The 72,089-nt window shown below is 45.6% G+C and overlaps 1 long non-coding RNA gene across 1 annotated transcript; it reads right to left on the bottom strand.

The window, feature by feature from the left end:
* Positions 1-11,098: 11,098 nt before the first annotated feature.
* LOC117975893 (uncharacterized) lies at positions 11,099-19,518 on the bottom strand. Its single transcript, XR_004666304.2, has 3 exons — positions 19,468-19,518; positions 18,281-18,342; positions 11,099-11,489 (listed from the first exon to the last, which is right to left on the bottom strand). It is a non-coding gene; the product is annotated as an uncharacterized LOC117975893 (long non-coding RNA).
* Positions 19,519-72,089: the final 52,571 nt, after the last annotated feature.

Consider the following 72,089-nt stretch of genomic DNA (forward strand, 5'->3'; position numbering starts at 1 on the left):
CTCCACGTCTGCACCTGCTCACCAAGAAGCCCCAGTGCAGGGGCAGGGGTACTGCTGGCAGCATTGGAGAGTCATGAAGATAAATTGACCAGAGGCATCCACACATATTTAGGGAGGAGGAGGACCAGCAGCCACAGTATTAAATAGAGACTGAGCATGGGTTTGACCCTCAGCCAGGCTCCTTACTCTGCCCACCCCATTCAAGCCCCAAGGCAATGCCTTGATGGCCATTTTGCAGATGAGAAAACTGAGGACCATCAGATGCTTAGAGAAGAAAATGATGGAGGGGAATGTTTCTATTCCACCGTCAGTATTAACATTGGGAGCAAGAAGCTTAAACCTGAATCCAGAGATTTTTTGACCAGATCAAGAATAATCTGAGAGTAAACCTGTAGAAAGGGGAGCTATCCTGTCCTCTCATTTCCTTGGTGTGAAACCCAACAGGGTACAAGTGTTCACCAATATGCACTGCTTGCTGGAGTTCCCTTCTTTATCCACTTTGAAGAGAACTGGCAAACTTCTCATAGTGCTATGACTTCACATAGTGCTGTGACTTCATGCAGTTTCTTCAGGGGCTAGATGGTGTGCTCTAAAAGTTACATGTATTTGTTCACCTGCAGATGTTTATCCCAGGTTTTCAGAATCTCGTCGGTCATTGTACAAAGCACAGGGCCATCCATGGGCTCCCATCTTTGTGAAGTAGAACCACACCCATCTAATGGTGAGAAAAAGAGGCTTAGAGAGCCAGGAACACTGCCCAGGGCTGAAGAGCAGCAAAGAGCAGACTCTGTTTCCTCCTCCAAATTGCTTTGCCCAGAAGGGTCTGGATTCTGTGGTCCAGGGAAGCTCCTCAGAGAATCTCTTGTTTGCTCCCACCCATGAGGTCTATGGTCTCCAATCCTCCCCTTGGGTCTGCTTCCAAGTTCCTCTACAGACATGACCTGAGCAAACTGAACTTCCCCCTTCCTCCTCCTTCTCCTCCTCCTTCTCATCTCCAGCATGCTGGACACATCAGCCTGACATGTCTTTCCAATTAGGCCAGTCCTGAGCTGCAGGGAAACAGGAAACCTCAGACCCATCCAGACTCAGGAAACCAGTCAGAGACAGTGGCGGCCCTGGCCGTGGCGTCAGCCGGGAGACACAGCCCAACACAGGCAGCCTCTGCCTGCCTCCTCCTAGACACTGCCCACCCCTCCTGCTGCAGGCCAAGGGCCTGGCCCGAGGAATGGAGATGGGTGAACATGCCTTTAGATCTCCCAGAAATGACCCCCAGCAAGAGTGGGCTGAGAGGCTGATCCTAGATGGAAATCTAAGAAGCTAAACAGCCCTGTGTTATGAGCACTGGCTTTGGGGTCATGTGGACATCAGTTTGTACCCAGCCCCACCACTTTGTAGCTGTGAAGCCTTGAGTGGACTTCTCCTTCTCTCCTGATGATTCCTGCAAGGTGGCATGATCCCCATTTTGAAGGACCATGGTAGAGATACACACAATGAGATCATGTTTGAACAGCCCAGTCCAGCACCTGGCAAGTGGTAAGTGCTTATTTGTCCCAAAGAATGGGCAAGCTCTTCACATAAACCAACCCCTGGGCTCCTCACAGCTGCTCTGGGAGGAGGGTGTTTGTGGTTTCTTTTTACAGATAAAACTGAATCCAGATCTATGTGAATTGCAGTGGAAGAAGCATGGAATTCAAAATCAGGTGGATATGGATGGAAATCCCAGCCTTGTCATTTGCTAGTTCAGGGCTGATACATGTGACTGTTTAGACCATACCCACCGCTGTGCTTGAGCACGTCATCTCGCATTCCTAAGTCACACCCTTCGGAGGGTGTGCTGGCCTGTGTTCTACAATGGAGGCATTTGAGGCCCAGAGAGTTTGCCTAATAAGCCCAAGCTCCTACCCAGGAGTGGAGGAGCTGACATTTGACTTGGCCGTCTGTGGCTTGGAGGCCATCTCTGCAGCTCTCCAAGCTTCATCTTCTCCTGTGTAACGTGTCTAAAAATCTCTCTGTGAAGGCTCTGGCAAAGAATTCACAGTACCTGGTACTCCAGGAAATTTACATAGTACAAAACTGAAATGCTCAAGCAACTGGGGTCTGCGTGGGAGTGGCGCTGAATCAGCAGTGTCCATGACAGAACAGATGGCTCAACCCCTCGAAGCCTCTTGCAACCCATTTTGCCTCTGAAGGGCCTTCAGATTTGCCCTGTGCAGATCCACACATCTGCAGACCCCAGGTCAGAACTCAAAGGCCAGCTGACAGTATGGCAGTTCCTCAGAAAGTTAAACACGAAATTATCATGTGAGCCTGCAATTTCTCTTCTGGGAATATACCCAGAAGAATTGGAAGCAGGAACTGGAATGCAGATTTGTACACCCGTGTCCATAGCAGCACTGTTCACACTAAACAAAAGGCAGAAGCAACCCATATGTCCATCCATAGTCAAATGGATAAACAAAATGTGGTATACACACAATGGAATATTATACAGCCTTAAAAAGGAAGGAAATTGTAACACATGCTACAACACAGGCACTCCTTGACACCATTGTGCTGAGTGAAGGAAGCCAGTCATGAAAGGACAAATTCTGCACAATTCCACTTATAGGAGGCCCCTAGAGTAGTCAGATTCATAGAGACAGGAAGTAGAATGGTGGGTACCAGGGGCTGGTGAGAGGGGAAATGAGGGGTTGTTCAGTGGGGACAGAGTTTCTGCTTTGGATGATAAAAAAATTCTTGGAAATAGATAGTGATAGTGGTTGTACAATATTCTGAATTGTACGTTTAAACATGGTTAAAATGATGAGTTTCATGTTACGAGTATTTTATCACAATTAAAAAAAAGAAAGAAAGAAAAGGCCAGGCGTAGTGGCTCAGCCTTGTAATTCCAGCACTTTGGGAGGCTGAGACAGGCAGATCACGAGGTCAAGAGTTCGGAACCAGTCTGGCCAACGTGGTGAAACCCTGTCTCTACTAAAAATACAAAAATTAGCCGTGCATGCTGGCAGGCACCTGTAATCCCAACTACTCAGGAGGCTGAGGCAGGAGAATCACTTGAACCTGGGAGGCGGAGGTTGCGGTGAGCCAAGATCGTGCTACTCCACTCCAGCTTGAGTGACAGAGCAACACTCCGTCTTGGTAAAAAAAAGAAAAAAGAAAAAAGTCAGGTGAATGAATTTACCAGGGATTCTCCTCCCAAGAGTTCACATCTGCACCTGCATGACTTGGTGCCTTGATGGTGTGATTGGCAGCTCAGCACGTCCTGGTGTGGCCCCCGTGGAAGAGCTCCCTGCACAAAGGGGCCAACAGAAGAGAGAGGGCTTCGCTGCTGGGGACCCTCCAGGAAAGCCCCACATGCTGCCCTGGCCTGGCCCCCAGGAACCCGCCCCCTCAGCGACCCTCAGCATCCTGTCTTTCCACAAGCCCTGTCCCTGCAGACGGGATGGGGAGGCCCCTGGAGAGTTAGGGTGCAAGGAGGTGGAGCTGTGTTTGGTGGGAGAAAAGAACTTTGGAATGAAGGTAGACAGGTTGGTTCAGATTTTCTCGGAAGGTGGGGGGAAGGGTTAATGGGCAAAAGAAAGATCAATGTTTCTCCCTGAAATTTCAACAGTCATAGATTTTAATGCAATGAAGCTGTGGAGTGTAAGCTGGGAATCTCTGATGAAAACAAATACAGCAAGACCAATGGCTTCCACATTGACTGCACCTACCTGGAGTGCCGGCCCTCTTGCAGAAGGCTCCAGTACCCACTTACTCACAGAAAGAATGGGAGGGCTGAGTGTTGGGCCCCCTCCAGTTCTTTTACTTTAACTAACTTTTTTTTTCATTTAGGAAAAAAAATTCTACTAAAATAGAGCAAAATAAGAAGCTACAGGTATCAAACCTGATGTGTTTAAACCCCAATGAATAACAGACTTCCAAGTCAAGAATAGTGCTAAGAGCATAGGTTATGACATAACCCTCTCCCTGCACCCCACCTTTGCTTGTAGGTGGCCATGTGCAAACTGTGTCTGTACACACACACACACACACACACACACACACACACACAGCATTAGTTCTTTCATCCAGCTGGACTCTGGCTTCATTTCATATTGTCATAAAATGCATTTAATACAATTTAGGTCTTTGGTATTTGATTTAGTGTGTGTGTGTGTGTGTGTGTGTGTGTGTGTGTGTGTGCACTTGGTGTGTGCAGCTACCTTGCCAGTACATGGGCAGAGCTTTACATTTATAGATGCAAACCTTCCCCACAGCTGGAAGGAACCAGTGCTCTCTAATCTGGAATACATTTCCAGAGGGAAACTGAGCCTCAGAGTTCATTAACTTGTCCAAGGTCACTTAAGGAGCTTTCCTTCCTCCTCATCTACTTGACCTTGACTCTGCTCTCTGGCTTCGGTTTCAAGAGCAACTTGAACCTGAAGACTGGGCCCAGTGAGCTGCCCCAGAGCCAGACAGCCTTTTTAATATTTATCTAAGATGCTACACTGTTTTAGCAAATACAGTTTTAAACAGCAATTGTACCTCTCAGATTCTATCTTCTAGAAATAAGTCGGCACCTCAATATGATATTTGTGACAAAGCAAAGAGTTGCTTTTACTCGACATTCCATTCATACTTGTTTCACAGACATCCACTAATTTTTGATTCATAATATTTCCTCCTCTGTTCTTAACCAGAGTCCTGCTCCAGGTCTTCCACACCCTATCATCAAGGTGTAATTTTTCTGCAGTCTTTTTTTTTAGAAAAAATCAATAAATTGTTTGTGATTCCTCTAACTGAGACCACATGGCTGTAGTGTAGAAATTCAACATTTACGTTAAGCAGTAAATCTATTCTGTCAGCCACTATGATGTGGGAGTTGTTATGAAAAGATAATGATATTTTTCCAGGCGCACATACACGTACACACAGCAGTTAAAACTGGCTTCCATAGAGAAGATGCCCAGTGTGTTTCACTGGCTCTTTCTAGCACCCAGCAGGTCATCGCCTGGACATTCACACTACACAGACGTTCGGTGGTGTTCACTTATCCCAGCTCGCTTCTCCAGACCTGACATTCCTTCCTGTTTGGGGTATGAGTTGATCTGGATCTGGAAGCTTATTGAGTGGCCATTGATGAAGCGGGAAGAGGACTGAACTAGGAACCAGGGGACCCAGGTTCTAGGCCACATCTTGCAATAACAATCATCAATGTGACCCCTTGTTCGGGGGCACCTGGTAGGTGGCAACTGTTTGTATATTCCTGAGAGCGCCAACAGCCCCTGTTTATAGGGGAGGAGCCTGAGCTTACAGGAGGTCCCCAAGGTTAACCAGCCAGAAGATATTGGTGCCAGCCTGCTCCAATGTCCATGCCTTCCCACAAAAGATCCCATGGCCCTTGGGATCCATTGGCCCTTGGAACCTCTTAGCTTCTTGGATATTCTGTGTCTTCATTTGTAAAATGGGAGGGTTGAAAAAAAAGATTTTAAAAGTGTTTTCTGGCTCATAAGTATGACATGCTTGTTCAGCTCACAGCATCACCACCTGAAATGGTCACGTTGCCATCACTCTTCACCTCAATGCTTTTTCGTAAGCAGATCTAGAAAGCTCACAGGAGCATCCCAAGAATGCCCCCCAATTATTCTCCTCCCCATATCCACGACCTTTGCACTATGAGCACAACACCTTCCATCAAGAGACAATGAATCTACTTCCCACACCTTGACTCTGGGCTGGCCGTGTGGTCACAGTGGAAGGAACACTGTGCCCGTTCTCAGAGAAGGCCTTGAGAGGCCCTGCACACTTCTGCTTTGCAAAGAAAGCTGCCTGGTTACCATGAAACAAGCCCAGGCCAGCCTGTTAGAGAAAATCAAGGCCACACAGAAACGTTGCCACAGCTGTGGACATCTCCTCTGGTTCCCCATCGCTATGTAACAAACCACCCCAAATTCTACGGCTTAAACCATGGTGCCTCAAAATTCTGATCAAAGGAGATCTTTTAGAGCCTTGTCATATGGCCCCAAGTATTTGTTATTCTCTTTCCTGGTTCCTCATATCTCTCTCGTGTCTGCAGACAAATGACAGCCAGGGCGGAAGTCATCTGAAGGCTCAGCTAGGTTGGACATCCAAGACAGCTTCTCCCCTACAAGTCTGGTGCCTCACCAGGGTGGCTAGGGCAGTCTGGGGTTGGCCGGACACCTCTCTTCACTTTTCACTTTCTTCTCTCTTTTCTCTCCCCTTCTCCTTTCCTCCCTGATCCCCATCCTCTGTCCCTCCCTTCTTCCCTGTCTCTCTCCCTCCCTCTTCCTCTCCAAAGAACAAGGATTGTACCTCCCTCGCTTCCATCTGCCCCCACCTTAACCCAGCGTCTGGCACCTGGAGGCATGTCATGTGTCTCCCTGGCCGTCTGCCACTGCATTCCTCCAAGGTTGGGTTTTCTCCTTGGGACTAAGTCTCAGTCTGAGAGTTACCACCCCAGCGGTGCCTCTTCTGGCCTCTGGAGTGAGTCAGAAAATCTCCAAGTAGGAGATCTTTCAGGGGACAGAGGGCATGATTCTAGCTCCAGAAGCCCCATCTTCAGCAAACCGAAGAGCTCCCTCAGTGGTCCTCGAGTCCCACAACCATCCCAGCAGGCCTCTTCCTACTGTCTTCCTGGAGGTCTAGACAGCTGCTGAAATGCATCACCCAAGCAGAATGCAACCCTCAGGACATAACTGATTTGAGTCAGGCACACTGACACCAGCACCTCCCTCATTCTAAGAATCATTCTTCTGTTCATGTGGCCAAAACCTGCATTACCCTTCTTGACAACCACGCTGGTAACATGAGATTTTGTAAACGCCAGTGCTTCCCAGATCCAAGACTTTCAGGGTCCCAAGGGAAAATGCTTATTATGCTATTTCTTTCCCTTCCTCAATTAAGGAAATTGTTTATTTGTTTGTTTTGCAAGACCTCACATCTGGAACTTGTCTCCACTCCTGTTAAAGGGAAGATAGCCCTATTTTACAAAATAAGCAGAAGACTTGGAGTCACAGATCCAGGCACGAGTCCAGGTTCCAACCTTCCTCATTGTGTAAGGGGCCGGGAGCACCTTATTGCTAACTCCTATTTCCTAGTCCAGAAAGTCGGGGCAGCTGTGCCTGCTCTCTTCTCATCAGGAGCACCAAAGCATTTCAGTTGCCCAGCACAGCGTCTGACCTAGAGTGCTCTGAATAAATGGAAGATGTTAGAATTAATAACAGTATTAACAATCATGAAAATGATAACAATTATATGATGATATATTCCATGGTGTCTCAAAGTTCTGATCAAAGAAGATCTTTTAGATCCTTGTCATATGGTCCAGGTATTTTCAATTCAGCTTCTTGTCCTCCGCAAACTTGTAACACTGTCAACATTTTCAACTGACTTATTAAGAGCACCTTTGAATCAGACAGGGATGATAAAGCCTTCGGGATGCTGTTGCATCTCCTAACTAGTATTTGTCATGGGCAGTTTTTGAAACAGTTTTTTCATCTCCCTAATTTTACCATCACTCTGTCCATATTTCTCCATCATGGCTGCATAATTAAAAATCAAAGTAAGATATTTAGCTCTTAAATTTCTTTAAGGCTGTCACTTTATTTTATTTTCCTTCTATCCCTGGAGCATCCTTCACCTCCGTACCGGCTCCCCCACAGGCAACTTCAAATGAATGTAATCTTCCCGTTACCTCCCCCTCCCGAAATCGCAACTCGACACCCCCTGCTTGGCCTGCCCTCTTTGTTGGAATATGTTCAGTTCCTATTGTCTGGTAGATAGGGAATTTTTAAAAGTTGCTTTGTTAATAAAACGCTTCAGTTTAAAAAGTTTGCTCAGCAGCGTGTGTCTCTTAATATGTGTCAACTTCTGTTTGGATCAATTGACGTGGGATGCTATATTAATTATTCATTTTTGCAGAATGGAAATTAATTATTGTGCATGAAATTCTAAACACATATGGCAACAGTGCCGGCTGGACTGGCCCCCCTGCCAGCATTTCAGAGATTCAGATTCAGAGGTAATATGTTGTTTTGCAAAGCCAAGACCTCCTAAGGGTTCCAAGATAGAAGAATTGAAAAACTGACATGTTTCTGTACGTGGTCCAACTCCTGCGCCTCCTTGAATGCACCCCTGACTTCCCTGCTATCTCTTCCCAAATCTGTGCTGGTGAGGGGAACTATTCGAGTCTATCACAATAGCTGCAACAACCTAAAACCTTCAGAGTCATTATCTTTGCCTCCAAATCTGTCTTCCTGCAGCAGGTGGTACCATTAACCACTTCTCCCTGAATCCTTCCAAGTGAATCTTCCTGGAGGGGATGACTGGGTCCGGGGTGTTCCCTTTACAATGGGTCCTACCACTCTTATTTTGTTCATCATGTTGCAATGGAGATGTCTGTGTGTGCGACTATCACAGCTACCATTTGTTGAGTCCTCTGTGGGTAGGAATTGTGCCTCATTCCTTCTCATATACTCTCATGCCCTCTGAAGATAGGGAGTTTATTAAACTGAATTGAACCTATTCATTCCATGGGGGGGGAAAGGCTCACAGAAGTGTCTATCCTCTTCAAGGAAAATGAAGAAGGAAGACAATTCCTGGTAGAAGAGGAGGCAGGGTGCACATTTTAAAGCCAAGAGAAGTTACTGAAAATTTTGGATATACAGGAAATGTGCATCTAGACCTTTTGGCATGGAAGAGAAGAAATATTTCAGAGCAAGCAACAGACACTGCGTAATTTCTCAGCCCCTGTTATCCCATCCTCTTTCTTATTGTGTTACCACCTAGCACAGTGCTGGGCAGGAAGCAGCAGCTTCACAAATATTTGCTGAATTGATCAAGACATGAAAGAATGAATACATGAAGTTAGGATTGTTCTGGTTGCAAATGCCAAAAAAAAAAAAAAAAAAAGCCCAATCCTAAATAGGCTGAAAAGACACATTGTGGTATTTTCAAATACTCAAATTCCAAAGTCAAAGATAGGAAGGCAAAGCAAAGTGAAGCCTTTGGCAGGTGTTTTGCATGAGGTAGCAGGTCATGCTATGAATCTGCAACATTGCAGCTCAGCTTTGGATCTCAGAAGGTGACATTTCGTGTAATTTCCACACTTGAGTTCTGACCCTAAGCTCTGTGAACACACAGAGAGGGCCTAAACCTCTCTATTAACCACCATGTCCTCATCATGAGATAATGCCATGCCCATGCTGGTCATCTCCAAGATAACCCAGATGTTGCTCTCCTTCCTCAAACAACATGGTGCTCTCTCTCCACCTCTCTTCTTTCATGAGTCACCAGTTTTCCCTCCATCTCTCTTAGGAAATGGAATTGGGGAGTGCAAAAGAGTGGTTCTCAACAAAGTTTATGTCTATAAAGAGAAAATGTATGATAGAAATTAGAAAAGGGAAGAAGGCAATCATGAGAGCTCATTTGGTTGATTTAATATCAAAGTTGGATCCAGAGTTTCCTGGTGGTAATGGCAAAAAGGGAAATACAACATTTAACACCGCAAGTTGTCAGACTAGTAGAAACAACAGCCTCTCAATGTAGGGAGCAGTGGGGGCAAACATGTTCCAAACAATAAATCATGACAGATGTTGCTTATGTAGGGGCATTAGGTAATGAGCTAGACAATGTGACTTCAGCATAGTGTTTTTTAATAAAATCTTTCATTTTGGAAAAAACTTTAGATTTATGGAAAGTTTGCAAAGATAGTGAAGAGGGTTCTCATATACCTTCACCCAGTTTCTTCTGTTGTTAACATCTTGCAATGCTGTGATATGTTTGCCAGAAGTAAGAAACCAACATTGCCACATCACTATTTACCAAACATGCTTTATTTAAATTTCACCAGTTTTCCCATTAATATCATCTTACTAATCCAGGACACCACAATGCACTTAGTTATCATGTCTCCCCAGCATCCCCTGATTTATTACAGTTTCTCAGCCTTTCCCTGTGTATAGTAGCTTAACATTCTTGAGGAGTACTGATCAGGCACCCTATAGGATGTCCCCTAGTCTGGGTTTGTGTGATTTCTCATGACTGGACTGGGGTGACAGTTTTTGGAAATCATACCACAGAGATAAAGTCCTTTCTGCTCACATCACATCAGGAAGTTTATGATATCCACCAAACTTGATTTTATTACAAAAACATAAACAGTTCTCATTTCACTTCTTACTTTTTTTTTTTTTTGAGACGGAGTCTTCGCTTTGTGGCAAACATGATTTTATTACAAAAACATAAACAGTTCTTATTTCATTTCTTACTTTGTTTTTGTTGTTGTTGTTGTTGTTGTTTGAGACGGAGTCTCACTCTGTCGCCCAGGCTGGAGTGCAGTGGTGCGATCTCGGCTCACTTCAAGCTCCGCCTCCCAGGTTCACACCATTCTCCTGCCTCAGCCTCCCAAGTAGCTGGGACTACAGGCACCTGCCACCACGCCCGGCTAATTTTTTGTATTTTTAGTAGAGACGGGATTTCACCATGTTAGCCAGGACGGTCTCGATCTCCTGACCTCGTGATCCGCCCACCTCCACCTCCCAAAGTGCTGAGATTACATCTTACTTTGTTAAATGCAAATTTCTCTTAAAGCAACCTAAACTTATTTTTATTTCAACTCTGTTGTATTAGAAATATTCTGGTATTGACTATGATCAACCTTACAGTTAACTAATAATCTCTCAGACTTCTGCTTATTAAACCTATTAAATCACAACCTAACCCCTCTCTTCAATTTTTCTGCCCTTGTTTTTGTTCTTGGTGTGTTTGTTTTCCATTTAATATATATATATATATCTTTTCCATGTTTAATGAATTTTCATCTTGTTTATGTCACCATGATGCTCGAATCTACTAGGTCTTCCTGGATTTTGTCAGCCAGCAACAGGGCTTTCTCTCCAAGCCTGGTCTTCTTCCCAAATTATTCCCTGTTGTTGTTCACATTGGCGATAAAATTATTGAACAAGGCAGAGTTGAGGACTAAGTTCCAGGCTGAAAGATCTAGAACTTTGAACTTTGTTTTGGACCAACTAGAGGCCAGAGCCTGCCTTTTCATCCAACCACATCCTTTGCTTTGTCTGACTTCATTTCCCCCAGCTGCCAAAAATGGTATAATCCAGCCCAAGCCTTCAGTAATGAGGATTGGAGGCAGAACGGCATAATTGTCAACACATGCCTGAAATTACATTTCTTAGCATCAATGTCTCGAGTGAATTTGTATCTGAGTCTCTAGTTTTGAAGAATTCCTTGCATCCCACAAACATGTACGGAATAACCACCATGGGTCAAATTTGCCTTCTTTTTCTTCTCTTTAATTCATTGTTCAATTACAATCAGAAACATCTTAAGCTGGCAAAGAGGGAGGGAACTTTCAGTCCCATATGGGTGGTTGAAGATGGACCCCGAAGTGGGGTCTGGGTGTAGCTCCAATGCTGTCTTCCTCTCACTGGAACCCTCTGGCAACTATCTTCTACTGACTTGGTGATAGCTTCCTACATGTGTAAAACAAGGGGGCTCTAATTAAATGGTATCTAAAGTATTTTTCAGCTATGGCATGATAATTGGGAAGGATTCAGGGAGGGAGAGAAAGACAGAAAACACACAGTGTTAGCAGTAAGCTAGATCCTTCGTATGCTATCTGCTCCAAGTTGCCTTACGAGTTAGCAGCGGCCATCCCATTTTACAGAGGAAGAGACTGAGGCTCCAAGGCTGCATGGCACGCTGCAGTAGTTCTCCCAGCACGGACAGCATGGAGAAGTCCGAACAGAGGTTTATGACTTCAATGTCCATGGTACTCCTTCCACTGCACAAATATTTTTCTCTTTCTCATTTTAATGCTTTCCATCTTATTAAATTCCATTTAGAGGAAAATATACTCAGGCTTTAGATAACTGAAAACCTGTTTGAAAAGTGGTTCTATTAGGAAATTACTGGAAAGGATGTCATATCCACCCTTCTGAAAGTCTAAATGCCGGCTTATGACTTTCTACTTTAACAGGGCAGCATAGGGAACCTGGAAACCGGTGGGCTTTTACAGGTCTAGAACCGTGAGTTTGCCCAGCTCAAAGATAGCGGCTTAAGCTGTGGTTAGCCCATTGACCTGATTCACAGGTCCTCACTGGGGGGAAGTGGAGTTAAGGCTTTGGCACTAAAGAAAGCAGTGATGTGACAGTCCAATTATTGAACCTGACAGACAGAAGAAGCAGACAGAGGGGGCTGAGCCTGGCACTGACCAGGGTGCACCCTGTCTTGTACACTGTCACTGGTCTACATGCTGAAGGACTTCCCAGACATGTTCCCAAAACGTGGTGGGTTTAAATTTGAAAACATTGAGGAGGGGAGGGAAGAGACAGGGGAGGGAATCTGTGAGATAGTGATGCTATCGTCAGGGTGATTTTTTTTCCCAAAAGCTCCTGGCAAACATAACTTTTTAAAGGATGACACTGAATACACAGAAGATTAATAATAGCTGCGATCAATGTATTGAAGGGCTGCATTGGGAGACATTCCTTCTGCTTGCCACAAAAACTCCATGAAAAAGCACTGTTTTCCCCAATTTAAAGATGCAGAGACAGGCTGGGCGCCTTGGCTCACTCCTTTAATCTCAGCTCTTTGGGAGACTGAGGGGGTCAGATCACTTGAGGTCAGGAGTTCGAGACCAGCCTGGCCAGCATGGTGAAACCCTGTCTCTACTAAAAATACAAAAATTAGCCGGGCGTGGTGGTGGGCACCTGTAATCCCAGATACTTGGGAGGCTGAGGCAGGAGAATCACTTGAACCTGGGAGGCGGAGGTTGCAATGAGTCAAGATTGTGCCACTGCATTCCAGCCTGGGCTACAGAGTAAGACTTCATCTCAAAAAAAAAAAAAAAAAAAAAAAAATGCAGAGACAGAGGCTTACAGAGAGTACAAAGTCTTCCCCAAGTCGCAAAGTTAATAAATGGCATTAAAATTCTGTCTTCTTGATACTGAGCCCATGACATTTCCAGTGGTCATCGTGACTGCTGTGGTACCCAAATGACTTGAAAAAGAGCATATTCAGGTTTATAGCACACATGTACACACTCCTACACCAGCATACACAAACACACATACACACTATTTATTTGAACTTCCAAGATATTTATGATCTAAAAAACTGTAATAAGCTGTCAAAATTATTTCTTAAAAATAAAGGTGAGAATTTACCACCAATATACTTCACCAAAGAAACGTACAAATGATGTATATAATTGAGAAGGGAAAAGATGCAGCAATGAGGTCTGAGATACAAGAAAGAACCATGAACAAGATTGGAAAACACAAAAGGAAAATCTAAGCAAACACCAATTGCGTCAACAATAATAATGTTAATGGATATGATTAAATATAATATAAAACTACGTTTCTGGAAAACAACAGAGTAGAGTGGCTGCTTCCATCCTAAGGATGTCATCTTCCTGTGTATCCTCTTGGTAGGTAAAGACCAGCTAGAGAGGCTCAAGATTTTATAGGGAAAACAACATTCAGTAGGCTCAGAAGTAAGACACAAACTATGGGAAACCTTACACATATTTGTGTGTTTACTGAAATAGAACGCATTTTGTAGATGAAGACATCTAAATAAAGAAAAGAGCAGTGAAAGTTTGTGTTACTTGCCTTAGCAATAATTGGTACTTTACTAGTCAGGTTTCACAAAATGAAAGCCCATGAGGACAGCAGGGACTGTGTCTTTCTCCCATCTACATTCCAGTTCCCAGGCGAGAAGCTGGCAAAGTCAGTGCTCAAAAGGTGTTTCTGAATTAATATACGAATTCTATTGATTAACTTCGAATTCTCCTCCCAGGGAGACGCACACATCTGCCAGAGTTTTCTCTGTGGAAGTTCCTGCTGGTCTCATGTGTTGGCACCATCACTGGCATACGAACTCCAGAAATTAATGCTTCCATTTACTCTGATACATCTGGCAAGAACATGCATTCAGGTGCCAAGGCAAGAACTGACTCGCATGGCTCCCGCCCTGGACACAGAAGAAACCTTCTGTGACTTCTATCCAACATATATGGAAGGGCCACCAGAATTTCTTCTTCTTCTTCCTGCGTTTCTATGCTAACACCTGTTGCTCTCTTCCTGGCCACCAGAATGGTGTCCATGTGCACAGGAGAATGGCCAGAGGACCAGCCTAGCAGCCCGATACTTCCACCATGTGCGCCATGCTGTCCTGTTCCAGGCACTGAACACCTTCCACATGGTTGGTCAGAGGTGGTTTCCTGGGGTTCAACATGCACAGTTGAACAGGGCCCTGTGCTTAGAAGGACCCTGATCTTGGTTTAATGCTCTGATGTCACCATCTTGAAATGCTTAATTTTTGAACAAGGGACTCAGCATTTTCATTGTGCACTGGGTCCCACAAATGATGTAGCAGGTCCTGTGCCTGGCACTATACTTAGCCCTCATTTCCCAAAGATATATCAAGTCTTCCAGGGAAGACCCTACAGTTTTGTCCACAACTCAGACATGTGAGCAAGCAGTACAGATACCGGAAAAAAAAAACCCTCCTCTCCTCCAGCTGCCTGAACTGGTCCCCCAAATGCTATTTCCTTGGGGCCCCTACTCACCCCTCCTTGTGGTAGTAACTCAGGTCAGACCCTCCTCCTGGCAGGCCGCCCCCGCTCAGCTCTCAGCTTCCTCATCTCGTCCCACAGCCCACCTGTTTACAGCGACCCCAATCGAGCGTGGGCTGTCTCCTTTCTTGGCCTCCCTCTAGCTTCCTTCCTGGACCTGCAGAAGTTAGCTCAGGGGCTGTTTCCTCTAGGACTCCTTCTCTGACTTCCATAGTATGGTCAAATCACCCTTTTCTGTCCTCCCACAGTGCCCTTGGCTTTCCTGCTTTCCGTCTGTTTTGACAGCACTCCCATTCCCTACAGTCATGCCTAGAGCATGTGTCTGTCTTCCCCAGCAGATTCTGAGCTCTTTGCAACAGGGATGATGCCTTTTCTCATTGGAACCCTGATGCCTGGCAGGACCACAGTCATTGTTTGTGGAGTAAAGTGGTGAGGAGCAAGACTCTTTGGCAGGTTCCCTCGTGTACAGGGCATAACAGGAAAAACAGCCACCCAGGGACGCACCTTGCTTTGGTGCCCACATTGAGATCTGCTCACAGGTTGACCTCGACTTGGCCACACTTCCCTGGAAGGGAAGCCATCTTTGCAGACAGTCCTCTGTCTCCCGGCAAAGGCGTGTTCCCCACAAATACTCCCTATTGTGGAATCTGATTTTCAACGCCCGTCCCACTGCTGAATCTGAGCCCACTTGTCACCTCCGTCTGGGCCACACACAGAGTCTAACGCCTTGTTTTCTCCTACAGGCGGCTGCCTCCTGAAGCAGGGATCTCCTCTGTCTTTGGCGCAACCCAATGTATACTCTGAAAGCTCTCAGAAATGCCATTAATTATAATAATAGTGACACTCTGTACTTTTATAGCCTCTTTCACCAGAAGATCTCTGAGCACTTAAAAAATATTATCTCATTAATCCTCACAACACCCTCGTGAGACAGCTGGCAGGTAAACCTATCCCAGTTTATCAGGAAAGGGAACGGAGACAGAAAGATGATGGTTAGAGAAGGGACTAGGATCAGACAAAGAGATGGAAGCACTTGGGACCTCGCACCCAAGCTGGCTGCATCATAAACCCAGTCCATGGACCAGCTGGACATGTGCATTCTATAAAAATGTATCTGCATCGCATGAGTGAGTAATGGACATGTCTGACATTTCATTGGTGTTTAGGAGATGGTATCAAATCATTGACATCTTCAAAAGTCACCCTTTTGTTTCTCAGCAAATACTTCCAGAGCATATGTTCAACACCAGCTCCCACTGGCAATACAGATGAGTGAAGCTTATCAATAATGTTTAAGAATCCTTCTTCCTAAATTTATCTGAGCGCTAATGAAGCTTCCAGCAAAAAGGAAACAGTATAATCATATACGAATCCCAAGCCCCTTTCAACATCAGGAACACAAAGCAAGCACCTGAGAAAAAATATTAATTATGTCTTTTAACGAGGAATCAGGACTTCGTGCCACTGAGCCTTCGTTTACATTCCTAGCTCTGAGCTGAGCAGGATTTTGAAGTTATCTGGTCTAACCCTCTCATTTTGCAGAAGGGGAAAAAAGGAGCCTCGAAGATCTTGGGGGGATCCCCCTGAGTCACAGTGAGTAGAGGGCAGAGGTTAGGTGAATTTTTTTTTTTTTTTCTTCTCTAAGAGGTGAAAGGTTTTTTTCTCTGCTATTTGGGAACACCCTTATTTATCAACATAAACACCAAAATACACCTTTGATAGCACTTGAGAAAGTTCTGGTAAACATAAGTCCTTTCATTTTTACTTCCAAAGAGTTGTGGGTGTTGAATTGAGGGGTGGGAGGGGGCAGGAAGCTTCCCGCCAGCCCTCGGTGAAGGGCCTTGGCCTGGGACACACACAGGCTAGGAGGAGAGAGCTTCCCTCTCTGAGTGAAACGAGCCCAGGAGCTCTAATGCATGCACAATGTATAATAGATACCTGTCTGATATAATTAATTGTATTTTTCCTAAATTTAACATTGCCCGAAGGGGAAAATCATTTTGCTTGATAAAACCCCTCCTGCCACACAGCTTCTATGAGCTGGCCAGATTTAATTGCTACGATAAAAACCACAAGAAAGACCAGGTTCCCACTCAATCTATAACCACATCTACTAAAGAATAGCTTTAATCACCTCTGAAAGGGCGACCACAAGATAATTAAAGGGGAAGGGTGCTCATTGGGAATTATCCAGAAATATCAAATTTCCGTTTATCGCGAAGTTCGACTTAAAATATCTTGGCATGGCTTTGTTCCCAACCCCCACCCTGTTTTGAGTTAAGCCGTTGTGTTTCCCATTATTTAGTGGTGGAGGAAATGGGCCTGTTCCACAAGTCTATGTCCACTAACAGGTTGAAAGAGGGAAGGAGGCAACTGTCAGCTGAGAAGAGCATGGAGTTTGGGGAAGGCCACACAGAGACCAGAATCATCTTTCCTCTATGACCTGTGTGCTGTGTGACCATGGGCAAGTGGCCTAACCTCTCTGAGCCTCCTTCCAAAAGTGAGGGTCATAGTGGTTATTCCACAGGATTATTTCAGCTGAACGCCCAGTATATCTGAATCCGTTTTCTTCTGCAGAATATCCACCCACCTCTAGAAACCAAACAAAATGCATAAAGGCCTGAAACCAATGGGGCAGATTATCTGAGGAGCTGTGAAGGAGTGGACGAGGGATGCGTGTGCCAGTGGGGTTGGCTTTCCAGGGCTTGATTGATTTTCTCCTTCTGTTGATGCTCTTCCACATTGCCCAGGGCAGGGCTCTGAGGGGCAGGCACAGGAACCAGTGGAGCGACATTCTTGGCAGCCTGTTTGTGCTCCCAGCAGAGAGGCTTTGTTCTAGGCCCAAATTCCCAGGCCTCCCGCTGTCTGGGGAGGCTGCCCAGGAAGTGCACATCTGCCTGGCCTTCACCTCCCTGAGGCTCCCCCCGACCGGACCGGCCCCAAGTGCAAGCACAGGCTGAGTGCTTATCTAAACTCCTGGGACAGAAGAGACTATGCCCAGCACCTGAACCCCTGGAGGAGGGGAGCAGGGGACAGCTTGGTTTTTCCCTCACCAGGAAGAGAACACTGATACCAATTTGTATATTCATTGAGTTCTCCATCCATGTAACCCAGGTGGCCACTGTGCCCCTCCCCCACCCCCAGCTATTCACAGTTAAACTTGTCCCAGGATTTCGAGAGTCGCAGCCCTGGGCCTATGAGCTCTGCTTGTCTCTGCAGCTCACTTCCTGCTTCTGTCTGCCTTGGTGCTCCTGCATGTAAATGCAATACCTACCCCTGCCACCACCCCCAGCCCCAGTATCCAGTCATGAAGAATACTTGCTCCCTATTTTTAAAATAATCCACTTGTGTCTTCTATCATAGGTAGAATAATGTCCCTCCCAAACATATCCATGTCCTCATCCCTAGAACCTGTGAATGCCACTTTCTATGGTAGAATGAACTATGCCGATATGATCAAGTCAAGGATCTTGAGGTGGGAAAAAGATCCTGATGGTCTGGGTAGACCCAGCGCAATCATGAGTGTCGTTATATAAGGGATGAAAGAAGACACAGGCTCAGACAGTAGGAGTTGTGACAATGGAAGTAAGCAGTGGTCGGAGTGATGCGAGGTGGGGATCTTGAGCCGAGGAAGGCAGGCGGCCTCTAGAAACTAAAAAAGGCAGGGAAAAGGATTCTCACCTGAACCTCCAGAAGGAGCCATCCCTGCTGACAACTTGATTTTAGAATTCTGACCACCAGGGCTGTAAGAGAATAAATTTGTGTTGTTTTAAGTCACTGAGTTAATGGTAATTTGTTACAGCAGCAATAGAAAACATTACTCTCCAAAATTTGGGGAGCTATGTGGTCCATAGTGTCACATCCTGGAGCACTTGGCCTTCTATAAACAACCTCCCCACCCCGTTTCCTCCCCCATTTTCCCCAAGAGCATCAGGTGGAAGTGCTTTCATTGGCAGGGAAGGGAAAATCTAAGCGCCAGTGCCCATGCACCTAACTCATTATTTTCCCCACACAACCAGAGCGTGGAGGTCAACGTAGGCATGGTATGGCGGCGGTTCTCAAAATTCTTCACTCAGGATGCCAAGGAGGCTGCTGTGACTTTACAAATTATATTGACACCAAATTCTAGAAGAAGAGGTTGGGCATGGTGCTAGATAGGTCAGATCAGAAAAGCAGAAGTTTTCCCCAAAGCCTGCAGAGCTGCCCTATCTTTTGGTCTCATTATCAAAACTGGGTCCCACAATCACCGCTTGTCTTCAAAGAAGACCAAAAATTAACAGGATGGGATGATCATATCTCGCTTAGTCCACATGTGATTCGTTGCCTTGACACACTGGTGTTGCAAACAAAATCCATTTTTATGAACAAGGAAAAAAATGTTGGGTGTGTGGATGTAGCAGACGCGTTGGTGTCCCCATGATCACTGCTCTCCTGCAGTGCACACCAGCCCAGCTTGCAGCTGTGCTCGTCTGCTAGGAGGAGGGAGAAGCTGGATGCTAAGAGACCTAGCCCTCCACGTAGATCTGTTCCCCCTGGGCCTCCACCATGATGGATGGAAGATGGGGAATAGATCCCCAGGCTTTCTTCCCTACCTAGGTGGGATAGCTCAGAGATATGCTCTGTGCTGTCTCCCAGGGTGCCCCAGCAGGGTTAGCCTCTAGGTGTGTCCACAGGAAACACTTGCACAGAAATGACCTCGTTCTTGGCCACCTCCAGGACGTCTCCCTGGACCACCCTCCAAACTATGTCCTTGCACACAATCCTCTGTCTCAGCATCTGCTTCTGAGGGGCCTCAAATGAAGACCGCCAGTATTTTCATTTTCTCTCAGCCCCATCCTCATGCAGAAACTGGGGGTATCAATGCCTACCCCCAAATGGTCTTTCCAAGGCAACTTCTCAACAGAGGTGAGGATTTTGTTACAAGGATTTCTTCCACAAGGTGCCTGAAAGTGACAGTAAATGTCATTGCACGTGCATTTGTTTACCAATCAATCGCCGGGGGTCAACTGGACCCAAGTCCAGGCTGTTTGTGAGGTTTACTAAGGTATACCAGATATAATCCCTGCCTTCAAGGAGCAGCCAAACTGGAAGAGAAGGGAGGAGAGGTGAGAAGACCAGGCAGCCCAGAGAAGAAGGGATTAAGCTTGCCTGACGGAGTCTCATTGGGAGCTGAATAGAAGATAGCGAGAAAGGGGTTATTTCAGCCCAGGCACAGCATAGAAAGGAGAAAGAGTAATGACAGAGGGAACTCGTGGCACAGCCTGCTGAGTGGTGCAGAAAGGTAGGGGAGAGTAGGGCACATACTGGGAGGAAGACAGAGCTGGGGAAGGCACATGTATTTGGAGACACAACCCGCCCACCTCGAAGAGCTTCATCCTTCAGCTGAGTTCTAAATCCTGGTGTTCATGAAACCAGCCCACCTCTGGGTGAGGCGGGTATTACTGAACCCTTTCGTTTATACAACTATTTATAGGGTTTTGTAATATAGAGATTTGTATTAAATCTTCTCCACAAACTTTTCTGCCTATTTCTCAATGAGAAAGTAAACCTCAAAATGCCAGTCTTTCCTAAGGCCACGGAGATAACAGGTGAAACCTCCACCATTTGAACGGAAGCCTCACGTTCTTTTTAAGGGACTCTAGCCACCCTCCTTTCAACTGGGAAAACAAAGGGACAGAAGACAAAGAATCCATTTGCCTAACACACCTGGTTTCGTTCATGGCAAGTCTCCATCTTTATGAAAAGTTATTTTATCTTCTTGCCAGGTGCTTCAAATTCTACTGTCCAATAGAAATATAAGGTAAGCCACAATGTAATTTTTAATTTTCTAGTACCACATTTTTTTAAAAAGTAAAGCAAACAAGTACAATTAATTTTAATAATATACTTTAATTAACCCAAAATACCCCAAATATTATCATTTCAACATATATCAATACAAAAATCACTCATTATTAATGAGATACTTCTATTCTTTTATTTATACTAAGTTTTAAAAATTCAGTGTCTATTTTACACTCATAGCACATCTCCATTTGAACCAGCCCCATTTCAAGTGCTCACCAGCCACACATGGTAATGGCTGCCATATTGGAAAGGGCTTCCATATTGGACAGGACAGCTCTAGAATTGCATGTGAAATGGCAGAGTGGTTTGTGTCATGACTTGGAGTTGTGAGGTCCGGCTTGGCTTTCTCTCTTTATCTTTGTTTAAAGCCACATTGTCAGCTTTTCCAAATATTCAAGAGTGGAGAAAATGGGATCATTATGCAAGGCAAAGCCATGTTGACTCATAGATTTAATGGGAGATAAGAGACCAATGATCTAGGTCAGAGGTCAGCAAACTACAGCCCATGGGCCAAAATCAGCCCCCAGCCGGTTTTTATATGGCATATGAGCTATGAAAGCTCTTTAAATTTTCATAGGGTTGTAAATAAATAAATAAAATTTTATAAATATGCGACCACACTCTACATGGCCTGCAAAGCCTGAAATATTTATTAGCTGGCCCTTTACAGAAAAATGTTCCCAGCCCCTCATCTAGCTAGTCATATTATTATTTTTACATCAATTGGTTTTTTAATATTTGCATTCCAATCTATAACCATAATTCCTACGTTTTTACTATTAATCTAACATCTCTATAGTCTCAATGCTTACCACCAGTCTTTCTCTTCAGCTTCCCCATTCTTGAGTTCTTTATTTAATTCATCGCTTGGTTAGTTGAAATTTGCTGTCAATTTCTTTCTTGTTTTTTTCAAGAAAGGCACTTATGGGAAAAGCCGGGTTGAGAGGGTGAAAAAAAAGAAAGGCACTAACATGCTGTGTTTCTTGAGATTCTACTGTTCGATTGATAGTCCATGTTTTCTGTTTGTTTGTTTTTGATCATTTGTGTCATTATACTTACGGAGAAAAATCAGACTTAGCCCCTGCCTTCAAGTGATCTGGCTGGTTGTGAAATCTGGAGCTGGAAGTCACATTTATTTCCCTCAGAACTTTATATATCAGCCTTCTGGGGACACTGAAGGCTGTGCAACCATCTTCTGATCACCTTCTGATTTGCTGGACTTTAACATAGAACACTATTTCTTCCTAAGGCCTGGCAGGACTCTATTGCATAACTTCTTTCAGGTTTCAGAATATCTGCCTGTTGCATTTATACCTGAAATACAACTTACCTGCAATGAGATTCTTGATTCATACCTCATATCATTTAGAACTCTATGTACTGCTCCCTGTCTTTGGGTGTGACATGTTGCTGCAGGGAAAATCTAAATCTTGATTTTTTTCTCCCACTCGGATGTCTGAAAAATTCCACATGCTTTTGGTGTTCAATAAACTAAACAGGATATGTCTTGGTGTCAAATGTTCTTTATTGACTTTTTGTAAAACGTAGTGTGGTCTTTTAATATGAATAAATTTCTTTCCTCTCTTCAGGAGAATTTTTTCCTCTAATTAGGACTATGAACAGTTGTCCCATTTGTTGATTTCTAGATTTTAGGGCCACAGATCAGTCATATAAGACATTATCTTTGTCTATTATCTTTCCTCTGATTGAGTCAATCTCTTTTTTCTGCATTCATTTAGATTTTCTCAAGCATTTTCCCAATATCAGTTAATTCAGTATTTCAACCACATAGTTCTTTTCTTTGTTGTGATTTATTTATTGATTCTGGCATGCTGTTGTTTCAGTAATCATGTGGTTTTCTTAACTTTATCCTATCATGTTCTTTTCATCTTGTGATGTCACTAACACCTTGTTGACTACCTATTTTACTAAACCTATGATCATATTATATTTTATATAACACAAAGCAGCAGTTGCTAAGGATTTTCTTCAGTTTCTGCGATTATGTCTTCCTCATCTGTATTTGATATATAATGGTCTTTAATTTTTTTATAATTGTCTTTTGATGTAGCATATTTCTAGAGTGGCCAAATTATTTCTTGTCACCTAACTTATCCTAAACAAGTGCATCGCTTCCCAAATTTTCTGTTTTCTTAAATAAAGAAACTTCTTGCTGTGAAACCGGGATCTGCTTCTTCCTCTGAGCCCCTAACAGATGTGCATGACTGGCCCCTCCACTCTTTATTAATCCACTTCATTTTCCTGGCAAGGCTAGACACTCCAGGTGGAAACAAGTTTCATAACTCCAGAAAGAGATTAGGAATAAGCAAATTTAGCTCCAACTCTATCCTGTTGCTACCTTGACTGATATAGACTGGTGTTACTTGGAGAAAATGCAGTGAATTTTCCCTGATGTTTCCTAAAGCTGCCTATTCATCTCCTCAGTCTACCTATCTCAAAGTTAGGAAATGGGGCTTTTGCCAAAAAATATCGGAGAATTTGGTTGACTCACTTTTTTTTTTTTTTTTTTAGAGATGGAGTCTCGCTCTGTCGCCCAGGCTGGAGTGCAGTGGCGCGATCTCAGCTCACTGCAACCTCCACCTCCCAGGTTCACACCATTCTCCTGCCTCAGCCTCCTGAGTAGCTAGGACTACAGGGCCCACCACCATGCCTGGCTAATTTTTGTATTTTTAGTAGAGACAGGGTTTCACCATGTTAGCCAGGATGGTCTCGATCTCCTGACCTTGTGATCTGCCCGCCTCGGCCTCCCAAAGTGCTGGGATTACAGGCGTGAGCCACCGCACCCAGCCTCAGTTGACTCATTTTTTTATGGGATAGTTATTATTTGGGGGATTGAAGTAAATATGCAGACAGTCATTTCAGAATCTTACATTTCTTTTTTTGACTCCACTTCTGCATGTAAATAGCATGAGATTGGGTCTAGTTCCTTGCTTTATTGCAATTATTCATTCTAGGCTGCTTTTTATTAATTTTTATTCATTTAATTAAATGTTATAGAAGAAAGGCTCTGTGGTCCATCTTTATTCCATCTATTTATTCAAAGTGTCCCTCTCTTTCTTAATCCCAAATCTCCGTAAATTGAAATCTACTCCTCCTTCCTCTCTGTGTTCTCCACAGTGGTCCTTTTATCAGCAGCACCTTTCCCCCATCTCCAAATACCCAAGTCGTAACCACCCTTTAACACCCAGATCAAATGACACAGCTACATGAAGACTTCCGTACTGCAAATAATGATCTCCTCACTTGCTTGAATTTCCCCCATTATCTGTTCCATTTTTGTACCAGTCACCACTTTCTGACTTGTCCTAAATTTTCCTATGTCCATGTTGGTCTCTTTCACTACATTGTCATCACCATGATGGCAAGGTCTGTACATTATTCAGATCTGCATCCTTTATATGTAGTGAAATATATAACAGAGTAGGACCTCAACTAATGTTTGTCAAGCGAGATAAAATTTTGCTGAGCAGAAAATGATTTGCCTTATGTCATTGTGCATATACAGAAAACATGAAGGGATATGAAGTGGAGCTCAAACAGCAAATTTGGAGTCCACAATGAATTCCACTGTAATTACTATCATCGAAGCAAAGCACTCCAAGTGACAATTAGATTTCCAGCTGGACCATATAGCCCATTTGCTTGCAGCATGATTTACACAATAACACAGGTAATAACAATAATGTAGATTGACAACCATATTTACCTGTTATTCCAGAGTCATCAAAATGCCTTCACATTTCTTATCCCATCTAAATCTTGCAATAACCTGGGGAAGTCATTCATTTCAGTCCAGTTTTACAGATGAGGAAAGTGAGGTGTAGAAATGTCAAGTATTCATTCAAAGTCATATCCTTAGCAGGCAGCAGAGTTGGCACCTGGCTAAGTCTGTCTGCTTGTCCCATAGAATCTAAGATGTTCCTCTAAACAGTACCTGCCACCACTCATTGATGGCAGGCAGGACTGCCCCATAGGTTATACAGGTTGTTAACTGCTGGGGTCATCTGGATAAGAGGCCAAGCGCAGAGGAAAATCCAGTCTATGCTCCTCTTGCCAAGCTGTGTGTTCTGGCAGAAGGCCACCTCTGCTTAGCAAAAGCCACGTCCTGTAATTTGCATGAAGCTAGAAGGGGAGCTAATGTCAAGGATTGTGTCTTACTAAGTTCTGCCTCCCCAAGGACCTGCTGTGTGCCAAACACACAGTAGGCAGGCATTCATACATTGCTTTATTGAATGAACATGTTCTCATTTGCAAATTTCATTTTCATAAACAACTTCATTCAGTTCCCATAAAAAATTCCCAAACAGACAAAACTCTGAGAAACATAAAGGCTTTCTCATGTACCCCATCCCTTCTAGTGATGGGATTTGACCAGGAGGCTCCACAGGGAGTATAGGATCACCTCAAAGTCAGAGAGAAAGGGTGCTCCTCTTTGGCCCCAGAGGAAGACAAGAGTAAGAGCAGTTCTCCATCCTGCTATCTCATATCTCACCCAGCCCCAGATGAGGGCAGTACGTTCTATGATCTTTTAGGGTTAAATTTCCCAAAAATTTTCCTACCATTTGCACAAGTGAAAACAAGAAAATGGAACAAGCCATTGTCTTCATGTAATCTGATGTGCACAAATTTTCTATAAATGCTGCAAATATGTGGACCCCAGCCATTGGAAACAGCAGACTGAGTGGACGACACTGCCGCGTATGCAAGACAAAGAGGAAGAACTTAGAAAGCTCAGGAGAAGAGCGAACAGAACACAAGTGGGAAGGGATGATGGAGAGAGGGGTCAGGGGAGGGCTGAGGAATGGCAGGTGGGACTCACTGTCAAGGAAAAGGGCAGTAAAGTGGAAGTGGGTAAAATCCATGGAGCTGGATTTATTCTGATTTTCAATAGAGAAAGAATCTGCTTCCTGAGTCCCAGTTTGATAACCTGGGAAAATATCTCTGCTTTTTCAAGCTATAGTATCCATTTACTGAAAGAGTAAAGAAGACCTCATTCATTCATTGAGCAAACACTTTCACTGTGTCCTCAGTATCAGGTCCTGTGCTGGGTACCATGACACAGAAGGTAAAGACATGATCTCAGCCTCGAGGAGGATATATTCTGATGGGCAGATGGGCCTGGCACAAGTATCTCCATGAGAAGTTAGAAATGGTCAACTCTAGCAAAATGGAGAAGAGAAGAAATTGAGAAGGGGGCATTGTAGGCAGGATGCAGGAATCCCCTCAGAAGGCATCTTCTCATGAGGCTAGATGTGAGGTGGGCCTGGTGGGTTCTACACATCACAGAAGTGTTTGTAGCCTTCATTTAGCTCTACCTGGATCTCCACAGCCCACGTCATTCTCTTATTGGCATATCACATCATAAACTCTAAGTCTTCAGTTGCAAAGGGAAAGAGGGAACAGGTTGGGACACCCAGCCATCCACAACCCTTCATGCCCTATGGCATGATCTTCACATGGCAGCAGCTGGCATGTGTTGCTAAGTACCAGGAACCATGCTGAGTGCTTTCCTCGCATGATCTTATTGAATACTCATGCCCTCTGCAGAGGGAGACCCTAGCTGAGGCCACATGAACAGAGGCTGAATGAGGCCAAGGAGCACGCCCTGCAAGCATTTGGGGGAAGAGGGTGCCAGGCAGATGGGAGAGTAAGGACAAAGGCTCTGAGATGACAGCATATTTGGAGTCTGAAGAAAAGCCAGGAGCCCAGCATGGGCTAGGTAGAGAGAGCAAGGGGATGGGCCAGAGAAGCAGCGGGAGCATTACCCTAGTGCTGGAAACTGCTAGGTCACTGCAAGGACCTGGGCAATGACTCTGAGAGAGATGAGAAGCCATGTAGAGAATTTGACAAGAGCAGTGACATGATTTTATCTGAGCTTTGGAAGGATTGATATAATGTAATTTAGACCTCAAGACACTTTTCAAAGGGTTATTTGGCTGCTGTGTTTTTAACAGACTTGGGGCAGAGGAGTACAGGTGAGGGCAGAGAAGCCAGTGAGAAGCTACTTGTAAAATACAAAGCATCGTGCAAGGCACAGAGTGGGTGTGAGTGCTTAGAGGAGGACGTTATCATGGCCAACCATGGGTTGACGTACTCAACCCAAGCTGGGTGTGGCTAACATGAAGAAGACTGACAGCCGATCTGTTCCATGGCCTCTATATGGTAAAACACAGTTTTCCTTTGCTAAGTGTTTATCGAATAAATGAATAAGTCACCCCCTGTGTAATTCAGTTCTAGTGGGGAGACCAACAGGGCAACAACTGAGATGTCACAGCAGGGCACCAGAGGAGGGGGCAGAGAACTCTTCTGGGGAGACAAGTGAGATATGAGCAAACGCTTCACAATGGCAGTGAAATTGAGATGGGCCTTGAGGAGTGCATAGGAGTTTTCCAGGCAGATGGGATACCAAAGACACACCGCAAAAGGGCAGCTCTAGCAAATGTGCAGAGACAAGTGTGTGAAAAGTTTACAAACTCATGAAATTGTTCTGTACCTGGAACACAGCAGGTGCTCAGGACATATTTGTGGCATGAATAAATGGTTGCTATGGGACTAATTGGATGCATGGTTGTGAAGACAGCCCAGGGCCAAGCACAGGTGGGCTGTTCCTAGGAGCACTTTCCTAGGTACTTATATGGAAATTGATGGGAATATCATGTGTCCTTTAAGCAAATCTGGGGTGAGGGAAGAATTGCATTTTTGTCATTGCTGTATTCAAAATGCAAAATTAGGACCTGAAATAGAGTAAAAGATATTCACTAGCAACTGTACATTTCTATATCAAGCCCCAACTTCTCTCCCTGAGTCCTGGGCTCTAATACCCTAGTGCAGTTATCCACTTGGATATTCAATATTTACCACATACAAGGAAAAACTCCTTATCTCCCACTCGGACATGTGCCTCCCCTGCAGTAGTAGATATCCTGGTACTCACAAATATCTGACTCATATCCCCTTCTTGGTGCACAGTTTGTCTCCCGCGACTGGTTCTGGGCAGGGAGCAAAGAACCAAGTGACATGTGTCTCTTCTCAGCCAGAGCATAGAAGAGGGGCTGTGGGATCTCCATGCTGTCATCCTTTCCACACTGCAGTCACTTACATGGCCACATGCCCTAGAAGGCACACCTGCCAGATGGTGTCTCTGCACCTGCACTGAATAAAAGCATGAAAATAAATATTTGTTGTATTAAGGTATTGCAACGTGGGGGGTTATTTGTTACTGCAGCACAACCTGTCCCTGCTGATGAATACACCATGTCTTGCACATTCTTCATTAATAGTGCTGCTCAGTTACTCAGGCCAAAACCTATGATGCCCCTCTTTCGTGTCCCAGCCTGAAACACTTTTCTGACCCATCGCTAAGTCCCGGCAGATCTACCTTCAAAGCGTTTCTGGAACTGAGTGTTTATCACTATCTCCATCCCACCCCACCTGGCAAAGCACCAGCAATGCTCCCTGGGAGGACTGGAGCAGCTCATCCACTGATCCTTCTGCTTCTCCTCTCATCTCCACATAGAAGCAAGGGAGACTTTTTCCAATATTTACTATTTCTAATTTTCCTTGCTTATGGTGACCCACTGTCTTGAGAACAGATCTGAATTCCATACTGTGGCCTGCAAGGTCCTGTGTGCCTTGGCTCCACATTGCTTCTTCAGTCCCATCCATGACAATTAATTACACCCTGTGCTGATTCCTTCCCCTGTCACCCTTGCCTCCTTGATGGCCCTCCCACCTCAAGGTCTTTGCACCAGTTGCTCCTGTTACCTGCAGTGCCCTCTCCACCAGCTCTTCCCACACTTGACAACTTCTCTTCATCTCTTCTCAACTCCTTAAAGAGGTCTTCCTGGTACCTCTTTGCTAAGCCAACCATCCTCTCTCCCCAGTAATGCTACATCATATTTTGTTCTATTATCTTCACAAAACATACCTCCAATGGAAGCTACCTTTTCTTGTGCTTACTGAATTTTTGACCCTGTGTCTCTATCAGAATATTGTGTTCACTAGACCCCCAGCACCTAGGAACAGTCTTGGCATATAGTAATCTCTCCATATATGGTCAATGAATGATTGAACAAATGAATGAATCTACTAGCATAAGCTTAGCTGTTGGTAGAATAAAATGAGACTGCAGCAAACTTCATTGAAAATGATGACTTCTTGGATCTGCCACTGTGTTATGATTCTATTCCCTCATCCAAGATGAAGAAGGAAAAGAAAGGAAAGGAGGGAAGGAGAGAGAATAAGAGTGAGAATAAAAAGGCATTGTTCATGATCCTGTTCGGGGTGCCTCTCATGCCTGACAAATAATGAATTAGAGAGAGATCAGAACATCCAAGACCAAAACAGTCATTAACTGCCACTCCCCCCAGACCCCCTCCCAGAACATGCCGGCTGCCAGAAGCCGGCCCAGACAGTCCAGTTAGGAAACAAAAAGATGGAACAGAAAGGCCTCTTTGAGCAGCCTGGTTATTAAGAGCTCTAGACAGGGAGAGAGAGTGTGTGCAGCTTAACTCAAACATTCGTGCTGAAATGTAAAAAACAATTATGACATTCAATTATTCCATTAAGTGAAATTAACCATTCTTCTTGTTCTTTGAAAAGACCAAAAGGAAGCACAGATCTGAATAATTAGGTCAGTGAAGAATTGTGAAGAAAGGATGTCTAGACTTTTATTTTCATTTGAAAGTAGGAGGAGGATTTTGCATTCGGGCCGTGTGTGTGTGTGTGTGTGTGTGTGTGTGTGTGTGTGTGTGTGGTGTCCGTTTGCTCTAAGAACGCCTTTGAATTCCCGGGGTGGTCATATGCGAGACTCTGCCCTGGCAGGTATGGCCAAGTCTGGATCAAGGAGTGGCATTCCCACTTTGATGTTGACTGTCACGCTCGGCTGCTTGACGATCTCTTTGGCTGCCTGCAAGTCTGTTGTCCTGGGCGACCAGGTAAACCCGGCCGGGAATGCAGACCCTGCCTCCCAATCCTCCTTGGCAACCCTTGCAGAGGAGAGATTTGTAGGTGGAGACTTTTCTCCTTGTCTTTCAAACTCCCAGGAGGGATCTTCGCCCCTAAGAATCATCTACTGAGGCTATGTTACCTGGTGGCACATCCGGACGACACATATGCATTTAGCTGTACGCTCACACGTGTGTGTGGACATGCACTCACATACCACACACATGGCTCAACTGTGAAGACAGGGAGTGAGGATGGAGTGCAAAGACAAGGGCCAGCACTGAGACCCCTGGTGTGTTAGTGAGCCCGTGACCTCTGTGTCAGTAGCTACAAATAAGGATGTGCTAATATCCACCTGACCTGGGGTGTAGGCATTAAGGAAGCCACCATATCTGCCCTCCAACCTGCATCTGACTTTCCACAGTGTGGTTTCTCCGAAAAAACATTATTTATTTTTCATGATGTCATTTGCCTGCAAATATTAAGTATCAATACCATGTGGGTTTTTTTGTTTGTTTGTTTGTTTTGTATTTTTTAATCATCTGTTGAGTGGTCCATTGCTCCAAGGATACTTGGGACATCAAGCCTGCTTATTTGTGATAAGGGCCTCTGCAGTTTGTTCTAACAGCCTGCCCTATGATAGATCCATAAGCGTATAATGTTAAATTATGCTCTGGACATTCCTTTTAAAAAGCTTTTTTTATGATAGTGGTAAAACACACATAACATAACATTTGCCATTTTAGCCATTTTTAAATGTACAGTTCAGTGTCATGAAGTGCATTCACATTCTTAGGAAGCCATCACCACCATCCATCTCCAGAACTTCTTTTTATCTTCCCAAACTAAAACTCTGTCCTCACTGAACCATAACCATCCATTCCATTCCCTCCCCACCCCAGCCCATGGAAACCACCAAGCTACTTTCTGTTTCTACGAATTTGCCCACTCTAGATGCCTCGGGTAAGTGGAATCAAGCAGAATTTGTCTTTCTCTGGCTGGCTTATTTCACTTAGCACAATGTTTTTAAAGTTTGCCCATGACATAGGATGTATCAGAACTTCTTCCCTCTTTAAAGCTAGATAACATTCCATTATATGTATATACCATATTTTCTTTAGCCATTCATCCATCAATAGACTCTTGGGTTGTTATGGGCTATCGTGAATAATGCTTCTATAAACATGGATGTACAAATATCTGTTGAAGTCCCTGTTTTCAATTCTTTTGAGTATTAAAATGATTTTTCAAGGAGAAAGAAATAAAATATCATTTTCTATTCAGTGTATTCAACTAGTGTGTTATCACAGAAAGTGGATGTTCTTTGCATTCAAATAAAACATGGATTGAAATTTTGGTTGTTAAAAGTTAGAAGAATTGTCTATTTAAATAAATTAAATTATTTAACTTCTCCAAGATTTACTTTCTTGACAAGCAAAATGGAAAAGTTCTTTCCAACTCAGAAAGGTAGTTGTGAAAATTGAATTGATGATCAGTTTCAAGAAAAAAAATACCAAGAATAATGGAGGAAGACAAACCAGGGGAACCTTGACTAAGAATCTGCCTAAAGATGGGCCCCTTCCACTCCCACACTCCAGCCCTGGACCTGGGTCCTTCTTGACCTCAACCCTCCGAAGACCCAAGAACCAAATTCCCAGCTGGTAGGTGGCCCACTCCAGCTTGGGATAGCCCCAGCCACCTCTGAAAGCCTTTCTTCCATTTGACCACAAATCGGTGTCCCTGTGGCTTCTACCCACTTGTGATCCCAATCTCTCCTGGTGAGGTTTCAGAAAATAAGTTCATCTTCCTTCCATAGGTGGGCAAAGAAGCCAGGAGAAAGTGAGGGGGTCATAGACAGCAACAGGGGAGATTCCAAGGTTGCATGCAGAAGCAGGCTATGAAGTGACCTGCCAAGTTTGGTGAGGAAACAGAATTTGAGACCCTGTGAGCTGGGTGGATGGGACTCAAGGAAAGAAAGAAATAGGCTGGCAGTGGAGACCTGGGAGGTTAACGCCTGGGCTGGCGGCTGCAAGACAGTCACCCTCCCACATCGTCAGATACAGGGAGTGGGAAGAGATTCATGGGAATGGGTGGACTTTCAGAGCCCAGGGATGGGCAGAGCTGAAGAGCTGATAACTTGAGCCTGGAAAGTTCTAACCATCCCACAGTGGGGCCCAGAGAATGTCAATCACAGCAGGTGGAGAGCTTCTCCAGCCTGAAAACAAGTGCTTGATGAGAGGACAGAAGGAGCTGGGAAGTTCCAGGGAGAACCCGTCTTGAGTGTTCACAGAAAAAGATCTGTGTTTCACCAGAGACCAGTTCACACTAGGCCAATATAAGCAAGTCAGAAAACAGGACCTCTGGAAGGTAGCCAGCCTATCACAGATACATGGGACAGAAGAGGGCCTGAACGCCTATCTAGTGAGGCAGCAATTGCTGGCTAGAAATCTCTACGGGGTGGGCCAGTCTGGTTCTATTGGTAATCTAGTCATTAGTATGCCCATTTTGAAGGTATGTAAAATTAGGCTTAGAGAGGCTGATGGGCCCATGCAAAGTTTTTTAGGACAAAAGAGCTTGTGTTCTTTTCCTCCTTCCCACACCTTCCTACTGTCTAACATGCAATATTTGTGACTCAGCAAAAATGTTGTGACAATCAGGGGTAATGCCCAAAATACTTAACATGGGGAAAGCAGACATCCAGGTAATCAGAGAAAACGAGACTGAAGGGCTAAAGCAGGGTCCCAGAGATGCCCTGCAAGGCTGAACATTAGCCCTTCAGTTGCTGGATGGTGGATCCCAGGGAAGAGGCTGGGTGGATAGGGCAGCACTTATGGACCTCAGAGAGTGGCTAGTTACCAACCAATTTTGTTGAGAAGAATTTGGGTATTTTAGCAGCCAATAGAGAGGTGCCTGTGTACATGTCAGCCCTATCATAGAAAAGGTATTAGGTGTACCCTTCAGTGTCAGCTGGGACCCAGCCCCAGACTAATGGCAGTAAAATTCTGAAATCTTATGCCCTCGAAAGCTCCTCCAGTCCTGGGGAGTGCAATGACCAGGGAATTGTGGGCAACCCCTGCCTTCTGGGTCACTGGGCTACCAGGGCACTCAGAGCCTTCAGCTGGTCCCCAACCTGGACCAGCCCTCTGGGGCCTGGGCCAGCTCACAGACTCAGAAAGACCTGGGCTAAGCCTCAGGAACCCAGGTGTCCATGCCACATCAGATCCTGACCTTCCAATGTTCAAGGAGGCAGCTTCACGCCTGCAGATGTTCAGAGCTCTGAGAGGAAAATGCGACTCCTTCTCATTCCTGGGCCCAGGTTCTCTCCAGGGAAAGCAACTGTGTGAAGGCTGGGAGAAGTCGGGAGGTGTTAGACCAACCCCAAAGTCAGCAGGACCAGTAAGAAGTTCTCAGCAGGCAATCCTGCAATGCTCAGGGGATAAATGGCTCAGGGACGTGTCAATGGCATTTCCTCTGAAAGAATCACGCACACCCACACACAGGCTCACACATGCTCACTCACACTCACACACACACGCTTACTCACAGTCACACGTGCTCACTCGCACTCACACACACAAACCAGCTCACTCACACCCACATAAACTCATGCTAACACCCGCTCACTCACACGCACAGACCAGCTTACTCACGCAGACTCACACATGCTCACTCACACATGCACTCATGCTCACACTTCCTCGGTCGCATTCACACACACACTGGCTCGCTCACACTCACACCGGCTCACTTACACACTCACACCTGCTCACGTGCACTCACACACTTATGCTCACACCCACTCACTCACACTCACATTCATTCACACCCACACATGCTCACTCCTGCTCACTTGCATACACACACGGTCACACCTGCTCACTCACACACACCAACTCACTCAAACCCACACACACTCCCACTCACAGACTCATGCTCACACCCGCTCACTCACACAATGCTCACACACTCACACCCACTCAGTCACACTCAGCCATACACACATTTATCCACACATACACCCACTCATTCACACTCACCCACACACACTCACCCACACACACTCACTTGCTCACTTGCACTCACCCACACACTCATGCCCACACCTGCTCACTAAAACACACCTTCTCACTCACACCCCCACACACTCACACACCTGCTCACTCACACTCACCCACATACTTACACTCATACCTGCTCACTTACACTCACCCACACTCGCTTGTTCTCACCCACACAGTCACACTCACATTCACCCACACACACTTATACCTGCTCACTCACACTCACATACACTAATTCACACTCTCCGACACCTCTGCTCACTCACAGTCACCCACACACATTCACACCTGCTCACTCACACTCACCCCCCCCACACACACACACAGGCCACAACTCAGTCATTCACACACATGCACAGACCTCACATACACATTCCATTCACACTCACACACAAACACTATATGAATTTCCTATCCCTGCTATAACAAATTACCACAGATTTAGTGACTTAATACAAATATATTGCCTTGCTCTTCTGGGCATTCAAATCCAACATGTGTCCCTCTGGGCTAACATCAAGTGCTAGCAAAGCAGCCCTCCCTCTGGGGGATCCAGTAGAGAAGCCCTTTCTCACCTTTCCCGGCTTCTGGAGGTGGCCCAAGACCCTCAACTCTGGGCCCCTTCCTCCATCTTCCCAGCCAGCAGTGGTAGGGCAGGCCTGCCTCCGGGGGCAGCACTGTGGCCTCCTCCCCCACCTCCTGCTCTCAGTCTTAAGGACCCTTCTGATGACATTGGGCCCGCCAGGATCCCCCAGGATAGTCTCCATTTTAAGGTCAGCCCTTGGGAAACCTTCATCTCACCCGCAGTCTTCATTCCCCTTTGCCTTGCAGCGTGTGACAGAGCCCTCGGTTCTAGGGATTGGGACATGGATGTCTTTGAGAGGCCATCATTCTGCCAATCACACACACACACACACACACAAACACACCGCACTCGCTTCACACACACACTGCACTCACTCACATACACCTTTTTGAAAAATTAAAAGCAAAGACTTGGATGATTCTACTTTGGGTTTTTCCGAGCCCAAAGCATTCGACAATAAGTGGCCACTTCTGTCGCATCCCGCACAGCCACACACTCCATCCTCAATCCGTTCTCTTTTTTTTTACAAAAATACAAACAACAACAACAATCAGAAAAGCAAGCTGTTGTCGCCTGCACTCTCTGGTCGGTCCCTCAGGTCTGGCTTTGGAAGGCTGAGCCAGAGCGTGTCAGAGCCAGCCAAAAAAGGACTCTGGAAGAACCCAATCTCTCTAGTAGTGTCGAGAAGCCAGGCTCTGAGACAGCAGGGGGCTGTACTTCACGCTTGGGGGACGCAGGACAGAGGACATTGGAGGAAGCGTACAAAACCCGATCAGGTCAAAAAGATGGACATCTCAGTGTCCGAGGACCCTCTAGCCATGCACAGCTCCGCCCTGTGCAGACACAGACTCCAAAGCCCAGATTTGAGGGCCTCTGACCTTTCTGGGCAGGGATGGCGATGTCAATGGTCTCTGCAGGCAGAGGTAGGCAGTGGGGCCCGGGACTGTGCTCATGACACAGTTTCTTAGGACCAAGGGGCTGTTGTCAAAGCTCATCCCATTATGCAGATGAGAAAATTAAGGCATGGAGAGAAAAGAAACTTGCTGGAGTCCACACAGCTGGTGGCAGAGGCACAGCTAGAGCTCACCGTTCTTGGCGCCTCGACTAAGGTCTTCATCTCTGTATCATACTCCAGGCTCACACTCTTTCTCCACAGTCTAAGCTTGCTGGAAGTCAATCCATCACTTCGTTCCCTAGGCTGGTAATAGAATCTGTGTCTCCACGGCCTCATCTGTGCATGCATGGGCTCGGGGCATGCTCTGTGGCAGACCTGGGGTGGGCACTGAGGTCTTGGAGATGGATGGGGCATAGCAGTGGCATCCCCTTCTGCAGCCTCACGGTCCTATTGTGAGACAGAAGGGACCAGTGCTGGACAGCGGCGGAAGCCTTTCCAGAGGAGTGAAGTAGAACCAGTGGAGTAAGGGGACAGCAGTGGGAACTTGGGAGTCTGGCAAGCCTGGACTGAAATCTCTGAAGTCACATGCCAGCTGTGTGATGTGAGGTAAGTTCCTTCACCTCTCTGAGCACCAGTTTTCTCATAGTACACCTGATTCATGCGAGTATCATGAATTTAATGTACTTCAATTCAGTGCACCTCTTACTCTCCCACATACAGGATGTCTGAGTCCACACATCTGAGTGTGGCCTGACTGACCACCCATGGCGGGTGCTGAGAAGCCAGAAGAGAGAGTGGAGAGAGTCAGACAGCTGGCGGTGCCATTTCCAGCCATGACTTTTGCAGGCACCATCCCAATGTGGTGAGCACACCTTTGAAGACACGGCCTCTCCAGGCTGTCTCAAAGTGAAACATAGAATCTCCACATGACCCTGCAATTCCACTTCTCGGTATAAGCCCAAAAGAACACAAAGCAGGAACAAGAACAGATATTTGTATTTCCATGTTTATAGCAGCATTATTCACCAAAAGGCAGAAATAACCCAAGTGTCCATAGACTGATTAATGGATAAACAAAATGTGGTATATCCATACAATGGAACACTATTAAGCCTGATAAAGGAAGAAAATTCTGACACATACGGCACCACAGATGAGCCTTGAAAACATTGTGCTAGTGAAATAAGACAGTCATCCAGGACATATCCTGTGTGATCCCACACATATGAGGTTCCCAGAGTAGTTAATTCATAGAGACAGAAACTGGAATGGCGGGGCCAGGGTCTGGTGGAGGGAGGATGGGGAGCGAGTGGTTAATGAGTGCCCTGCTTCTGTCTGAGATGATGAAACAGTTCTGGAGATAGTCATGGTGATAACTTCACAACTTTGTACATGTGCTTAATGCTACTGAACAGTACAACAAAAATGGTGACAGTGGCAAATTTTGTTTTGTATAGTTTACCATGATAATTTCTTTAAATAAAGGAAGCAATGGCCATTAACACAGAGTGGCCCTGCCAATTAGTAAGTCAGGGATGAGTCAGAGGGATGATTTTCTTCCACAAGCTAGAGGGTGTAGTGAGGGGCAGCAGGAAGGTGCAATCACCGTAGCAAATGTGCCCTCCCGCAGGGCTGAGACCCAAGAGCAAGGGTGGGCCATTCAACCTCCACCCGGCATCATGCATCAGGCTCTTCTCAGCAGTGGTGAGGAAGCACACGAGCTCAGAGCTGCATTCTTGCTCCTCTCCCTCACGGGAGCTTTCCTTCCATCTAACATCAGCGGGCACCATAACTCAAGGGGCCATATTGTCTCCCACCTCCACACACTCACAGGGCCGATTTCTTCTTGCAGGAACACTATCCCATCTCTTCTTCAACTGAGCGATTTCTCCTAGACACTGGCCTAGTGTCACCTCTTCCAGGAAGACTTCCCTGGATGGACCTCCCAAGTCAGCTGAACCCACCCCCTTCTTCTCATCTTACCCCATTCTCATTGCCATCTGATTACTCGCCACACCCAACTATGCATACCCATGTTTTCTTCAGGATCTCCCACTAAAGCAAGAGTTCCCTGAGGTCAGGGACCCCATAATGTTTATGCAGTAAAGTCAGCACCTGCATGTTCCCTGGCACAAAGTAGATATTCACCAACAGTTTGTGGGTGAATGAATGAGGGCCTTTTAGTAACAGCAATAGTCATTGGAGGGCTGCTTCCTCTGAGCAGGACTATTGGTCGTTTAGTGTCCACAGCAGCTCAATTAGAGGAGACCTGTCTTGATTGTCAGTTTGCAGACAAGAATGGTGAGACTTAGGGAAGTTAAGTAACTTGTCCAAGGTCACCCCAGCTTAGCACATTTTGAATGGATTGAAAGGTACATGACTGCCCAGGAATTGGTTCTGGTTTATTTTCCAGCTTGCACTTTGAGGTTTAGAGACATCACCAAATCACCACTCCTGCCCCAAGTTCTTCAGTGCCTACGTTGGGCTTCCAAATTGCTTTTATTTGTATCCCATTTGAAATGATGGTCAAGAGCATGAGATTTTGAGTCACAGAGATCTAAATTACAACCCGGTTCTCCCCACTCACTTGGGCAAATCAGCCTCTCAGATACTCAGTTTCCCCATCTGTAAAACAGGGATCATGAGGATTAAGACACCGCACTCCTGAAGCCCTTGGCACATGGAAAATTAGCAGTGAATAATCATGCTAACCATAAGTGGGAACGGGATCGGGGATCTTTGGGGGTTCAGGCAGGAAGAGCTGGCCTGGCTGGCCATTCTCACGAGACTGATCAAGGAGGAATGACAAGCAAAGATGTGTGTTGGAAAGGAGAGTGCTAACATCGAGCCCCTGATGGGTTTCCAGCCTGGGATGCTGGAGACAAGAGTCCAATTCCAAGGTTTAGGGTGGAACGGGGCTGGAGAACCAGGAAAGCAAGTCAGAGCCAGGGAGCATGAGCAGAGAGGAGTTTGCAGATTCCAGAGAAAAGAGGTCATGCCCAAGGCTGAGCTTTTCCTTTTCTGAGCTCCAGCACGCAAGTGCATGGGTGGGCTGGTCCCTCTTAGAGGGGCCTGTGACAGGAAGGACAATTTTCCCCACAGCTGGAGACTCTTGGCGTGCTGGAATTCAATCCCCTGTTGAATGGGTGGTCTGCCTCTCCCCCACCCTGCCTGCCTTTCTTCCTATGTTGGAATATGTCTTTGCAGCCTTGGATCCAGCCAACACAGAGCATTTTCCTTGCTGCTAAAATTAACACATGAGAAATAACTAGAGATAGAAATCACAGTTCACTTAACACTAATTATTTCCCAGGAAGTGAAGATTAATATTGAACTTGTTACTTGCAGTGAAAAGAGTAAACACACACAGGCACACACCCCTCCAAGTAAATGTGAAGATCTCATCCTCCAATTGCTCCAGACCCAGCACACCGAGCAGCCCTGGTGGCCAAATATTTCCAAGTTGATTATTATGATCAAATCCAGGAATTTGGGGATTTTTGCGCCTGGCCCCGGGGTAGAGACACACCACAGAGGAGACAGGAGTTCTGGGGTAACTGAGTGAGCTCCGGGACTCCAGTGTTCCCCAGGAGAGTGTTCAGTCTTCCCTAAAGGGCAATGGGTGTTGGGGCTTTCCTGCCCCCATGTGCCCATCAGCTCTGGAAGAAGCTCTGATCCTAGGCCTCTTGTTCAGACCATGAGGAATAGAGTGAATGGACAAGTGGACGAATAAATGGGTGTGTGAACACATGAGTTGAGTGTGAATAAAGCACTGGCTGCTTATGCAGCTCATCCAGGACCACAGAGTGAGCAGAAGCAGAACTGACAGCCAGAGGTTCCTGGTGCCCAGTTCAAATCTCAGTCCACACCTCCACAACCACTTCTGTGTGCAGCCAGCAACCCAGGCCAGGCTTTGTGGAGGAAGCAGCAACGAAAATTTAGCAGCATTTTAAAGGGGGATGATTATTCTAGCAGAAGTGTCAGTAGGAGCTAAGATTTGAAAGCAGGAAAGATGGAGACATAAAGATGAAAGAGTGAGAGGTGTGTGTATGTGTATGCATGTGTGTATGTGTATATATGGGCACATGCATGTATGTATGTGTACATGTATGTATATGTGTGCATGTGTGTATGTGAATATATGGGCATGTGCATGCATGTATGTGTGTACATATATGTATACGTGTATGCATGTATGTGTGTGAATGTGTGTATGTTTTCCCTCTGGCAAGAGCAAAAAGAATTGGGAGGGGTAATATTAACCACATTTGTGTGGTAAGCTCTGGGATTTACAAAGGACTCCATACCATTATCGGGGGGAGTCTCACAGCAGCTCTACATGGTGGGTATCTGCCCCACTGTAGATCACGGAACCTGATGTGCAGGGAGGTAAAATAAAATGCCCAGAGCCCCAGAGATGGAGAGTCACTGAACAGAAACATGAGCTCCAGCTTCCTGAGTCCATACCAAGGGCTCTCCCCACCCCAACAGCTCAAGTTCCATAGAGAGTGGAGAGGTGTTTCCAGAGCCTCTCCAAGAAGCCAGTGGCTGAGGCTGGCAGCCTCTTTGTCACTGGCGAGTCCCATCAGGATCCCAGTGATAACAGCAAGATGCAGAACTCAGCTTCTAGGAGCTGCTCACCTCATGAAAGCACCTCCTGGTATTCAGCGGCCAGCATAGGAAGATGGGAGCGAGACACTGGGTCTTACATCATCAACTGCACATTTCTTGTCTAAACTTCCTAGCGACCATGCCTTACTCCACAGACCTGAGACATTTGTGTCCCAAAGTTATTACACCAAACTGCCAAGCCATGGTGTTACCAGGCCAGCAGATACAATTCAAATTCAGTTGCAGGCTAAGATGTTACAGCTGTCTTCCCCTGCCCTGCAAAGTCTCGACAGGCATGAAAATATACCTCCTGTCCCTCACCCCCCGACTCAGTAAGAGGCTAGTCCCTGAAGGCTACTGACCTGAGCAGTAACCTGTGAATAAGGTTGAAGGCTGTGGCCCATCATCTCAATGTGAGCCCATGTGGGACACACGTAGAGAGACTGAAGCAAGGGATTCACCTTCTCAGGTCCTACCAGCACAGAGACCATGTGACAGGGCTGTCAAAGACCAAAGACCTGGCTTTGGAGTTACCCAGATGCAGGTTCAAATCTCAGCTCCACCAAGATCCTTCCGGGTGCCCCTGTGTTTATTCCTTAACCTTTCAGCTTCTGCCACTTCATCTGTCATAAAGTTGTCATTCATCTTGCAAAGGTGCCCTGGGGAAGGGAAAAGCAGGCATAAAATGCCCAGCACACTGCACAAAGGCCAGTTTCCTTCTCTGGGGAGACTGTGTGCTCAGTCTTGGAGGCACTCAACATCCCCCTAGACAGGAACATCACCTTGGTGGCAATGGACACAACATGAAATAAATGCCTTAAGGTTTGGAGAGTTACGTTCAACACAACCCATTCTAAGAAGGCTGGATGTCTATAAATGACTTTTGAGGAACTTTGGACACTTCTCAGTCCATACCTACAGGATCCCATCAACCTCTCTCTTGCCTTTGGGAAATGGGAAAGTGAGCATTCCTTCCTGTACTGGATGGGAGAGACCCTGGGAAGATATGGGGACTTAGCGTGAGTCAGTCTTTCTTTCTTTCTTACTTTCTTTCTTTCTTTTTGAGATGGAGTCTCACTCTGTCACCCAGGCTGGAGTGCAGTGGTGGCGCGATCTTAGCTCACTGCAACTTCCGCCTGCTGGGTTCAAGCAATTCTCCTGCCTCAGCCTCCAGAGTAGCTGGAACTACAGGCGCGTGCCACCATGCCTGGCTAATGTTTTGTATTTTTAGTAGAGATGGGGTTTCACCATGCTGGCCAGGCTGGTCTCGAACTCTTGACCTCTTTATCCACCTGCCTTGGCCTCCCAAAGTGCTGGGATTACATGTGCGAGCCACTGAACCCGGCCAGTGTGAGTTTCTTGAAGAGGAGATGGCTGTGTGAGTCTTGGGGAAGGTCATGGCCAGCAGGGCACACACTGAGACCTGCTCCACCCCTCTCTCTGCTGCATGAATTTTCTTGATACCTTATCTAGGAGTAAAGTGACCCCTGTTTGCACACTGTATTGATGGAGGCTCACTGTTTCTCAGTAAGTCCACTTCATACTTGGCCAGATGGCCGTTAGAAAGCTGGCATTTAGTTGGAAAAGGTGGGAGCAAATGCTTGAGACAGTAAGCAAATAAAAATCGCATACTAAATTTGATAATCTTTATGTAAGGATAGCATATATACACAGCAAAGACTCCCATGATATACTAAAATGGTAAGTTTTTAATCAATGAATGGCAGGATGCAGTATGATTGTAAGCTTTCTGATCTTTGCCATATTTCCAGTGTCTCCTCATAAATATCTGTTTACTTTCATAATCAGGAAAAACATTAGCATTAATCAAAAGAAGCCATTTCTGACATCAAACAGATAAATGCCTTTCTAAAACCCAGGTATCTTGATTACTGGCCCCATACTCTTATTAATAAAAGGAATAATTTTCACAGACACATTTGTGAGCTACTCCTATTCTGCCGGGATGACTCACAAGATAATTAGCAGGTGAACTTCAACATATATAATTAAAGGGTGACCCTTACAGGAAAAAGAGATTCTTTACTTTATATAAGAAATTGCCAGGGGTACATTAAGCTTGCACACATATAGTGAGTCACAGACCAATAAAAGGAGAGACCAAGGCCTCAATTAGACCAGAAGAGTATTAAAGTATGTGGTTTTGGTGGCTGGTCACCTTAATCTCTCGGTGCCTCAGTTTCCCTATTTATAAAGAGAAGAATGTAGACTATATGATTTCTAAAGGACTTACCAGCTCTTTAGGAGTGTGATAAGGGCAAAAAAAATTTAAAAATAGTTGCATCCAAACACTGAAAGAATGGAAGTTACTGATCAATAACTGGACCTCCCGCCTCTAAGAATCTCCATCTATGACAACCAAAAGACTGAGACCAAGCAGAAACTTAAAAATTAAACTAAATTAATACACATAAACAGAAACTGGTAAGCACAATAGCAAGAACTAAGAGCCATTGCCCCTAGAAGATCAGATAAGAACAAAGACAAAACAGCTCTGAAATGTTAATAAGAGCCAGGAGAAAATAGACTTCCAGCTGTGAAAACCACACACACACACATGCACAAACACCTCACTCAAATACAGCACAGAAGGCTTCCCCTCTTGATACACAGCATCCACTTATTAAATAATAGTAGAAAATCATAGCACCAGAAAGGTCTTCAGAGATCACCCAACAACTGCTTCTCAGTATTTCTTTCAATTCGTAAAACCCTTCCTTCAAATAAAATCCCACATAGCACACAGTTGAAAGCAGAGCTTCTCTGATTGAAGAAAGGTGCACAGAGACTCCTGCTGGGTGGTACCCACTGGGGATGCCACCAAGTCCCTCTACAGCATCTCTGGTGTGCCACAGAGCACATGTTCAAAGCCACTGGTCTCATCCAGTTTAGAAACCAGGGTTCAAAGAGGAAATGTGACTTGCTTGAGGTCACACAGCAGATTGAGGACTGACCAAGCTCTTCCTATGACATCATGCTGCCTCCAGACCCAAGGGGGGGATGAACACACCAGAAGCCAGCTCTAGGGTCTCACCCACTTGCTCATCAATGTCACCCAGCCCTCTCACTTCTCACCCCTGGTAGAGACAGCACTGGATCCCTTCCACCCACAACTAATCAGTCACCTTGTCCTTTTGATTCAGTATTAGTTCTGGGGTAAAACCAAGATGTAAGCTTGAACGTCAGGACAGCTCAGCTTCCCTGCTCTTTGGTCCCAGCTCCAGGACTGACCCAAGGCTTCTTGGTTAGAAGGAGCCAGGTTCTCAGAGGTCTCTGGCAGACCCAGCCACATCAGCATCCTTGACTCTCAGTAAACTCAGAACCTGTGCTGAAGCAGACAGTGGGTTCAATCCCTCCATGAAGTGCTCACAATGGTCAGAACTGCCTTGAAAATAATGTCATTTCTCTTTTATCCTTTTTTTCTAAATTGTCATGGTGTTTTGTTTCTTGTTAAAGGATGAACGATGGCTCCTGGTAAAACTGGTGACCCTGGGATTTGTCTCCATATCTTAGCAATCTGTTCTGTAGTTCATCAAAGAAACGGTGAGGCAGTAATGATGCTTTTATTAGCAACCTTTACACTTTGTCAAAATTAAAATGAAAACCCAACATTCATATGTAAATCCAGTTACCTTCTAGGTTCTTCTTATCCTTTATCCCTTCCATGAAATTATAGATTATTAAGAAATGTTTGAAGAGAGGGAGACAGGCTTCAGGCACATGTGAGAGAGGCAGAGCAAGACAAAGGGGGGAGAGAAGGTAAGGCTCTTTGACTTTCACCTTGTCTTTCATACTCAGAAGCATCTCAGTCTGTGCTTCCTTTGCTATTCTATTGTGCAAGACATCTCAGCCCCTGGCAGAGCCCAAGTCAAAGATAACTCATGCATTAGGATTCACCAGGGATCCAACGTCTAGGAAAGGACAGCAGAGGGGTGTGATGGTGACAGGAGCTCTTGTTTTCAAATATTTCTCTTTGGTGATGCACTATTAGTAACAGAACATGACCATGAACACTCACTGGCAAAAGGGCTTACTTTAAAATTATGCAAAAAAAATTGTGGTATGAGAATTGAAAACAAAACAAAAAAGAAAAGAAACGGAAGAAACCATCCAAAGGGCGGAAGCTGCTTCCACTGTCTTTCTCAGATGTGAACTGTGAGCAACCAGTTCACATTGATGAGCAACACGTTGCCATGGAAGCCCTGAAGGATGGGAAACTCTGTCCTGGAGGTCATCTGGGAAGGTTTCAGAGAGAATGGGGATGTTTCCAGAAGGACTTTGACAGACCCTTACAGCAGTCCTTGGGATCTCCACCCCATGGCATTCACACCCTTGCTTGATCCTTTCCCCTTGAGAGTCACAGGGACCTGTGACTTTCCCTTGCCATAGAACACAGCAAAGCTGACAGGACGTATGTGACTGTATGCACATGACTACGGAATTGGGCTACATACAACTGTAACCCCTCTGTTGCAGGGGTCTCTCTCTCGCTTTTGTTGGCTGTGAGGAAACAAACAGCCATATTGGGAAACCCCATGTACAAAGAACTATGGGAAGCCTCTAGAACCTAAAGATAGTGATATGGTTTGGCTGTGTCCTCACACAAATCTCATCTTGAATTGTAGTTCCCATAATCCCCACCTGTCATCGAAGGGACCCAGTGGGAGGTAATGGAATCATGGGGGAGGTTACTTCCATGCTGTTTTCGTGATAGTGAGTGAGTTCTCACGAGACCTGATGGTTTTATGAGGGGCTTTTCCCCTCCTTCACTCTGCACTTGTCCTTGCTGCCATCACGTAAAGAAGGACGTGTTTGCTTCCCCTTCACCTTCCACCATGATTGTAAATTTCCTGAGGCCTCCCCGGCCCTGCAGAACATTGAGTCAATTAAACTTTTCTGCTTTAAAAATTATCCAGTCTTGGGTATTTCTTCATAGCGGCATGAGAACAGACTAATACAGGCAGTCCCCAGCTGATAGTCAGCAAAACACTGAAGCTCTGAGTCCCACAGCTGTAGGGAACTAAATGTTGGCAACAAGTGGGAAGCAGAGCACAATCGCGTGAATAGGAAGCAGATCCTTCCCGGGTTGAGCCTCCAGATGAGGCACCAAACTTGCCCAGCTCCTTGACTGAAGCCTCGTGAAACCCGAGGCAGAGGACCTAGTCAAGCTGTGCCTAGTCTCCTGACTCACTGAAACTGTGAAATTATCTGTACACAGTAAATTGTGTTAAGCTACTAAATTTGTAGTTGTTTTTTATGAAGCAATAGAAAACGAATGCAAGGATATTGGTGAAAGAGATGGAATTTGCTGATTATAGGAAGAGGAGAAAATTTCAGGCAAAGGGAATGCATATGCAAAGGCAAAGTAGCAAGAACATATATCGTTTATTTCAAGAATGGTATTGATTCAGGCATTCCTAGAGCAACAAGAAGAGTGGCAAGTGGAAGATAAGAGAGCAACTCAAAGAGGAATCAAAAGGCACTAATCTCAAAGCCAGTTTTTCTTTAACATGGCCTCATCTCCAATTCACCTAGGAAACCTGTGTCAATCAAAATCTATGGTGCCACCCACAGCAATTCTTCTTCAGGGTGTGTGGAATGAGGCAGAGATATTTGTAGTTCTGATAAATGTCCCAGGTGAGTCTGATACAGCCAGTCCATGAAACAGGAGTTGTGGATCACTTCTGCATCAAACAGTTCCCCACAAGAGGTCGTGCAGTAGAAGAGTGACATAAAACATTTATTTTCTGTATGCCTAATCCAGAAGCAGTTTGGAGGATGGCCTGGTGTGGGAAGAGGGGTTGGAGACTACACTCCATGGGTTACCTTGGAGACCATTGCAATGACAGCAATCTGACCAGGGGGTGGCCCTTGGCAGAATCAGTGGTGAGTCAGATGTACGCAGTCAAGGAAAGAGAGATGCAGAGAAGAAAAGAAAGGAGGGAAAAAAAGGGGAAGAAGGAAGGGATGAGAGGGTGCCGGAGAAGGACTGCAGATTTGTTGGGGGGAGATGATAAAGTACTCTGTTTTCAAGAGCTGAGTTTTGCAAGTGCAGTCTTTTCTGACCCTCATTTCTGCTAACTGGGTCTCTGGAGCTTTGCATATTGACTCTGGCTCTCTTTCCATTGGATCAGCCAAGTGTCCAGACTCCAGGTTTCTGGAACATGTGACCTTCTCCACATGGAAGCCATTTACAGAAAAAACTGCTAAGCCTCACTAATCCCAGCTACTAGGACGGCACTCTTTGGCCATTTCAGACCTGCAATTACTTCTGCACTTAACTCCATAGATAGATGGTGGAGTCAGGACAAGTTTGAGGAATGCTGGTCCTTCCCCTACGAGTTGTTGGTCTAAAGACGGACCCCTGGACCCTGCCTTTGAGACTGACTGAGCTGCATACTGGGAGATTGCATATTTGTTTATTCAGTTAACATTTGCTGAATACATACTGAATGCCCAGTGCTGTTCTGGGCTCTGAGGCTACAGCATTGAACAAGACAGGCGTGTGCTAATTTCACCTTTTCTTGCCTGTGAGACCCCCCAGAAGTCAAAGATGTTAGAGTCTTCAGGGGCAGGAGAGACGGGAAGAGGTGGAACTATTGCCTTCCGGGCTTACACAGTCTCTGTTCCTTCAAAACTGTCTTTCCTACTAGGGATGTTTTCCAGAGTGGGTTCTCTGGAACCCCTGTTTCTATGGGGTATAAAGAAAGGTCAGACCTGCACAAAGGAGTTCAATAATAGTCAATGTTATCCGTGTAACATTCACTGCATGCCACACACTAAGCACATTATGATATTAATCTGTCTGATCCCACCAGCTAGTATGATCCTTATTTTGGACCCAGGGAAAGGGAGGCATGAAGTATGAAGTTGCTGCCAAAGCTCATAGAGCTAGTCAGTAAGAAAGCTGATATTCAACTCCTGTGGTCAGCACCGAGTATCTGAACTTTCACCACTGCACATCACCAGTTCCACATGGTCAAAGAAGCCAAGAAAACTCTAGGTTTAAAAAAAAAAAAAAAAAAAAAAAAAAAAAAACTCTAGGTTTAAAAAAAAAAAATTTCCAAGTCAAGCATGTTCCTGCTAAGCATGTTTTCATGTGCTTATTGGCCATTCAGTAGTCTTCTTTTGTGAAGTTTCTATTTGATATTTTGTGCATTTTCATTGGGTTGTGTGTCTTTTTACTATTGATTTGTGGGATATTTTTATATATCCTAGTAATCAGTCTTTTGTAGCTATCATACGTATTGCAAATATTTTCTCCCAGTGCATAGCTTGCCTTTTTATTTTCTTGATAAGCAGAAGTATTTCATTTTGATGAAATGCAATTTACCAGCGTTTTCTTCTATAGTTAGCATTTTCTGTGTTCTGTTAAAGATATACTTTTTTTTCTGTCCCAAGGTCATAAAAATATTCTGCTTTTTTAAAAATTGTTTTACCTTTTATATTTAGAGATATAATCATTCAATTATTTTTCATATATGACATAAGATGAGGATAGAGGTATGTTATTTTTCATATGAATATTTGGTTGTTCCAGTACCATTTTTTAAAAAGAATTTTCTCTGCCGAGCTGCTTTGCTACCTCTGTTAAAAATCAACTGGCCATGTAAGTGTGCATCTGTTTCTGGCCTCTCTATTCTGTTTCATTTCTACACCATCCTGCCAATACCATACCATTTTGATTACTGTAGCTTTGTTTTTTCTTTTTTTTTCTTCTTTTTTTTTTTTAGACAGAGTCTTGCTCTTGTTGCCCAGGCTGGAGTGCAGTGGCGTAATCTTGGCTCACTGTAACCTCCACCTTCCCAGGTTCAAAAGATTCTCCTGACTCAGCCTCCTGAGTAGCTGGGATTATAGGTGCCTGCCACCATGCCCAGCTAATTTTTTTTTTTTTTTTTTTGTATTTTTAGTAGAGACAGGGTTTCACCATGTTGGCCAGGCTGGTCTCAAACTCCTAACCTTGTGATCCTCCCACCTCAGCATTCCAAAGTGCTGGGATTACAGGTGTGAGCCACTGCACCCAGCCGGTAGCTTTTATTATTCCTTAAAAAAAGACACAAAAATTAAAACTATGATGAGATACAACTATGCACTCATCAAAATGGCTGAAATTAAAAAGACTGATAACATCAAATGTTGTCAAGGATACTGAGTAACCAGAACCCATATTTCTTGCTAGTAGGAATATAAAATGGCACAACCACATTGGAAAACTGTTTGGCAGTTTCATAAAAAATTAAAATTATACCAACCTCATGACCCAGCATTTTTACTCCTAGGTATAGACATGAAAACATATGTTCACATATAAACTTGCACATAAATGTTCATAACTGCTGTGTTTGTCATAGTCAAACCTGGAAATAACCCACCTGTTCCTCAACAGGTGAACTGATAAACAAACTGCAGCAAATCCATACAATAAAATTCTAACCAGCAATAAACAGGAATGAACTATGGATAAATGCAACAATATCGATTTTACCTACTATATACTTTCATTTATAGAAAGTTCTACAAATGGCAAAGTTATTATAACCCATGATTAAAGGAATTTTATTAGCAATAGTTGTTTCTTGCAAAGGATGTCTGGAAGGAGGCATAAAGAACTCTCTGAAATGAAAGAAGTTTCTTTATCTTGATGAGGTATAGAATATATAGGTGTAGGCATCTAAAAAATCATCAGACTGTATTTTACCTCAATTAAAATATTAAAATAAGTTAAAGACATTTAAAATGCAAAAAGAAATATGAAACAGGTTTCTTTTTTCTTACATGTTATTATATAGCCTGTAGATAAACTAAAATACACTGTAAATCCTTAAGAGAAGACTAAAGCTTGCAAAGCTTTCCAAGTTTAATTTTGGCCATTGTTATGGGTTAAATTTTGTGATGCTAAAATACATATGTTGAAGTCCTAACCCCTAGTATCTCAAAATGTGACCTTACTTGGAAATAGGGTCTTCAATTGACTTTTGAAATGCCAATGTAATCAGTTAAAATGAGGTCAGACTGCAGCAGAGTGGGCCCTAATCCAAAAAGACTGGTGTCCATATCAAAAGGGGAAATTAGGACACAGGCACGTCTACAGGGAGAACACCAGGTGAAGTTTAGAGCTAAGGTTATGCTGTCCCAAGCCCAGGAACTACCAGAAGCTCACAGAGAGGCCTAGAACAGATCCTTTCTTGTGCCTTCAGAGGGAGCATAGTCCTGCCAACCGCTTGATCTTGAACTTCTAGCCTCCAGCACTGTAGGATAATAAATGTCTGCTGTTTAAGGCGCTTCATTTTTGTGACTTTTTATGGCAGCCCTAGCAAACTAATAACAGCCCTAGAGCCATTTTTTTCCTTGGTGCCTTCTGGTAACAGAAGACTCTAGATAATGTCCCTTGTTAAAAGGAATAGCTTATTTACTTCATTTCCTTTTCAAAGAGATAATAGCACCTATTGTGATATGGGCAGCTGCACCTACATAAATGAAGATTTTTTTAAAAAATTGTAATAGCCCCGACCCGTGTCATGAACAAACAATGTTCCAATGAGCTTTCTCATGTTGCCTCCAAAGTCTAGAAGGCAGATATCATTGTTCCCACTTTACAGATGCGGCAAACAAGGCTCTCATTAGACAGCAGTGACTGGGCCATGGCAACTCTTTCGCCGTACCTAGATGTCAGGGTATCTCCCTACTAGGTTCCCCCACAGCCACTCCCTCCTGCTGATTTGGGTCTAGTGCAGGGGGCAAAGAGGAAGGCTGGAGAACCACATCATGGGCACCTGGCTGGTCATCCTACGTATTGCTAGCACTAGGCATGGGTCAGGCTCAACCACATGAGAATTCCAACTCCCCTGCTCACTTCCTGGTGACCCCAGACAGACCAGCACACCCCACTGAGGCCCGTTTCATTCCCTGTGAATCATCGTAACCCATAGGCCACAGGGCCCCAGAGAGGACCAGGTGAACACCGCTCCCCTCAAGGCATGGCACAGTGGTGGCTGCTTCTCAGCTCTTAGCACCTGAGTTTCCTCCTCTCCCTGAACATCCAGCCCCTCCACTGCTTCACCCTGGCTGGTGCTAAGCGACTGCTACCACACAGGAGTGGCCCAGAGCTGGGTTTGGGAAATGAAAGGCCATTTCATAATCTTTTCCAAAACGGGTTAAACAGCATGATCTCTCATTACCCATTGACGGAAATGGGAAATGCGGAATGATGTGCAATAACTAGTTTCAGTGGATTCTGATTTGAGATATATATCCTTTTTAACTGAGATAATAACATAGAAGCATGCATTCATGAGGTTTAGCAAAGAAGGCGCAGATTAACACCACAGTTAGATGACTTTTGAAGCAAAGCTTCTATTAAATTTGCTGCCAAAAAGTCACTTTATCTTCCCTCCGATGCATCTCAGATTTTATCTACCCTTTTATTCTTTTTGTCCTTAATTTTAAATCCTTTTTATTATTATTTTTTCCCATGTAAGCACCAAGGGGGTTGTTTGGTACTCATTCTTTTGGAAGCAATTATCCACAAGAGAGGCGTTCACTTCATTTGGGTTGCATTTTATTTCCAAACCGTGATAAAAAATGCACAAAATTGACTTTGCCTGTGCAGCTCAGACACTGCAAAGTCCTTCCCTGTGAATTTCGGTTCAGCTGCCCGTTGAACGAGCCCTCTTTGGAAGACAAGGTGAGTGGCAACTGCTTATACCATATTCTTTCTCGTAGCCCTAAGATTATCTCTTTACTGCCTAATAGGGCGAATAAAAAACTTTCATTTTAATTGCATATTCACTCAGAACTTACAGACCCCAAGCTGTCTGCAAATTTGAAAGAAGAGTTATTCTTGCTTGGGCGAAAAAAAGAACTTCACAATTGCAAAATCCTCTGACCTCTATGTCTTTATGATTTTCCTAGAGGAGTTCTTCATGCCTGGGCTGGGGGGTGGGTAGAAAAGGGCTGATTTGGGGCTCCAGCTCTACAAGATTAATTATAAGCATAAAATTTCTGTGTGAAGTCTCATATATCTTCAAATGTTATGTAATACTGCATCCTATGTTATAGCATGTCTGTGTCTCATTTTAATATGCTAATGATGCTTTTAATTAATTATTATCAGTAACAACAACAAAGTTTCCTACCTGTCTTGTAATTATTCATCAGGAAACAATTGCATTGATTTTTATCAATTTTATAAAATGTGACTGAACTAAAGAGAATTTACGTCAAACTGCACATCAGTATCAGCACTTAGGCAACTCCTCTTTTCTCTGTTTCCATCTCACAATATTTAAAAACCCCAACCCATGTGCAAATGTGGGTAGAAAGGTCGTCAGCCTCATGAGCTCCATCCAGGCACTGACCGAGGGGAGCAGATTCATCTATGCCCAAACAGCGGCCCAGTCCGCCCCTGCAGGCAGCTCTTAGAGATCAGGATCCTGACTTCTCGCTCAGTGGTCACATTTCTTGTGTTTGCTGCACTTGTCAAAATATTTTACTGCCTCAATAAAATATTTGTCAATGGACTTTTTCAATAAGAAAGAGACTGATTGGGTGGTATAATTTCATCCCCTGCAAATCATCTCATCTTGGAGAACTCACCTTACACACCCCCAACCCTTGAACGCCAAGGCGAAGCACCTCTTACTGTGCACCTTTTACCATAAAAGGAAATGCCGCTGACCCCGTATCAGTGACTAAGAACATTCGGGGTTAGAAGAAAATGGCTTCTAAATAAATGAACTCCCTGAGCCGTGTTTGCGATTCACAGGAAGAATTCCTTATTCATTTCATTTAGATCTTGACCTTCTGTCCTAGAGCCTTTGCTTTTTCTCTCCATGAGGAAAAATAAACCATACAACCCCAAGTTAGCAAATCCTGACCACACTTTCTGCCCACAGAGAAGCCCACATTGAGCTTTTGGGAGCGAGCTTTTGAAAGCACTGTTCACTTCATTCCAAACAGAAAAATGAGAATTCAGTCACCGTAGTTCATTAAAGTGATTGCTGTGCCCACCCCAGGAGCCCCCTCTCAGAGGGGTTATTGCTTGGTGCAGGAGCCTGGGCAGCTGGTGCCTTTGGGGGGAACAGGCAGACTCCCACCCTCAGGACCCCACAACCAGACTGGGAGCTGTCCCCTCTGCCTTTCAAAGTGACTAATCCCAGCGCCTCAAACAGGCTCTGGCAGGCCCTGCCTGTGGGCATCCACTTGTTTTCTTCCCTCCCTCCAAATATCCTCCATTCTCCCCCTGAGTCCCTAAGTATCCATCAACTAGGCAAAAAAAACAGGAAGAGGAGGCACCGTGACGCCTCCCATCCCTGCCTTCCCTCCCTTTCCTTCCGCTAAACTTCAGAAGACACTTTATCAGTCCTATCCTAGGCACTAACACATTCTGCCTTTAATCACCTTAAATTACCTCCCACCAATAGGCTGTGACTCCCTGGGGCAGGTCTATGTTTATCGGCTCTGTGTGTGGGGGCATGTGCTCACATCTAGCCCAAGTCTGGCTTTTAATTCAATGCAGGGAAGAGCATGTGGTTAGCTACCAAAAGCCTTTCATTATAGACCTGAACTTATCACTGGGCATTGGTTTTCCCACTTTCCATAACCGTATAGCCCTTACTTACATGGAAAACGTAGTGCTATCAAGTGTGTCTGTGACTGAATGTCCAAACTTTTCTAAATAAGGTCCACTCCCAGAAGGAATCCAGGTCCTCCTCATGGCACCGTAAGGGAGATGAAGGAAAGAGATGGACTGGCTTCAATTGTTTAAAACTGGTTGGTTGTTCACGTCATTCTTATTTTTCTTGCATCTCTCCCCTCCATCTCCAAATGCAAGGCCTGGGGAGAAATAATCTAAATGACCTGTCCTATGTCACTTGTCTACCCCTCAGCTATATGCTGAGAGGAGGCCTTTAGTTGACAGACCCTCTGACAAGGCACCCAAGAGTGTCCTTCCCCAAAAAGAAGTCGGGGCTGGGGCCAAAAGAGAAAGAAATTTGTAACAAATGCCCCTACAAGAGGGAGGGAGAAACAAGTTCTCAAAGCCTAAGCTGTTGTGGTGAGTATTTGAGAAGTGTGTATAACTCCAACCTTCCCCTGTTGTTAAGAGAACGCTGCATTCTCCTCTATCCCCCAACTTTCTCATCAAAATCAGGTTGATCCCTTGCTGCGAAATATTGCAGGTGAGCAGATGCTGTTTCTTAACTTGGGACATTTGTCAAAGAATTTTGACAAGTCCTTGTCAATAAAGACAAAAAATTCAAACCATGTGACGATACCGTGTTAGGAGAAATGACAACACATGCGTTGTTCTTTCCACTCAGTGTTTGCCCTTGAAGTGATATATTCTCTTTCTTATTACACAGAATTTATGAGGTTCCCTAAAGTTTAATCTTCTGCTTGAACTTTGATCTAGAACCAAGCATCCTTCAAAAAAAAAAAAAAAAAAAAAAAATCTACCCAAATCAGAAAGAATCCAAACCAGAAGCATAAAATGTGAGATTCTTAGTGCGGTAGAAAAGCTTTGCTATCAGACGGAACTGGTTTCCAAATTCAGCTCTACCATGACTGGTTGCATGACATCAGGCAATTAATCTAAGCCTTGATTTCCTTATTGGTAAAGTGGAAATTAAGAGTGCCCTCGTTATCTGGGTATCATGAAGATTCAATGTGATAACGCTTCATCGCCATCATTTATCCTCCCTCAGCTCTGTGGTACTCAATACATGGCCATTTGTGGAGTGAAGGCTGTGCCTTGGGAGCTTTGTATGTAATATTTCTATGCCTTACAACTTCACAAGGTTATGTAATCCCCATTTCACAGAAGAGCAGACCAAGGTTCAGAGAAACGTGCTCTAGCACTAGCAAGCTCTTTCAGATACTGCTGGCTGCCTAAGCGATCTAAACAGCATTATCTCATGGGGGCTTTGCAACGGTTGGAGGCAAATGAGAACTGAAGGGTCAGAGGCATCGCTCCCTGCAGCCAGGCAGGACCTGGGGCTGCTGGAGCCCCAGCAGGTCAGCCCCCACTCTATTTATTCCAAGGTGCCGAAAACCTGTTCTCACTATCATATTCTATGTGTGCCAAGACATTTTAAAAGGTTGGAAAGAATGAAGTCAAAGAACTGAGAAAATTCCAAAAGGATAAAATAGGGGCTGAGCTATTTAGAGTCCCCAGGTCACTGAGTCATCAGAAAACCCGCCAACCTTGACTCATGAATGGCCGCTCAGAGAATATCTCCCTGCAGCCCATCTAGGCGTCTGGACCCTCATCTGTTTTTCCAACAAGTAAATGTCCAGGCAGCCTGTTTGCCTGGCGATTGGTCCCCTTGATGATTAGATTACTTGTTTCTAGACTTAGGAAATGAAAGAGATGAGGTGAGGAGTGGGGAAGAAGGTTAGCCAGGGTGGAGAAAGTGAAAGAATTTCAATATCACATCTCGTTCCTTATTCGGGCAAAATGAAAAGGCCTCATTATTAAATCACAAAGCAATTAAAAAATTAAAAATTTCATAAGACCCTACAAAAAAGAAATACAAGTGTTTAATGATGGATTAGAAAGTGGAAGTAGGGGGAAGAGAAAAAGTAAAAGCCCGCTTGTCTCAGGGGGTTCCCTCTCCAGCGGTGATAGTGGTTTCTGCCTTCACCCTCATGCCAGCCGCAAGAACTAATAAATTCCGGGCTCCCCTGCCTAGAAGCCAAGGCCGATTAATATCTGCCTACCTTGTTACCTAATTCATTATGGAATAGCAGTTAATTTGATTTGATATTATTTTAATAAAATTCTGTAATATATTAGATTGTTTCAGGCTATCAAAATAATTTTCCAATTATTACGGTTACTCAAGCAAGTCTTTTTTTTCCCCCTTCATGAGCGGCAGTTGGTCTGACTCAGAATACATTAGCTCCTACAGCTTCATCCTGGCCAGGGGAGCAGGGGAGCTATGCATGGCTACCCAGAAGAGCTCTGCCAAGAACAGGTGCCTGCAGTTCGCAGCCACGGACTGATGTGGATTCGTGGCCCCCGTGGCTCTCTGACCATGGGGCTGGTGACCCTTCCACCGCTGGGTTAAATTTTAAGAGGATGTTGAGATGAATGTATATTAAAAGATCACTAACTGTTGAGATTAGCGAGTGTGCACTAGGTGATCAATAATGCCTGGTGGAGACAGTGTGTACTTTAAAAGCTCAAGTTCAAGTGCTGGCTTCACCAGGTCTTCACTCTATTGACAGACTGACCTCCAGCTCGTCGTGTGCAAAATTAGGTAGGCTCACCTGATGTACAGCATTGTGAAAGATGTCAAATTCCATCACTTGTGTAAAAGTGGTGAATGCTGACCTGCAATTGTCTCTAAGACATGAATTCCCTCTTCCCTGTTAATCCACCTGGGAGCTAAAGCTGAGGGAGAAAGAAAACCTCAGGAGGGAATCTGGGGGAAAGATGCTTGGCATGCAGTGGGAAGCCTGGGTCTAGGTTCTTTTTTTTCTCTTCTTCTTTTTTTTTAAATTTGTGATGGAGTCTCACTCTGTGGCCCAGGCTGGAGTGCAGTGGCCCAATCTCGGCTCACTACAATCTCTGCCTCCCGGGTTCAAGTGACTCTCCTGCCTCAGCCTCCCAAGTAGCTGGGATTGTAGGCACCCACTACCACACCCAGCTAATTTTTGTAGTTTTAATAGAGACAGGGTTTCACCATGTTGGCCAGGCTGGTCTCAAACTCCTGACCTCAAGTGATCTGCCCACCTCAGCCTCCCAAAGTGCTAGGATTACAGGCCTGGGTGTGGGTTCTTGATGGGCATTCTCCCTGGGTAGACATAGCAGGCAGTAGGGACCCTCAGTGTCTGTTCCACGACTGGAGATTCACGTTCTTTTTCTTTGTCGCTGGTTCTCTTATGGGGCCTCCCCAATGTGTTGAGACAGTAGATGTGCTCAGCCACTCATTGATTCATTCAGCAAACATTTCTCCAGCTCCTTGGATGTGCCTGGTACCCTGCTATGGTGAGCAGGTCAGAGAGAGTACCCTGTGCACAGTGTTTGTAGGGCACCAGTGCAGCATCAGCAGCCAACACATAGTAGGCACTCAATGAATATGGCTGAGTTAATTAGTCCATTGAGCATGGAGGGACTATGCATGAGCCAAATAATCACATAAGCAATTACAAGTGAAATAAACAACTATAGAATGAGAATCTATGAAGGAAAAGCACAGCGTGCTACAAGACTTGAGAGCAAGGGGACTTGGCCCACGAAGTCGGTAGAGATCCAGAGCATGGCAGGGATTAGCCATGGGAAGAGGGAGAGAAGAGCACTCCGGGCAGAGCATGGCGCAAGCAAAGGCTCTGGGGTGGACATGCTGGCAGAGGGCTCTAGGGTACAGAAAGAAGGCCACTGCCAGGGAGCGGAAGGGGAGAGGTGGGTGGAGACCAGGTCCCCAGGGCACCTGGCCAGTGGTCATGTTAAAGTCATGGCTTGACCCTGTGAGCCACGGGAAACAGAGGGACCCTGAAGCTTGGGATTTCTTAAAGCTTGCTCCGTGCAGTGTGGAGAAAGGATTGGCACAGACAAGAACAGGTGGCAGGTGTGGACAGCTCATGAATAAGCCATGGCAGGTGCCCGGGGAAGAAATGACATCAGTCTAGACCTGGGCAGATGTCAGGGTGAGCTTCTGGGGTTGGGGGATCACTCACTCCTGGGTCACGCAGCAGGGGAAGTTCTGAGCAGGGGCGCAAAAGCAGAGGCTGCTGGGCATTGTGGCCATGCCTGGCCACCCTCCCCTTGCCCCAGCACCTCCCAGCATCCCCAGCCCTCTGATATATGGCTCATTTTGCATGCCAAGCTGCCCCCTGTCCTCGCTAGGGCCTTGTATGCTCGAAGCCGGCCAGCCTCTCACTGAGCCGATGCCACCCCATCCATGGAGCCCCAGAATCCATGTTGCTGTTACTTGCTCTGTCCTGCCAGGCCAGGCGTGGGAGGATTTTTAAGCTTCCCTTCCACAGAGGAAGAAATGACCCATATGTGCTTCAGCTCACCAGGTGAGCCTCCCACGGGCTTGTGCACTTATGTGTTTTCATCTTTCTGCCCTTGGAATGGGTGATTGGAATATGACTCCCAATGGTAAGGAAAGAATCGTAACCTGGTCACACATGGGAAGTTCTGGTGCCTTCTGGGATAAGGAAGAGGATGCTGATGGGGAAGCAGGTTAGTGAACTCTGGCTACCCACAAGGCAGGGACTGAGGAGGGCCCGGGCCCAGAGGAACAGCCTGGGAGGTGGACTCCAAGACCCCCCCAGCTCTTGCCCTCCCCTCAGTCCAGACCCAGGGGGACAGGCCACCAGTGGTGTCACCTAGGAGCACTGTCTACTGGGTGGGAGTAGAGAGGGAGCCAGAAATGTATAGGCCCTGGTGACCCAGGCTGCTGGGGTCTCTGAGACCCTGTATTTCTGTTTAATCTTCCCAGCTCACTGGAAACCAAGCAGCCTGCCCTCAGCTGTGCTGTGGATTAGACAGAGGGGGTCACTTGGCCACACCTGGGGGCCGAGCATTAAAAAAGAATTAGGAAGGAATGAGCAGCTGAGTTCAGGCTCCAGCCCCAAGCTGTGGGAGCTTGGAGGCCAGGAAGGAGGTGGCTTCCATCCACAGAGCAAACACTGAGCCCCTACTCTGCACCAAGCCCCAGCTACATGCTGGAGACTCAGGGATGAGCAACCCCGGCCCTCAAGCTGCAGGGCAGGCTCACAGCTCAGTGGAAGTGGAGAGGGCAGGAAAAGTCACTGTGATTGAGGGGCTGATGCTGCCTGGGAGGGAGCTTGTCAGGTGCTCCTGACAGGGAGCAGAAAGTGCAGGCAAGAACTTGGAGAACACTGTGGTCCAAGAGACAGCCCCAAGTGGGTTAGGGATGCAGGTGGAGGGTGCAGAGCCCAGACCTGCAGAGGGAGGGAGCCAGCCAGGGATGGGGAGTGGAGAGGGCATGCCTTCATAGGAGCCTTCCAAAAGGTTGACTCTGCATGGAATTAATGGAGGATTAGAGAAGAGAAGACAGAGGCTGGGGGCCAAGGGGACTCAGGAAAGACCCGAGCCAGGGCCTGGACACGCAGTCAAGCAGAAGCCCATCAGAGGCTGACTGAGGGGCAGCAGGGGCCAGGCTTGGGGGCGGTGGCCACGACGTAACATGCATGAGGGCCAGGGCTGCAGGTGCCTGGGCTTGGGAGTGGAAGTACTGCTGCCCCATCTCATGGCAGTTTGCTCCTCCTTTAGCTCCATGGGGCAGCGGTACCCCAGGCATCTGGGTAGGAGAAACAGCCATGGAAATATGTGTTTGAGTCTCAGAAAAACAGCCATGCAATTTCATTTCACTAATATGTTTGGAGCATCCTGGGGCCTGACATCAGGACCGCCTCACATGCAGGACGCTTCCCAGAATTTGGGGAGTTACAACATCTCAAGGTTATTCCCAATTTCCATTCCACCTCCCATCCTGCAACCCAGACATTCGTCAAAGAAGTGAGGTCCCCAAATCCCATGACACTTGCCAGCCACAGTCTTCATCTTCTTTGAGAGATGCCAGCAGAGACACAAATGGCTCAGAGACAGACATGTGGCTTGATTTCCGTGTTGTTGAATCACTGTGTTCCTGTCTCCACGTGGCTGTTCTTGGGTGAAGAGAGCTCCAGGTGCCACATGCTCCTATTCCAAGTTGATGGCTGTAAAGAAATGACGTGCCCCCTGGTTACGAAGCACCACTATTGTATCAGACTCGGGAGAAGGAGGCATTTTGGTCTGCGATTTGATATTGCTTTTGTTAAATTCCCACTGTGGTAAGCTTATTGCCTAATGAAAGCTCTGTAGTGAGACATAATAAAGAAGAAAGATGTGTGTCTCATGCCAGCTTGCACCCCCTTAAAATAATATAGCATGGTTACTGGAAAATGTGTCCTTCAGAGGTAAGGTGCCTTTGATACCTTTCAAAGTGGGATCTTAATAATTCTTCACAAATTCCTAGGATCATGGGTCAAATGGTCCCCCACCACCACCACCAAGAAAATAGCTCCACCCAGAATCTGTGAATAGGACCTTATTTGGAGAAAGGGCTTTTGCAGATGAAATTAAATTAAGGATCTTGAGATGAGATCATCCTGGATTATCTGGATGGACCCTAATCCAATGGCAAGTGTCCTTTGAGGGAACGGTAGAGGGAGCTTTGAGATACATGTGGAGACCAAGGCAGAGATTGGTGTGATGCTGCCACAAGCCAGGGAACACTAGGAACCACCAGAAGACAAAAGAGGCAGGGAAGGATTCTCCTCCAGGGCCTTTGGAGTGAGCACAGCCCTGCACCTTGACCTTGGACATCTGGCCTCCAGAACCAAGAGAGAATAAATTTCTGTTGTTTCAAGCCCCCACCCCATTTGTGCTACATGTTACAGCAGCCCCAGGAAAAAATCCACCTACCCTGTGTGAATGCACAATTTTAGATCAGAAAGCAAAAGTGATGGTTTTAAATAAAACAAATCCTAATCTACACATACCCATTCCTAGGAGAAAGGCTTAGGAATTACATACACGTTTAAGAGTTTTATTAAACCACATTAACTGAAGTTAATATTAACTAAAGTCTGAGTTGTCCTATGCAGATGACAAAGCTATGCCTTGTACACTTGACCCCTGCTTAGAACAACACTGTGAAGGCATCACCAACCAGTTTTCATACGGGGAAACCAAAGCTCAGAAAACTGATGCTTCCAGAACCTCCCAGCTAAAGGAGCAGCAAATTTGCAAAAGAATCCCAGGCTTTCTGCTTTGACAAACTATGTCCTTGTTTCAGAAGCAGCTTCTCACCAGCTGTGACTTTTACAGTGGTTGTAAATAGCTTTATTCCTAAGATGTAATATATCTGAATCAGAGGAAGCCGGTCTAAGTAACCAATGGGAACATCCACCCCTTCTGAGAACATCCAGTCTCCAAGCCCAGACTTTGAAGCCAAGAAGCTCAGTTGTTGTCTTTCTGTCTTGTCCATATGCAACCAAAGGTTAGGGCTTCTTTCAAAGGCTCCTTTAATACACAATCAGCTAAGATGATGGCAGAGCCTCAAAATTGCTACAAGATGGTTATAAAGTCTTTGTGTGGACAACTTTTCCATTTGGTGGTAAAACTGAAGAGTCTTATCACTCTTTTATAACTTTCTATATAACTTTTATGAAACCAAACAGCCAGCATCAAAGACTAGGGGCTGAAATTGCTCCTGTGATCCAGCCCAAGTGGCGAAATGGAGTTCCGAAAATCTTAAGTCTCACATGTGGTCTATGGCCTGCCCAGATGACTTGGCCAGGGAACATAGCCCCTGAGTAGACGGATGCAGGAGGAAGCTCAAATTTAATAATCACACTCGGTTACTGAATACAGTCATAAAGATGGAGGCGATGAAATATGTACCCACTGTGCCTTTGTTCATCAAGTACCAGAAGACCAGGAGGTATGATCAAACAGATGCAGAACTTGGAGGCAGGGTGGTCTACGCCTGGGGTCAGCCAGTAGGTGACCCACCTCATTGAACAGGTGCAAATCCTGACAGCCCCAGGTGGACACTCAGTGCTCTTAACCACACACTACGTAAACGGAAAAAGGAAGAGTTCAGAGTTTGGAATTCATCAATGCTGGGTCCAAGCTTGCTCTTGGCCTCTCGCTTACTGTGTGACACCAGGCAAGACATTGCACCTTTTTCAGTCTCAGTAATCTCCACCGTCCAAGGAAGATGGTCATGTCATCTTTCAGGGATCACAAGAGGATTAGAAAAAATGTTTGGAAAGTAAGTGATACTGTAGAAGATAGCTGTTATTATTAGCAACTTAAAAGGAGGGGAAACAGTTTGATAATTTGATATCTAAGAGCATGAGTTTTGAAGCCAGACCTGAATTTGAGTTCCAGTTCTGTCAGTCACTAAGGGTTAAGTCTAGATCTACGTGTTTCATTTTTCTCCACTTCAGATGAGAAGATATAATCATCTGGAACCTGTGAACATGATCTTACTTGGAAAGTCTTTGCAGAAGTAATCAAGTTAAAGTTCTAGAGATGAGATCCTCCTGGATTACCTGGGAGGCTCTAGGTGCAATGACAAGTGTCCTTATAATGAAAATGACAGAGGAAGGTTTACATAGACACAGAGCAAAGCATCACTTGATAACGGAGGCGGAGGCTAGAGTGATGCATACACAAGCCAAGGAACATGGGTTTCCAGCAGCCACCAGAATCTGGAAGAGGCACAGACGGGAGTCTCTCTCAGAGCCTCTAGAAGGAACCCCCCTGTGGACACCTTGGTTTTGGACTTCTGCCTTCAGGACCCTGAATGAGTTTCTGTTGTTGTAAGTCACCAGTTTGTGTGAATTTGTTATGGCAGCCTTAGGAAACAGACATTACTTTAGCACAGCGCCTCGAATGAGAGACGCCCCTCTCAAACAGGGGCTGGGAGAGTTAGCGGAAGCAGCGGTACCCTAGTCTTTATTTGAGGAATTAGGAGACACAATCGTGGAGACATTTCCTCTTCCACCTCCCAGTGCCTCCTACCCCCATGTGGGGGACACTGTGCCTAGAAAGACCTGCCCTGCCACACCTCCTGTGACATCTCCAACACATCACATGGAGCCTGTAAAAGATGTTAAGGCAGCCTGGTGAAGGCCACATGGTGAAGGTCACATAAACGGCAGAACCAAGATGCAACCTTATTTCCCCTGATCACCAACTGTTGTTTTTTTTTTTTTTTGTCTTCATTTTGCTTTGTTTTGCTTCTGTTGAGGAGAGTTGCTTGTAAGTTGTTGTTATTTTTGCCCTTTAGACAAGCGCCCCTCAGATATCAGTCTCACATGGCCCTGGTTTTCCATCATGTTTGGAATTGTCTCAAGATGGTTCCAAGCATCCTAATGTGACATTCTAAAAATGCTCTTAAAGTAAAATTCATGATAATTTACCTTAATGGAAAAAGAAGGTAAACTTTGTGTACATTGTTCCGCAACTGTTAAGAGAAGAGTCAGGAATTAAACACACCCACACCCTCAGTTATGCAATGCCACCCTGAAGTTAGGGACTGAGTAGAGGACGCCCTTCTTTGGGTTGAAAATTTAAAAATGCAAGCGCATAGAACCAGATGTGTGGCATCCCCAAACCAACATGTCCAAGTCATGGCAGAAACCCCCAGCCCCCTCTAGAAGGGCTTTTAACAGCTATACAAATTTGCAAGGCTGTTTCAGGAAGGAACATAAATCCTCTCCACTTCCAGGTTGCCCCTTCAAGGACATGGGACAGACATTCCCACATCCGCTGCCTCTCCAATTACAGGGCAGCAGGCCAGAGGCACAGGGCTACCCTGGTGTCCTCATGGAAATCAGTGAAGCCTACACAGAACTGATCATCTAATTGAGTGAGAAAGTGAGACCTGGAACATCTGGGTGGTGCATGAGAAGGATCTGTTGCTGCCCTGCTGGGTGGAGCTATAGCTGAGGGGCATGGCCCCACCTGAGTCCTCTTGCCACATCTGATTGCAGCGCAGCTGGGTAGATAGTTCCATGCATGTGGCCAGAGCAGGGCACCTCTCTGCTTTGCCATCGCAGGGCAGGGCCTGGTTATGAATTCCCTAGGAGCCTGCCCTCAACAGTGGAGTGAGAGTTGGTGGATGAGTGGGCCAGCCTCCCAGCCTTCAATGCCACAAGGGTGAGGCACATTTATTTGGTCCTTCAGAGGCTGCCTAGAGGAAATGCGTCCAGCTGCCCACAGCAGCCACCATCTCAGTTATGTGCCATGTATTGGCTTTTCTCCTCTCCCCACCTCACTGTCCCCACCGTCCACTCTGTGTGCTGGTGTCAGCAGAGTCTGCTTGAGAGGAGACACTGAGCAAAGGCTGAGCACGTGAAGGAAACTGTGACCATCTCCTTAAAAGGGCACTTCAGGAGGCTCTGAGGAAGGCCATGTTTGTCTCCCAGCTGAAAGCAAAGTCGAGGACAAGTTTTGGAATCTAAGAGACTTGCATTCAAATCTTGAACATTTCCTACGTACCTTGATCATTTGAAGTCACCTCCCTAAACGGGTACTTCAGGTGGCTCTGAGGAAGGCCACGTTTTTCTCCCAACTGAAAGAAAAGTCAAGGACAAGTTTTGGAACCTGAGAGACTAACATTCAAATCTTGATCAACATGTCCTACCTTTGTGGTCATTGGATGAGACAATGAACCTCTGTTTGAGCCTCAGTTTCCTCATCTGTAAACTGAGGGTTAAAAGAGCCAACCTGCAAGCTTGGTGTGAGATTCAAGTGAGAAAGCATTTTTGAAGAATCTTGTGAGACCTCAATTTTAAACACAGAGCTATCAAATTTCCCGGCAGCCTGGGAGAAAGTCTATGTGACCTTGGGTTAGGTAAGAATTTCTTAGCTAAGACAAAAAAGCACAAGCCATTAAAGAAAAATATTGACGAATTGGACTCCATCAAAATTAAATATTTATGCTCTTTGAAAGACACTGTTAAGAGAATGAAAAGATAAGCCACAGTTTGGGAGAAAAATGTTTGCAAGTTGTTTATCTGACAAAAGGCTCATATCCAGAATTTAACCAGAAATCCTACCAAAGAAGATGCATGTATGGCAAACAAGCATGTGAAAAGGTGCGTTCAACATCATTGGTGTTAAGAAAAATGCAAATTTAAAAATCAAAATGAAATACTACTACACATTTATTAGAATAGCTAAAAATATACTGGCAATATTAAATGCTCTCAAGGATATGAGGCAACTGAAACTGTCACACGTTGCTGGCGGAAGCGTGACATGGCACAACCTTTTTGGAGAATGGTTTGGCAGCATCTGACAAAGTTCATATATTCTTGCACGCGACCCAGCAAATCCATTCCTAGGTATTTACCTAAAAGTAATGAAGACATGTCCATACAAAAACCTGTATGCAAATATTTAGAGCAGCATTATTCATAATCACTAGCAGATCCACAAATTGTGGTGCATCCGTATCATGGAATACTACTTGGCAAGGAAAAGGAATGGACGATGAACACAGGCAACAACTTGATGGATGGAAAGTGTCTTATCCTAAGTGAAAGAAACAAGGGCAAAAAGCTACGTACTGTGTGATTCCATGTATAGGCTATGCTGCAAAGGCAAAACTATAGTAACAGAAAACAGATCAGAAATTGAGAAGGTGACCATAGAGAGAAATGAGGGGCATTTTGGGGGGTGATGGAAGCATTATAAATCTTGATTCTCATGGTGTTTATATGATTCTATGTGGTTTCCAGAGGTTGGGTTGGGGAGTGGCTACAGAGGGGCACCAGGGAATTTGGTGGAATGACAGAAATACTCTATATCTTGACTGTGGCATTGATTACACCACTATATACATTGGCTAGAACTTATAGACCAGTACACCTTTAAAGTATGAATTTTATGTATATAATTCGATCTCAATAAACTGGCTTGAAAAAAAAAAAGGCATGGACATGTAGCAAACTCTGGCTACAGGTAGGTTTAAGACCTTCAGGCTCTCACCTGCCTGTGTCCCATCCCACCACAGGCCTGTCCCACGTACCTGCTCTGACATTTCCCCGGCCACACCTCAGAGCATACACTGTCCTGTCTGCCCAGCATCTGCGTCTGTGTTGGGGACTGCTTATCCCCAGAGGAAACGGGCAGCTGTGCAGTTTACTGGAATGTGCTTCAGCATCCAGCCCACACTACTCAGGTGCTCCTGCCTCCGCCAAGCAGCATGACTTCGGACAAGTTATCTGGTCTAGATTTTGGCATCTGCAATGGAGGTGTCAATATCTGCAGGCAGATGCAGCAGTACCGCTCAAAGAAGGCTCTGGGGACTGCCTCCCAGTTCAGGGCCAGCTGCAACCCTCACTTGCTGTGGCCTCTGGACAAATCCTTTTGCAGCTCTGGGCCTCTGTTTCCTCACTTATGGGGCAAGGGAGAGACGAGCTTGGACCTCCCTGGGTGGTGGTGGTGAGTTCTGCATAAAGTTGCAGAAAGCACCTAGCACTGGACAAAGTTCACACTCAATAATAAACGTCAGCTGTTACCACTGTCATCACAGTGACTGTGATGGGTAGAATCATGTCCCCCCAAAATTTACATGATGAAGCCCTAACCCCTAATACCTCCGAATGTAACTATTTGGAGATAGGGTTTCTAAAGAGGTAATTAAGTTAAAATGAGGTCATTCAGGTGGGCCCTAAATCAATCTGACTGTTGTCCTTATAAGAAATTAAAATGGAGACACATGCAAAAGAAAGGCCATGTGAGGACACAAGAGAAGGTGGCCATCTAGAAGCCAAGGAGAGAGGCCTCAGGGGGAACCAACCCTACTGACACCTTGATCTTGGACTTCTGGCCTCCAGAACTGTGAGCAAATAAATGTCTGTCATTTGGGCCCCCCGGTCTGTGGTGCTTTGTCATGGCAGCCCTGGCAGATCAAGCGATTGTGGTTGAGAAGCCAGAATCCCAGCCAGCCACATTTGTCCAGGGCAGTGGTTTGGTGCATTCCACTGTGGAGTGAAGAGTGGCTCTTGCCAGAACCTCTGGGGCTCACATGTGGCTCCATCAGCTGCGAACCCCAGGCCATTTTCCTCACCGATTTTTGGTATTGATTCTAGGCCCAATGTGTGACTCCTATTTCTCATTTACTGAATGAAACACCAAGAGAAGAACTTGGGGTTGGCCTCCTTTCTCTTTCCCCCAGCTCCAACACACAGCTTGGAAGCCCATCACAGACCCCCAATCTCTGGCCAGATGCCTGATCCACCAAGTACTCGGTCCCTACACAGGAAAGTTGGATTTCCCTGCAAATCTGATTCTTTCCAGAAAGTTTCTTCCTTCTTCTTCTCCTCCCAAATGTGCCCTGGAAGGGATATGGGTACGTCTAATAGTGCACAATAAACGTCTGCAACGAACACCAGAGGCAGTCCCTGGTGCCTGCCCAGAACGGAATCCCAGCCTGCCTGTGCTCCTCCATACCTGTTCATGGGGTGACCCAGCCATGCTTCCTGGGCTCCCGTGGCATGCACTCCACATCAGCACCCAGAATGCCTGCAGCAGGAGGCTATGCCAGGGCACTGGGCACAGCCAAGCCCAGCCCATGTCCTTGCCCCCTGCCCGTTCTCACGTGGTTCTCCCCGAACTGGTGCTTGATGTTTTGCTCTGATTTTTCCTTTCTTGGGGTGTTTCATTCCTTCATCTTCCCTTTGGTCTGAACCCCTTGTTCTGAAGGGACAGAATGCTGTCTTGGGCAAACCTGAGCAGCCTTGTGCAGACTAGAAAGAAACCTAGCTGTGATGTTTTCCAGCCATGTGATCTTGAGAAAGTCACTTTCCAATCTGTGCCTCAGTTTCTCCCTCAATGAAGTGGAAAGAACCTTGTCACCTTGAAGAGGGTCTGAGAAGATGGATAATAAATAAGAAATAACAAATAACATAACACCAGCCCATAGAGATACAAATCAGGATGCCAGGCCATTTCCTGTCTCATTGAAGCTCACACCAACATGCTCTCAGCATCCCCAGGCTAGAGGCAATAACTAACTACTCCAGGAGGGGAAATGGCAGGTGCAAGAGGCAGAGCTACTCACATATTTGAAAGGGGCTTTGAGAATTAGAAAGAACTTACAGATGTAGGGAGTTTAACTGGGCCTCTAAGACCACAAGTTCTGGGGAAAAGTGGTCTGGGTTTGAAGCTCACCTGGGTCTTGTCCTAGCTATATTACCTTGAACAGGTTATTCAAACGCTCTGTGACTCAGTTTCCTCATTGGTAAAATGGGAATAATAATAGTACCTACCTCACATGATTGTGTATGAAGTTCAAATGCATCAATCATACAAAGCACTTAGAGCAGGGCCCTGGACACAGAATGACTCAATAAAAGTCAGCTGTGATTACTGTTTTTATTATTATCATCATCGTTATTATTACCATCATCTGTATTATTATTTTAAAAAGAGCACTAGACAGGGAGTCAGAGGACTCAGGAGTCCTGGTTCTTGAGGCAGCTTGGCTTGCAATGGTGAGAACACGGGTTTTGGGGTCAGACAGGTTTAGATTCCAGGCCCGTTCTGGCCCATGCCTGCCGTGTCGCCCTCGGGTGCCTGAGCTGTGGTTTCATCTGTAAAGTGAGGCTGAGCAGCCCCGGGGTCCAGGCAGGGCCCCAGGACGACATGCACAGAGCCACTCAGGAAGTGCCAGGCACTGGATACAGAAGGCTCAGGGGCTGTCGCTGCAGCTGTCACTGTTGCTCGTTCACAGCTAAGAAGGGTTGGACAAAGTTGGAGCCACCCAGGCAGGGTCCCATAGCTCTAGGATCAAGCGGGGAGCTCGGGTCACATGGGCCTCTCCACCCTCCAGCCAAGGGCATGACAACCACTGGGGACCTTTTCCTTCTACTGGCCAGTCTGCAGAGCGAGAGACTCTCCCAGTTACCAGCAAGCATGAGGCTCCCTATCTGGGCAACTGCACAGCACTGACCTGCCTGACCCCAAAATTGCAGGCATCTTCCTCCCAGGAAGGACCTTGGAGGCCCTTTCTTTCATGTTTACTTAAGACCCAGGAGCATCTGAAGGGAGCATTTGAAAAAAAGCATGCATCATTGTTTTTGCCAGCAATGTAATGATAGAAAAACAAGAAAATATAAAGCAATACCCCAAAGTGAGGGAAAAACCCCTTATCACATGACCTGATAATACCTAATTATTACAATTCTGGGAGCTTTAAAATGCTTGGGGGTCAAAGACAGAGGAGAAAGGCCAAGATTACATTACCTGGAAGTATACTTAATATATGATGGAATACTACTCAGCCATAAAAAGGAATGGATTAATAGCATTCACAGTGACCTGGATGAGATTGGAGACTGCTATTCTAAGTGAAGTAACTCAAGAATGGGAAAACAAATATCATATGTTCTCACTAATAAGTGAGAGCTAAGCTATGAGGATGCAAAGGCATAAGAATGACACAATGGACTTTGGGGACTCAGGGGGAAAGGGTGGGAAGGGGGTGAGGGATAAAAGACTACAAATTGTGTGCAGTGTATACTGCTCGGGTGATGGGTGCACGAAAATCTCACAAATCACCACTAAGGAACTTACTCATGTAACCAAATACCACTGTTCCCCAATAACCTATGAAAATTTAAAAAAATAAAAATAAAATAAAATAGAAAATATATTCTTAAAAAAACAGCATCTTTGGCATTTGAGAGCTGAGGAAGAAGAGGATGGGGGAGAGTAATGCTCAGAGGACCACACCTCTGGGCCTGAGAAAAGGCACTACCTGACCAACTGCCAGCATCGGAGAGCAGAGCCCCTGAGACCAGAGGGAAGACACTTGAGGCAGATGCTACAATCATGCCAAAGGTTGCCCTCCAACTGGGTGTGCTTCATAGATTCCATGCAGTTCCATCCCAGAGCATGGCAGAGACCAGCTCGGAAAGATGAGAGGACCTACTGTGTGCTGGACACTGTATGTGCACATCCCCAAGGAAGCCTCCCAGAGAGCTTGCTAAGCAGCAATTGTAGGTTCATTTTTTGAAAGTGAAAACACAGCTAACAGCAAATGAGAAGTAGGCAGGCTTGTTCCCATGACAACGCACTGATTGAGGGCTCAGTGCATTCGGGGTCTGGGGTGATCCCCAGGATGCAAAGGTGAATAAGATGAATGGGACCTAAGTTTGTCCTTGGGTAGCTCAGGCCTACCAGGGACAACCTCAGTAACCGAGCATGACAAAGAGGGTGGCAGGCTCTAGGGTGGACACCTTACCAATTACAGAAGTACAGATGGCAGGTCCTGCTCAGAAGAGGCTACGTGAGCCAGATCTTGATGGAAGAGGGTGTTTACCCAGAAGAGGTAACATTGCAAGCAGCAGACCATACCCAGCTCACAAACAGACTGCATTTGGCTGCCAATGTTGAAAAATGTTTAGAGGAGGGTGAACCTTTAAAGACCAGATTTACATAAGATCTGGCAACTGGCTAGGCTCAGTGGCCCACACCTATAATCCCAGTACTCTGGGAGGCCGAAGCAGGAGGATTGCTTGAGGCCAGGAGTTTGAGACCACCCTGGGCAACATAGTGAGACCCCATCTCTACAAAAAAATTAAAATAAGCCAGGCACAGTGGCTCATGCCTGTAATCCCAGCATTTTGGGAGGCCAAGGCGGGTGGATCATGAGGTCAGGAGTTCAAGACCAGCCTGACCAACATGGCGAAACCCCATCTCTACTAAAAATACAAAAATTAGCTAGGTGTGGTGGCAGGCGCCTGTAATCCCAGCTACTCAGGAGGCTGAGGCAGGAGAATCGCTTGAACCCAGGAGGCGGAGGTTGCAGTGAGCCAAGATCTCACCACTACACTCCAGCCTGGGCAACAGTACAAGACTTCATCTAAAAAAAATAATAATAATAATAAATAAAATTTAAAAAATAAAAATAGCCTCATGGAGTGGTGCACAGCTGTGGTCTCAGTTACTTGGGAGGCTGAGGCTAAGGCATTGCTTGAACCCAAGAGGTCAAAGCTACCACGAGCTAGGACTGTGCCACTGTAGTACAGCCTAACCAACAGTAAGTCTCTGCCTCTATTTAAAAAAATTAAAATAAAAACACAATTCTAGCAACCCAGGACCTGCTTAGCTACATGACTTCAATCAACTGGAGCTAAACAACAGACATCCCAGTTTAGACGGTCATCTCAACGTACAGGGTCCCTACCCCACCCTGCCACATCCACCCCATCAGCTTTATTCCCCATGCGTGGTGCCTGCAGACATTTGCATTTGTGCTTTCTAAGACCACAGACTTTAACTAAGCCATTAATCAAGCTCTTTTTGTTTTGTACGGAAAGTTGTTTTATTTAACATGTTACATATGGTATTCAACCAAAAACACCCAGAAATCCCTGAATCCCACTTCCCATTGTACAGAAGGAAACACAGTGGCCAGGGAGGCAAAGAGCTGTGGCCTACCTTTCACATTCATTTTGCATTTAATGGAACCACACAGCAACTCTACCAAGTAGGTGCTGGGCATTTTGCAGCAGCCCAAACAAGGCTTTGAGAAGTTGGGAGGCTTGCCCAAGGTCACCCAGCTAGTAAGAGTCAGAGCTTGGACAGGACCCAGGAGTTCTGACTCCATATCCAGTGCTTTGCTCACCCCACCACAAGGGCTGCCTCCCATGTAGAAAGGGCTGTGGAGGACAACAGGGAGTCAGAGACCCAGGGAGGCCAAAAAACACAAAGGGTCCGATGTCACCCAACTGTCAACAGTAAAAGTGGTCAGCTGATGCTCAAACAGTTTGCATCTGTTTCACGGCATTTTTCTGAAACCCCCAAAGCATAAAGTATGTAGGAAAATGTTCTATTTCACACACACACACACAGTCACATTGTTATAGGCCTGTTCTTTGGGACACACTTGAGCATCACCAGCCCCCCACAGCCTGGAGACAGCCGAGCAAGCATCCGCCCTGGGCCACCAAGGGACTTTTGTTTCATATTAAACCAATCTGGTCTAGATTAGAGATAAGTGGGAATAATTCCTTCAAATGTAAACGCAAAATCTTTGAACAGAATCTCCCAGTCCACAGTCATGAGAGGCCAGAGCCTTGGGCGTCTGAGTCCATGACACGTGCAGGCATCTGTCCCCAGCAGGAAGAAGGGAAAATATCAGAGAGAGGGATTGTGATCCTTTGTGATTAGGTGGGATCTCAATGATACCTCTCCCCACTCAGATAATCATAGAATGAATGAATCATTCATTCAACTCTTGGCCTGGTTCAGGGTGTGCAAAACAACAGAGGCACAGCCCTTCCCTGTGGGGTCTTCCAGTCTAGTGGGCAGAAAGACACAGACAGGAGGGACTGCAGAAGGCTCCCGAAGCTGCTCTCACAGCTGCTTCCCCAAAATGTGTCCCTGCCGTGCTTCTCATCAGATGGCCCCGTCATTCACCCAGGTGGTCAAGTCTGATGCCTGAGCCGAGCCGCACCTGAACTTTCTGTCTCTTGCACCTTCCACTTCCAAGACAGAAGACCATCATCCTGGCTGAACTCCAGCATCAATTTCTGCTCCCATTGCCTCTCCCTTTCCCCTCCTCCTGGTCTGTACCTTTGTTCAGGCTGTTCACCTCTCCCCTGGACCTCGGCCACAGCCCTGTCTCTGGATCCCCCTGCTCCCGGGTTCCACGCCACCCTTGGAGGGGTCTTTCAGATGCTGTAGGTCAATCTCCTCCCAGCTTCAAATCCTTCAAGGACTTCTCATTGCTCTTAGAATAAAATCAAAATCTCCTGTCATAGTTGGCCCTTATGGTCCCCAAAATGGACACATGGCTCCCCGACCCCATGCAATGGCTCACTCACCCACACACCTCAATGGCACCAAGGGGTGCTTACCACAGGGCCTTTGCCCTACTGCCCCCTTGGCCTCAGTGCCTTACCTGCATTCTCAAAACTGCCCGACTCCTCACTCCCCCCAGACCCCGCTGAGTGTCTGCTCCTTGGGGAGGCCTTCCTTGTCTACCTTCTATAAAAGAAATTGGAGTTGTGAGAGCTTTATTATGCCTGCAGCACTCGAAACACACTTTCTTGTGGCTTAGTTATTTGTGTGTATGTGTCTGTTTGTCTCTCTGTCTTCCCCACTAGACAAGAAGCTGCTTGAGGGCAGGAACAAGATCTGCTTTGACACCTCAGGCATGGCTTAGAATGGTCAGAGTAACAGAATCGTTGAACTGGGCCAGAACTCACTGGGTCCAGTGCCCCATGAAATACTGGAATCCTCTTTGAAGCTCCTTAGAGGCAACTGTTTCTCAACTGCCTGGCTGCCTCCCATGGCAGGAAACCCATGTTCTCCCAAGGACGCTGATCCTATCCTTAAATGACTTTGATGACTAAGTAGGTCTTTCTCACATGGAGCTTTGCCTTCCTGCAACATCTTCTTTCTGGGCCTCCTTCCCTCCTGTAGAACCTGCCATGGTGAGCTGCTTCTCCATCCCCGTAAGGGCACTCCAGTTACTTAAGGATGGTGCTCTGGCTTATTCCATATTTTCTCAAGCGTAATCTCAGGTCCTCTAACTCTACTCCTCACAGGACTTCCCTTGGAATTCTTGGAGTATCTTGGTCACCATTCCTTGGACCTACTTATACTTTTAAAAAATGTTCTAAACATTTTAGCCAACTGACCCAATACTCCAGATATGGTCTGAGTAGCACAAAGTAGAATTTTCAGCTCCCTTATCGTAGAGACTATACTCCTGTTATTGCAACCCAAGTATACACTACTTTGGCAGATATTTGTGGTCAGGTTTCCCAGAAATGGAGTAGGGACTTATTAGAGAGGTTTTCCTGGAGGAAACTAGTAAGAGATTATGGTAAGGAGGGCATCAAAAGGAAGAAATCTAGCAAGGCTGTGACCACAGCCAAAGCCCTAGGAAGGTGTATTAGTTTGTTCTCACACTTCTATAAATAAATACCTGAAACTGGGTAATTTAT

Source organism: Pan paniscus, chromosome 15 (genome assembly GCF_029289425.2).
Source record: "Pan paniscus chromosome 15, NHGRI_mPanPan1-v2.0_pri, whole genome shotgun sequence".
Lineage (NCBI taxonomy): Eukaryota > Metazoa > Chordata > Mammalia > Primates > Hominidae > Pan > Pan paniscus.